A 72,089-nucleotide genomic window follows, 5' to 3' on the forward strand; every position below is an offset into this window, starting at 1 on the left:
GCATTATTGGAATATTTGATACTCTTCAATTATATAAATGTGACGGTGATGGTGCGGGGGTGGGGATGGGAGGGGGGGTTAGATTTTTCTGACCAAGAATTCACAATGTTTTCAGTATAGAATTGATCAAGTATGATATGCATTTTCTCAATACCTTGGAACTTAATCATCAATTTCTACGGGAGAGAAGGGGAAAGGAGGTTGAAGAAGGCCGAATTTAAGCTATTTATCTACCTAGCCTGTTGACCAGGCACCCTTATAATCTGAATTTAGCTCCAAGCATAAGCGTAATCACAGGGGAAGGGCAGATGAGGTTAGTGTCCTATCTTCTTTTTTTTTTTTTTGAGGGGGCAATGGAATCTTTGTGCCCACACCTACACTTCGGGTAAAATTGTACAAAAAGAAGATATAGTAACATGTTTACTAGGAAATGCTCGTAGTAGGTTTGAAATTGTAAAAAAAAAAAAAAAAAAAAAAAAAAAAAAAAAAAAAAAAAAAAACTGTTACTTTATTTGCTTCTCAAATATTTTACATAGTTGACACCCCCACCACTTCCACTTAATGACTGCGTCTTTGGCAGGTTTGTAATGGAAAAATGATCTGAAAAAAGGATACATCGTACTCGTCCATTCCCTTTTTTTTTATGAGCTACATACCTTCAATTACAGAAACGCGTCACGAATAACATATTATAGACTTTTTTAAGCACCGTCAAATCACTAAATATAAGAGACAGAATTTCATGTAGGGAATGCCCCCCTTTTCAAAACTTGTGTACATACATGTGGAGTAAATTCATTGAATCTTGATTTTGGTAATCTTAGATTAATTTTATCATTATTTACCCAGTTCTGTTAAGGATTATAAGAATAATAACTTGATTTATAAACATTGATAGTAGTGTACTTCATATTTAAGTAAAAGTTACAGCAGCATAGAATATTTAAATAATAATATATAAATTGTGCCTGTTTTGGAGGGTAACAGTTGAAATTGAATGTTACCCTCCACAACAGGCACCATTTATTTTATTACACTGAATGTCTTATTGATTTAGGATGTCAACAAAAAAATTGTCGATCGTTTAGAAAACTTTCAAACTCCAAGCTTCTATTTTTCTCAGTAAGAAAGCTTCGAAAAAGATTTACCGACTTCTTTATTTTTTATTATTTTTTTTTTGTTTGATACTCGAAAAGTCCTTTATCATTTAAAGTTTGTTTTGTTCGCGTATGTTGTTTTCAAGTAAGCTACATCGGACGCAAGCTTTTATTGACGTCAAGTTTATTCGGCTTCTTTCAAACGCACAACTGACGTTTTGGGATATCTACGGCAAACCGTACGCGCATGATTTGCACGCATGTGACATTTTCGTAATGTTACCCGCTGTCAAATGTGTTGCAAACGCTGAGGGTAACATTACGGATTGTTAAGGTGGTATGGGATACCAAACGAAACTTCTCCTACATATTTATGTACCCAAATTAGAAGGATTTGAAATACCCCCACCTTTCAGTATATGAAAGTGTAATTTTAATAATTTTTTTATTATTTTAATGAGAAATACAAAAACGATTTTTTTTCTTGCATAATTCTTTTTTCATAAGCTTAATATTATAGGCTGGTGTTTGCTAATATAAAGTGTTTATAAAAACAAAAATGACAAGAAATATGTCTTAGTATTTTTTTAATTTTCAATAAAAATAAGCGTAAAAAACTGGGAAAACTTTATTTCGTGAAAACAGACGGATAACATTTCATGAAAGTCTACAATAAGAATGTATCTTAATATGTTAGCAAAGTGAAATAAACAAATTGAAAATATATATATATAAATGGAAAATATAAAATGCATTTAAAATTTTTTGAATTAAAAGATCCGAGCGGAAGAGTTATCCTTCTTTATTTTCCAAGGGTTGAAAAAACCTGGGTGCTATTTTAGAAATGATGAGCATTTTTTCCCAACCATAAAAAAATCGCACTTTGTAGTTTTCAACTTTGAGCGGTTTTGAAAACAATGCATGGACAATCGCTTTCCAGGACGTGTCTTGTTCAGAGCAATTGCATTCATCTGAACGTTTTGGGACTATATACAACAGCTAGCTGATTTGTGACCAAACAGTTACTTCTTGAATTAAATAACAAAAAAGTCCAGCTCTGGTTAACGTGATAATTGATTGGTGATAATTCAGCACAATGTGAAGTAATCGCACTTATCCATGCCTCACCGCACACAAGGTGCTGTACAGTTACTCAAACAATTGAAATACAGCTTTTGCTTAAAAGTGTTCAAAAGCAGCAATGTTGAAACTACCTTTTACAGGGGTTTGCTTTTTTAAATGTCCGTTGTACAATTATAAGTAAATTTATATACTTGCGATTTTTTTTTTGTCTGTTTTTACTTAAAATGCCGACTTGTGAGAACTTGCATTGAAATAGGCTTCAGAGTGTTCTTTTCAACGGTGTATCTACAAATTTTGACCCGGTAATAAGCACTCATGCAAATCAAAACAATACTTCAAACGGAAATACGTCATAACGTGGAGGTATCCCATACTACCTTAAATGCGTCTAAACCAATCAGATTTTAGTGTTTAACAGGAAAGTATAATATACAGTTTGTTACATTTTCAACAGTGAAACACTGTAATATTTATTGAATGAGAGTGATATTTTTGGAACTCTCAAAAGAACGTTTTTATTTTCACATTGTGAAAATAATGTTGGTTTCACATAGTGAAAAAAAAACAACCGAACGCGCCACGTACATGTAATACAGATGGGAACTTATGGGAAACGATCCCGGATTCTTAAGAGAAGGTTTATAGACCACGAAAAAGGTAAAAAAAAAAATTATGTAGTTAAAAAGAATTAACTGTGTCTCACGGTCTGCATTTCATTTCCGATATTATTGAAAATCTTGAACTTTTATTTTCCGGTGTTCTATACTTTTCATATTTGGCCATAAAATTAAACTGGAAACTTTACTCGATATAAAATATGTTCTTAATGAAAGGTCTTCTTTGACTTCTGTATTAATATTCCATGAAGAAATACATGTATATGTTTAGCTTATGTGATTTAGGTCTGGGATGGCCGTTCTTTTGTTTGTCTATTTTTCTGTAAATACATTTTCGAAGTGCTACATTTTCTACAGTTTTCGTCCAGTTTTAATATAGCTGCAGAACTGTAGCTCCGCGGAAAAAAATATTGACAGACCGGACAGCTACAGTGCCACCCATTGAAAAAAAAGTGTATATTTATTGCGCACAAAAAGTGCGCTTTTTCTCGATAAATTTCTCTGTGTTTTTCAAAGTGCCATCTCAAAATATTACTACCCGTGTGTACCTAACATATTCTTTTACTATTTCCACAACAAAACATTCCTTATAGCCGGTGTAAATAGCCCTCCTGGGTCTTAAATATAAACCGTCGAAAATTTTGCCTATGTACACTGCCACTTTGGGCGGCAAGATAATGCGGTCCAACGCGCTTCGTGCAGATATCAAATATGAGAGTTGTTGACAGAAATCAAAGGAATATTTTAATATCGAGCTTTTCTGCAGTTGAGGTAAGAATTTGGAGAAATTTATCCAAAACTGAGCGCAACTTTTTGTGCGTAATAAATATACTGTTTTTTCTATGGGTGGCACTGTAGCTCTCTGGTCACCCATCACAATTTTTTTTTCAGAGCAGCGAGCTACAGATCTGCACCTAGTTTTAATAAAACTTGGAACATAAGTTAGTAGACTACATAAAGATAGAATTTATTAGGCTTATTATATGTACTAGGGATGTCATCGAGTATTCGAGTACTCGACTATCGTTCGGACATAAAGACTATCGACTGAATATTTTTTTACTCGGTTACTGACGTTAAAAATTTGCTATTGTAATCTAAATTCATCTATAAATCGATTTTTTCTTCGGTTGTTATCAAAGCTTAGACCCTTTGATTTGCGAACCAAATTACTTTCAACTAGAATGTTTACGTACTTAAATTCTAATTAAATAAATTCCATAGTGGAATTTGCTGTTTGCACAAAACTTGCATAATTAAGAATTATCACAGGCTTTTCTTAAATTTTGATGAAAAAAAAACAGTCGAACTGTTCCGCTGTCAAGCGGATCAATAAATGAGTTGGAATTATAGACACGATTGATCGTTCAATTACTTATACATGTATTAGCATCTGGAGAAGAAATTACAAGCCATAGTTAGTATTTGATAAAGTGAACTTAAGGACAAGATATGCGGTAAAGATTTTAATTTTAATTGATATACAGAAGCATAAAGTATAGGTGTGACAGTGGCTTGATTTGCTATTGAGTGTACAAGCATTTTGACAAGGAATTACAGACTAAAGACCCCGGTTATTCGGCTAGGCTACCCAAGTAAAATTGACATCCCTAATATGTACATTTTTAAAGATACGTTTATATGTATATACATGTGAAGGAAAAAACTGTTATTATACTAAAATGTTTAAAGTGATTGTATTGAAATAGAAATATGTTAATGACTTAGAACATACGCGGAAGTCTGATTTTGCCATCTATGAGATCTTACACGATGATCTGTATCTTGGGCCGAAACTGCAAGTATCCGAAAAAGCATAAGGATTGAAAATCTTTAAGCCAAAATTATGTGTTCTCATCTGCATCCCCCACTGTTTAAAATAATATCCTTACACATTACAAATATTTCATAAAAAGTCAATGTTTGGTAAATTTTCAAGAAATGTTTTGATGCTTATGTAGTGTTGTAATGATAAACTGATATATCCTGATACAATGTACGTTTGGACCAAAGTCGGTACATATAACCGGTCAGTACGGCAATCCAGAAAATTCCTTTTTATTTGATACGGTTTATAAGTTAAAGCTGAACGCGATTCGTAAAGGGAAGAAATCTAGGTTTGTCCACCATATTACTTTGCATTTTCCGTTACCTGTACGGACCCAAAATAAGCCGTTAACTTGGTCACAGTACTTTAATGTAATCAGTTTTCACCGGTTACGTATTGTATTCTACATAGCTATTGTAAAACTCTAGGGTAGCGACAAAAGTAACTCCTTCCACGGCAGAAAACAAAGTTACCAAAGAAACTTACATCAGTTGCACAGGTCAGTGAAAAACAAACACAAATACACGTGAACTGCAATAAAATGTTTGTTTGTTTGTATGTTCTTTAACGTCCCTCTCGAGAATTTTTCACTCATATGGAGACGCCACTATTTGCCAGTGAGAGCTGCGAATTTTGTCCTATACTCGGCACTCAGGGCCTTTGAGCAGTGAGGGATCTTTTTCGTGCCAGCACCTTCTGCGACACGGGACCTCGGTTTTTACGGTCTCATCCGAAGGACCGGTCTCCACGTCCCACAGTGGGATTCGAACCCGCGACGTAAGGATCAACTCCTTACTCCGCGACTCTAGACCAGACGCTCTAACCACTGCGCCATGCGGGCGACGCAATAAAATGTAAACAAAGGTAATGTAAGATAACCAACAGGAACACTTGTCATACATTCCATGCAGGTACCCCTGACAAGAAAACAGTCAGGTATAACAAATGCGAAAAGTATACCCCGTTGCTTATATCGGAGATAGGTAAACTAATATGGCGTATGCATTTTTACGAGTTGTGCTTTGCATTTAAAAGCAATAAACGCAGTCTTTTTTGTTTGTTTAAACGCATTAATTACTGCGATTAAGGAGATGGATCATGTTACAAAAAGCATTAAAAATACCCAGTAGTATATTTTTTTATACAACACATAGAGCTTCATTAAAAATGGAAAACGTATTTTTAAGTCCGTTGGATGGGACATTAAATGGTGCCCCGTGTCAAGGATTACAACAAGATCGTTTCTCTGGATTTCGAAAAAGAGTAGGCTCATCGGGGGCAGCCAGAGAAACCAAAACTTTCAAAAACTGATCATTTAAACAGAATAATCGGCGTTAAACATTAAACAAGCAGTCAATCATTTCAGAATATAAAGATTTTGCTGAATTTCAGCAGAATGGTTATAATTATATTAAAAAGAATTAAATGTGGGGGTTTATGTAATTTTTTTTTTCTTTTTTCATAGATATTATTAAATGGTGTCAATTTTTAGCATAAAGTGAGGCTATTATTTTATCTGGACTTTCACAATAAATTTGCTATATTTTTCACAAGATGATAATAAAATTCATGGCAGTTAATTTGATGAATAATTTGGGACCAAGATAAAACATTTCACTGCACAGAATAACTCTGTGTGCAACTTGCATGGAAAAATAGGAATTCAAACTTAACAGTGGTGTAAATTCTTTGAAAAAGAAAAATCTCATTTTTTTCTGAAAAAAAAAAAAAAAAAAAAAAAACTTCCGTCAGAAGATATATTTCCTCTCCTAATGCTTTTGGCATGGAATTTAATCTTGGAATTTTAATTGAATATAGTTTAATTGGCATTGTAGACTCAAAATTTATTGAAGGAACTAAAATAATATGCAGATTTTTTTTAATAGACATCAAACCAAAAATATGCTCAAAATCTGAGGAGCGAACCTCTTTAAACGCAGTTTTCTCAGCGGGTCTCCGTTCAATCCCTTACTCCTAAAGTTATACCAAACCTTTTATAATTTTTGATATTTTTTTAACTTACAGAACAGATATGAAAAATGATATATATTTTTCAATATCAACATACATGTATCACGAATTTCTTTTTTTAATCTGTGTTTGTCGATACCTATATCGTACAAAATAAAATTGTATTCAAATTAGGTTGGTTTGTGAGGAAACAATAAAAGAGACATGGCCCGCCCCAAAATCCTCTCTCAGGATCAAATCTTAGAATCATCCTTCAATAATAATCCCCTAAATAATGACCATGATGACCAGTTATCAAAATTAACTTTATTGATTCTCTTCACAATGTACATGTCAGATATCACGCCGTTTGCATTGTCGGTTTATGATACAGAATACGATAGATGTGTTCGGTATAAAATTTATCACTTCTTTATTGAAAATGTCCTTCCATTGTCAAAATTCGAGTGTTGGTAAAATGGGTTGGTGCTGTCGGACCTGTACGGGCAAATTAAAACCCTGGTTGTAAAATATTCTTCGTTAATACTCAGTCAATTGAATTGAAATGGGTGGATTATGAAGGTCGATTATAATAAGAATATTTATTAAATGAGATGTTTAACTACGCAGCTAGGTTAAGGACGCCCATGAAATATACACCTGAATATATTCAGGGAAAATGAATACAATTTTAATATTTTTTTTAACAGCATTAGATTTCAAAAATGTGAATTGTGGTGTTTGCACTTATATATATCGGGTCTCTGCTAAGTTCGGCCAAAGCGACATCGCTTACATCAGCTGTTTGTCACGTGACAGGATTAAAATTAGAACATATATGTACTGTTAAAAAGATCGTGAAAGTTCAACGATATACGGGCATCTTTCCGCTATAAAATTTATTCTGTTTTCTTTGAGACAAATTCCTTAACACGAAAAATGCTGGGAGCAACTTCCTCATGCTCGGGAATTGTCTAAAATTAAGCCGTCTTTCCATAAACTCCAGACAAAAATGTAATACGCATTGAAATAATGTTACATTACGGAATAAATAAACAATGCACAACCAGCTCCCAGCACTTTTCAGAATAGTAGGAATAATACCTACACGTGTTTAAAAATTCAGTATTCATAGTGAAGCGGATATCGTTGAACTTTTGATATTTTCGAGGGGCTGAACCTGTCATTCTAGCACGTTACTGTACAAATGTGCTCCCTACGGCTTTATATAAAGTCTACACATTGTCAATTTAGTTTGACAATTAAATGTGGATTGATCTATTTCAGAATCTGTCTTTCTTTTGGTCGGATTACGCGTGTTTCGTATTTATTTTTATTTTTAATGCTACGATAAAAGCTTGATCCACGCCTCAAGTACAGAGAAACTGCGTGTCAAACTAAGAAATGACGTCATCTCAGTAAGTACAGCGAGATCAAGCTGGCTTTCATTCTACATATGCTAAGTGCTATTATGGCAAGATAAGTTGCACATCCATTTAACTTTATAATATTTATTAGAAACGAAAGTATTTAGTATGCTTTAAAAAGAACATATAGTATTTATTCATCGAGATTCATTTGTATTGTTTTAATGTGACGTCATAATAGCTTTCCCGAACCTTTGCATAGGCTGATGTATATATATGGGAGTCCTTAACCTAGCTGCGTATTAGTAATTCTAATTGAATAATATCAAAGTTGTGTAAAATGGGAGTAAAATTTCTTGTCATATATTTGCTTTCAAATACATTTTATTGAGTGTGTTCAGCAGATAATATTAGTCGGAATATTGCAGTTTTAAATTAGCCTTTTGATGTTTGTTGTGTCGGCATATATCCATCAAAATTCATACAATCTTTAAAATCTTCTTAACTACTGTACATTATGTAAAATTTTTCACAGGGTGCACCTCCTTCCTGTAAATTATTAGGACCAATGCACAGGCACTTGACGCTTTAAACCTTTCTCTTCAATGATAAGAATATCATCATATTATAATGATATTATGGTATGGGATGGACATTATGTGATGAATGAAGTGATTATACCGGTTTCTGGGTCACTGTATAAATGTATATATCGAATTGTGGGATAACTATATTCACTATACCTGTTTGTGGGTCACTGTATATATGTATATATCGAATTGTGGGATAACTTTAGTCACTATACCTGCATGTTTGTGGGTCACTGTACATATGTATATATAAATATATTGTGGGATAAATAAAGTGATTGTATGCCACTCTGAGGTTCACTATTTTTAAATATGCATAAAAACTATTGGATACGTAAGCATATATATAGATTAAATATATCTTGTTAAAAATCTCATAATATAAGGTTGATAAGCAGCTCTGTGTTGAAGAAATAAATAATACATTTTGGGATGGACATTATGTGATTAATTTAGCAATCATACCAGTTTGTGGGTCACTATATGTATATTACGAATTGTTGGATAAACAGGCGATTACATGAAATATATTGTGAAAATCTAATAATATTAATTTGATAACTTGTATGTTGAATAAAGAACAAAATACGTTATGGATTGGCCATTAAGGGATTTAAACGCGATGATTATACTTGTTTTTGGTTAAATAATAATTACATTTAAAAGAAATTCTGGGATAAGGAGGCGTTTAGATAAAATATCTTGTTAAGAATCAAATAAATTCGGCTGATAAGTTGCATAATGAATAAATAATTAATACACTTTCGAGTTGGACATTATGGGATCAATGTATAGTACATTCTAATACCTGTTTGTGGGTCACTATATATATGATTTACATGTATATGAGAAATTGTTTGAAAAGTAGGCGATTGCAAGAAAAGTGTAACATGCAAGAGTGTCATAATATAAGGCTAATTAGCTGTATATTGATATATAAAATATTAGTACGATACGATAAACATTATGGGATCAGTCTAATGAATGCACCAGTTTGTGGGTCACTACATGTATATGTAAGAAATTACTGGATAAGTATAGGTGTTATGCATGAAATAATATTTTTAATAATGTCATAATATTGAATAAATGAATAAAATATTATGAGATGGACATTACCGGGCTAAGGTAATGATTATACCTATTTTATTTCATTTTCTATGCGTATATAGCAACTGTGGGATATGTAGGCGCAGGGATAAAATATTTTGATAAGAATTTCTAATATATGGCTGATAAGCTGTATGTTGAATAAATAAATTATGGTAATAGTAAATATGTTATGGTAACGGACTGAATTATGGGATAGATGAAGTGATTATACCTGTTTGTGGGTCATTGTATATATAGATATGACGAATTGTGGGATAAATATATTGCACGTGATTATACCTGATTGTTGGTCACTGTATATAATGTATATAATGAACTGTGGGATAAATATAGTGATTATACCTGGTTGTGGGTCACGATATAAATATGTCTATAATAAACTTTTGGATATGTAAGCATATACGTAAGATATTGTCTTTAAAATCTCATAATATAAGGTTGATAAGCTCTTTATTGTTTAAATAAATAATTCACGAATGGAAGGTCATTATGTTATATACGTATAGTGATCATAGCTGTTTGTGGGTCACTATATATATACATGTATATAACGAATTGTGGGACAGGCGATTGCATAAAATATGTAGTGTAGAATCTCATAATATTAGTCTGCTATCCTATATGTTGAATCAGTAAAAATACGTTACGGATTGGACATTATGGAATCAATGCAGTGATTATACCTGTATAATTACTTTCAAAAATAAGAATTCAATGCTTAAATGTGGTTCACTATATATATGTATATAAGAAAATCTGGGATAAGTAGGTGTATAGATAAAATATGCCGTTCAATATCTAACATTGCTTAATGAATAAATAAATTATAAATAATACATTGTGGGATGGACATTATTTGATTAATCATCTTTGTCACTATATATATGTGTATGTAAGAGATTGTGGGATATATATATATATAGAGAGAGAGGATATCCCTAAAATATCTTGTTCAGTATATCGCAGTGAGTCATTAATATGCAATATGACCCCAAAATACTTGAAAAGTAATAGTTACAATCTTATATTGAATCCCCCAAAACTGTTCTTAATGATTCATTCTATTTTGTACATATGTAAATATACATATATATTATTTATATCAAATATTAATTCTTATGTCTTTCATTGTGAAATCCAGGACATGATATATATAGCATGTGATAATATTGTGGGTCCTAATATTCATAAATAGAGCATTGTGCGATGTATATACTTTATCCCACAATGCTCTATATAAATCGAATTATATATATATATATATTGGCTATAAAAAAATCAAATTGTTCACATTGTCTACTTGTAAAGCCCGGATTACAATGTAGACACTTTCCTGATTCTACATGACAGTATTGCTTGCAGTTTGCAGGGCACTGGACGGAACAATTTGATCGAAAAACAACTCTTTAATGTACGTGAAAAGGTATAAATCTTTTAAGTAACGATCGATGAAGAGCTTACATGTATATGCAAACTCGTACATAATTTCTTATATATGAGGATTGTCCAGTAAATTCGTGGACAAGTTGTCTAGATTGAAAAATAATCAATACTGCGTTCTGAAAGTTTCACAACATTTTAGTACATTTTTCATCAATATACATAGCGAATTCAAATAGATATATGCGCAAATAAACAAAATATGAGACTTTATGTTAAGTGTGGTATCGCCTTACGGCGCACGGATGATAACGTTAAAGTGTCTAAAGCAGCGTCACGTTTCCTCTTTGCTTAATAAAAGTTGGATAAGCCCCACTTATATTAGGGTATTTCCTAATATGCACATACTTGATTTTCCCTTTTTCCTCCATAAACAGTCGAGGAACCCATCTCGCACACAAATAGTCCCTTCTGAAGATTTATTAGTAAGTTATGGACAGTACTCTCACTATCATTCAACTAAATAGGCTATCCTATATCGAAGGTCTACAGTGACAGCGTCTTTCGCTATTGCCAGTAGCTGTTTGTCCATATGTTTTGTTCTACCCGGGAACCCGATCAAAAAGCTTCCGCTTAGAAAACTCCCATTTCACTTGTATACTAAAGATCTAGTGATATTTTTTTTTTTTAATTTTTTTTCTTCTGTAGTCATTTTAAGTGTCTTAGGGCATCATTACTACATCTAAATCAATCAGAACTGCTCTCCGGTGCGCCGTAACGTCACCAAACGTCGTCATTTTTCGTGTGTTGCGTTTACCAGTTTCCCATTTCAAATGCTCGGGAAACTGCCAAAAATTAAGCAAATGCCTTGATATTTTACGAAAGACGAAATCATCGATAATAGATTAAAAATAGGATAATTTTTACCCCAACCTTATCTAGTTAATACTTTTATTTCGAAATAATACTCGTGTATTCGCTAACGAAACCCTGGTTTTTTGATCGTGCGCCGTAGGACCGTACCCTGTGCACATTCAAGCATAATAAAATTTTTATTTTTGTCTATATTTTATAAAAATAAGATGCACTTAAATATGACGAATAAACATTTGCTGAAAATTTCAGCTTAGTGCGCCCATTATTTTTCGAGAAAAATGCTTCGTCCACGATTTTATCGGACAACCGTCGTATTTTTTTTTTTTTTTTTTCAAAATTTATTTTTCCCTCACCATATACTTCCGCATACATTGAATATCGAACTGGATAAACAACACCAGGAAGTCTTTCATTGCAGCATATTATGTATTGTCCGTGCTCAGGACATGTTATCCTGGCGACGGCAGGTATTATGGATTGGTTGTATTTTGCATCGCAGAAGCATAAAACATCATCAAGTCTATTGCTGTGTTAGATATATAAAGGGAGAATTCTGGAAATGTAGTTGTGCAGAGATTTAAAGCATCGAATACAAAGTTTTAAAGAAAAGGATACAACTATTTTCTTTTTTACCTGTTCGTAAAGCTTTATTGCAAAATTGCAGTAAAATATAAAAAGAAAAAAATTGCACGTCCAAGAATGAAGTATTAACGTTTAGATTATCGGTTAAAATAGCAAGATGGATGTCCTTTTCTTCCTACCTAAAATATATTTAAACATGCTTAAATACTTTCAAATGAATGCTTTTGAAAATGTATGTTTATAATTAGGAAGATTTAAGTGGTCAAGTAAGATCATTATTCATATTTATGATGTGTACAGGCAAATCAAATCTATGGTAGTTAAAGGTAAAGTAGAAAAGCGTTTTTCACATTGCATATAGATAGGTTAAATTCAGAAGAAGGATAATTTTAGTCTAGATATAGATTTCAAAGTTTGGGGAATGTGATTAATAGACCGCATATTTGTTCCTTTTTTTTATACCTTTAAACTTTACACATTGCAATCTTATACAATGAAACATGAATGAAACTTAAGATAATTTTTCAAAGATTGAAAAAAATGTGGGAAATTAACAGCAAATAGATATGATTTTGACGAACCAGTAGGCTTACATCATTTAACTTGTGTCAAAAAAATGCACCATACAGCATTATTACTGTAAACATGTAGATTCCTTAAATAGAGAAGACGTCAGCTTTTTCTCTTTTCTTCAAATAGCATTCTGATATTTGTAAAACTGTATAAAAACACCAACATCCAGATTCTGAAACAAGGTTTTGATACGTATTATAAGGTAGAGGTTACAGCATATCTGTTTTTTTTTTTTTTTAAATCATTATTATATTATTATTATTATTACATTTAGGTAATAGAATTTCGCTACCTTCAATATGTAATTCAGAATGAGTTTAAAAATGTCACTGAGATATGGAAGTTGAACCTACCAATCCGCGTATTTGATATCTATAGACTTTGTAACATTTAATGTCGAGGCAAGAATAAAAAAAAAAGAACAGGATGACAGAACGACTTTCCAGAAAAAAAGTATCCTTCTAAAATTAATTCTAAATGATCTTTCTGCTCGGCATTTACTTGAGAATCATATTCATTGAGTATATTTTCTAGGATACATGATGAATAAAGGTGCTTTATCTTGCCATACCTGTTTTATTAAGAAAACAACCATACTGATTACACTCTATCTATTGACATTATACATATTCCAAACAAGGCTTTCGGAAGTAGATGAATATATTACTTATACTTAAGATTCCTCTGAGGTTCACACTCCAAGCTGCGTTCCCTTGACTGGCTCTCGAAATGCAGTACTGTTTTCAAGCATAGTATAGATCTGATTTTAACCATCAACTGCCAGAGGGCTAAGTTCTCTGATAAAATAATGGCATAAAACGGTGCTTATAAACAAGACATTTTTATTATTCTTTTTTTCATGAAACTCATTGATGAATGTTGAATGAAAATAAAATAGTATGCATTGTTGGTCAGTTATTGTGGTTGTTATATTATCTTGTAGATCCTGTCAAGCAGATATTTGCCTTTTTCTCTGTGCATTCAAGGATGTATATAATTTTATACAATTAAAAAAAAAACACCAAATATATACGTGTATTAAGCTATCAATTTATTCTTGTCAAATATTTACAAGACACAAGAATCTACTATACTTGCAAAATACTGACATCGACTGAGATATATGCGCTAAGAGAATACTGTTCTGTTTATTTCTCTTTCTATGGATGACTATTATATACGGTGCATTTTAAAAAGAAAATCTAGACTATATTTCTCTTTTTGGAAGACAGAAGGGAAACGTATTACAATAAAATTTATCTAATCCGGACTCTGAGTACACTGGAAATTTGTCCATTTCGGCCATAAATTTTAGCCCCATGCACTTCTTTAACAAATGCTTCGTACAAAAATTCTGTGTAGTGCGGATACTGTCTATTCTGTATTCCGAACGACCATATTGGGCTCAACTGCTCATAATAAACGGTAATTATTTCCTCTAATCCGCCTACAGAGAATTACCTCAGTCACTTCAATGCAATTAACACCTTTCGTGGTAGATGTGCTAACGTGTGCCATGGGACGAACTGAAAGGCGGCGGTGACACAGCCCACTTGAAGAAATATAAGATTTCGTATTACTAACTAGTAAGTAAAAAGAAAAACTTGCCTGTTTAATTTGCTTTTAACTCCATATTACACAGTATAACATAAAATCAATGTAGGTAAACGATTTACAAATCAAAATATTAATCGGGATCGAAACTCAAACGTTTTATTTCAAAATGGCGGAGGAAGAGGAGGAAATCGCCACGTGCACCCCTCTTTTATACTCTCGGCAATCGAGGGAAAGTGTCAAAAAGACCTACCCCCTGTGTTTTTTTGAAATCAATTAAATGCGTTTAATTTGCGATTGCATCAAACGACCATAATGAATAGTCGCCCGCGTGGCGCAGTGGTTAGTAAGAAGTTGATCCTTACGTCGCGGGTTCGAATCCCACTGCGGGACATGGAGACGGGTCCTTCGGATGAGACCGTCCCGTGTCGCAGTAGGTGCTGGCACGAAAAAGATCCCTCACTGCTCAATGGCCTTTGAGTGCCGAGTATTTGTATAAATTTGAAGTCCTCCACCAACAAGTGGTGGTGTCTCCATATGAGTGAAAAATTCTCGGGAGGGACGTTAAACAACAAACAAACAAACATTAATGAATATTCATTAACAATTAACATGAAATAATAAAATAACTATTAACAAAATACAGATGATATATGAAGTAATAATCCTGTACAAATTTAAAATAAAAATATTTGCCCGACTCAGATGTATAGACTAACAGGACAAAATATTTCAGTTCGGGAATGGTTGACCATTAAAAGTTATCATCTTATTGATTACAGTATATGTTCTCTGTAATACTTTGAATGTAATCATACACACATTTAACAGCAAGGCAATACTCATCCTAAAAAAGAAGAAAAATGATATCAATCATTTGACACGCCGTATATGTATAGAAGTTCTCGAAAGGAATTATTCTTAATTAAAAAAACAAAAAACAAAATACGAGATCAAACATTGGCATCCTTAGTGTGTTCTTTCTCAAAATAAAAGTGAATCCTTTAAATCTCAGAGTACAAAATTTCTAAACTTCCGTCAGTTCTTTTATTCAGAAAGTAAAAATTTTAAGGAAAAGTAAATATATGTATGCGAAGTCATTAATAATAATGAATGATTTTCAGTGACATTTGCGGAAGGTTTTTCAAAAGTAGAAAACTATAAATATGTTGCCATGTATTGGCTCTTAAACCTAGTGTAAACAATAATGTTGGATCTAAGGAATGGTGGGATTGTGGATAAATTATATACAAACAAATCAATGAGTCGACTTTTTTTAAACATATCAGTTTAACAGAAAAATTACATGAAAGTAACTATTTTTGAAATGGTATATATATTTACATCTGTTTGTAATTTTTTTCCGTATTCATCAATCTTTTATAAATCTTGATTTTCTAGAGGCATATGAAGGTTTAAAGTTAGAGCTCCAAATAAATGAAAAAATAAATTCTTATAGTTTAACAAACACTTACATAATGGGAACAAAATTCTGGCCTTCGAACTTGAAGTTGCCTAACGGCAGTGAAAACATCCACACTTCCATCCAAGTTAATTTGTTGTATCACGTTATAAACGGCACAGAAAACACCACACAGTGACGCTCCATTGCTAAACACCAAACTGTTAAGAAACAAAAACAATATATATATATATATATATATATATATATATATATATATATATATATATATATATATATATATATATATATATATATATATATATATATATATATATATAAAAATCCCTTTTAAGGAAGATAAATACGAAGTCCTTCCTTATGACCGGGTTTTTACTGTAATATTTACCTCACTCTGAGTATTCAATGTCTTTCGCTCAATAGAAGAGTGTTTGATAATATAGAGTAGGTACCTGCTTACTATTGTGATCGGGTTTTCTGTCTTCACGTTTAAGGCAGTAGCTACCAGATTCCGAATCTGGGATGTGTCAAGAGGGTTGCCGGATATTGTAATTCCGACCTTTGGTTCTTTAAGTGTGACAGGATGAAGCTCATCCTCACTCTAAAATGGATTTTTTTTTGTAAATTTGAGATATGTATGTCTGGTGTCTAAATAAGTTTAAAACACATAAAACATTAATTACCAAGCAAGGTATATGTAGTTCATATTTGAAAATATTTTTTCAGGGTAATTACTCAATTTAACATAAAATGGGATTAGTGCAAAAAGCATGAATGGATTTTTTTAATGTGATGCAACACAAGGAATAAGCATACAAATGAAGATTGCAAATAGAATAATCAGAAATTAAACAAAAACAATCTTGTTTGGTATCATCTCTCTTATACATGCTAGTGTGAAAGATTATATTCACGTTTTTCTGCAGGATATGAATGGTGGTGCTTTTAACTTCAGTTTTGGATATAGAGTGACAATGAACCGTATATGGAGGGACTGATTTATAAGAGGAGGGACTTGGCAACCACGTCTTACTCTACAAAGAGACAAAGATGAGAGATACGGTACATACAAAACTAAATCAAGGCAAGCAAGTTTACAATTCAGACGATTGTTTTCAGAAACATGAGTATGACCATTTATTTTTAAGTTTGTATATCGAACGTTTTTTTAACTGGAAAAACAAAATAAGATACATTTTAAAAATCTTTATTGGGCTTGATTAGATAATCTGTAAACAAGAGGCCCATTCGCCACCTGAGCACAATGCCGAGGAATGTAGAGTATTGAAAAGTTAAAATATAAAAATTGTCCCAAAATACCCCATCCTCGAGGGAACTCGGAGGTGGGCATGATTTAAAAAACTTGAATCTTCAATACCTGAGGATGCGTCGTTGAAAGTTCATGTTTCCTGGCCCAGGGGTTCTGGAGAAGATTTTTAAAAGATGACATGATTTTTTCACTAATTCATGAATATCTCCCCTTGGAAGGTCTGTCCCTCTATTTGAACAGACTTTAATTCCCATTAGCCAAAATGCATTTCGGCAAGTTTGGTTGAAATTGGCCCAGTGGTTCTTGAGACGATTTTTTGAAGATGACATTAATTTTTCACTAATTCATAAATATCTCCCCTTGGAAGAAGGTCTGGCCCTTCATTTGAATAAACTTGAATTCCCTTTAGCTAAGGGTACTTTATGGCAAGTTTGATTGAAACTGGCCCAGTGGTTCTTGAAAAGAAGTCAAGAATGTGAAAAGTTAACAGACGGAGAGACAGACAGCTAGACAGACGGACAAAAAGACAAAAAACCGGACAGACGGACGAGGGACAAAATGTGTTCAAAAAAGCTCACTTGAGCCTTCGGCTCAGGTGAGATAATAATTGTACACATCAGGTAATAGAGTCCTTTACATACTGACTCAATCTCATTAAGTGGGTCCATACAAATTAGAGTGTCAGATTCATGGTCATTGATCAGGCGCAGGAAGTCCACAGCGTCCTCTATCGGTGGATAATGCGTTATTATGAACGCTCTACGGTTAACATAAGATTATCGAAAGATACACAGATCGGCAATTGGAATTAAATATCACTCCGCCAATGGATATACATCTTTTTTCAGTAATTTTTGACCCCAAAAAATGAATTTACACCTAGTGATTTTTAGCTTTTAATGACTTAACACTTAAAATTGGCAACATCCTTGAAAAATAAATTAAGTAATAAATAACACCCTTTGACGGAAGTGATCGGGAGCTGTTATATTCAGATGTCAACTAGAAGAAGTGGAAAATGCAAAGAACAAACATTCACTTCACCTTTAGAAACTGAAGATTAATAAAGAGTCACGTTTACTTAGGACATAGATAGACAAACTATTATTTCAATGGAAAGAAAAGTAAAAAGTACTTCGTTTCATTAGATAAATGAAATTTTTGCACACATATAGAAAATTTATAAAGTCTAGCCTCGGTGATCCGTACACTTTATCTTCTGGTGGAAATGTTTGGGAATTAGAATTTACATTCATAGCTAACTATTCAACCTACCGATTATCCAGGACGCTTTATTAATCCGGACAATTTGCTCAGGAGTACAATCTTCAGGATAGACAAGACTCGACTGTACTCTATACGACTTTAAAAATATTTGCATCAAAAAATAACTGTCGTGAAAATGGCACTCCTTGAAATAGTCCGTCGTGTCATGTGCGTGCAAGAGGTTAAAGTGCCTTATGCCTCGGTGAAATTAAATGCCATTGGCCTAATTTGATCACAGAAAATCGTATCATTGAATGATATTGACATGATAAAACAGATTAACACGCAATTAAAGATAGTTACTGTGACATGAAGACTATTACTTTACGATGAAAATATTTATGTTCCTTCAAAGGACTTTTTGTCACTTTTAAACTAGATCACAAACTATCTTCTTTTTTTTCCAAGTTCGGTAAAAGACTTCGATCATCTATCATAACTCCAAGAAGTATCATAAACCTATACCTACATATATTCATATAAAACTTAAATAAATTCATTTTTTTAAATGCTGTATTGTGAATATCTATCTATATCTTTGTGTAAAAAAATGAAAGATACAAAACTGTACCGGTACACAGATAGCGTTAATGTACCTCCTTCGTTTCGTTACATTAGAAGGAAGGTGAATGCTGTACTTGTCAACTATTAAAGATAAAAAAAACAAACCAACAAAGAAACTCATTAAAAACCAAAACTATTGCAAATTATAGTTTTTAAATATGGAATTCGAAGTCTTCAGCTGTTCAATCTATAATTGCATTGTATTTTTCTTAAAAAAATGTAGAAAACTACTTACGAGGCAATATGCCATTAGAGTATACATCCCCAAGGCTCTGAGTTGCTAACTTGTAGTCGGAGTCTGTGTAGGCAGGTCGTATCTTCATGAGGATCTGTATCGATGAGAAACAGAGTAAACAATTTTCATAATTCTTAATCCCCCTGAAGGCCTCCTGGCTTTCCCCAATTATTTTCCGAATTGGTTTGCAGGTTTGTCTATACATATGGTTTCTACTTTTTTAGTGAAGCCATCAACCGTCATAGTATTTATGGGGGATTTAAATAGTTCATTTAATGCGAGAAAAATGGTCGTGTACTGTTCCTGCAATATTAAGAAATATTTAGAATATTGAATCAGGATATTTCATTTTTATTGCAATCTTACGAGAAAGAAAAAAATGAAATTGATAATGAACAAAATCAAAAGAATATACAGCGAAGAAAATTTATAGGTTGCTACATTTTTTTTAAAGCCAAACAAGTGATGGTTGAGAATAACAATAAAAAAAAATGTTCTATTTTATGCGCTTTCAACAATTTTAACTTTTCATGAGCTTCAGCTTGAATGACACTTCATAAGCTAGCTATAGTTACATTGCCCTTTACTTTATTTGTACAAGAATTTGAGCAATCGTTTGCATATTTATGAGACTTACTTGTAATGAATATTGCTCATTATTTAACATTCCTTCAGCTATTAACAAGGAAAAACATAGAAACGATATGTTAGACGCCTGTGCTAGATCTTTGAAAATATTTCTTCCAATTAGTATAGCAGTATCCTTTTCACAAGTCGCGAGACTGATTTAAAATGTGTCATGTTTTGCGATTACGTCTTTATATTGTAATTAAGAATACTCCTAATGTAAATGCAGTGCATAGAAGGAAATGGAAGAGAAAGTCTTTTGAGTATTGAACAGTTTTTGATGTCTAATTTCCATATATTGGATTGTTTATTTCTCTTATCATTTTCTTCAAAGACTTTACATTCAGCTAAGCAAGAGAAAATTAGTATAGATATGATCAATGTATATGTATCTACATTCTCAATTGTTAACAAGATACGAGACTTCTAAAAATTGTTGTTCAGTGTAAAATAGGTGTTCATACATATGTTTGGATCATATTCATCCTATTTTCCCTCATTTTCTTGACATATTCCGCTACGTTTACTTTTCCTGTCTTTCTTCCAATATTGTTCAGGACGTCTATTGCTATGTACGTTCCTGTTCTTCCTATTCCCGCACTAAAATATTGAAAGTGACAAATTCTGAACAATAGTAGATGAGATAGAGAGATAGAGAGAGAGATTAGATAGATAGATAGATAGATAGATAGATAGATAGATAAATAGATTTTAAAACATTAATGTAACATATATATATATTGACTCTAAAAAAATATGTTTTGTGATGAAAATAAATGCAGACCTAAAAACAAAAAATGAATATTTTTATACTTTGTTTGTATTTGAATTGATGTAAATATATTTTTGTGATGCTTTGCAACAGTGTAACTTGTTATAGATATTGTTTACAGATAGAGTCTTTACCTGCAGTGCACAACAGTCGGAGAGTTCTGATTGGTTCCTATTCTCGTCACGTGATCAAGGAAGACAACAAGACAAAGAGGATCAAGGGTTCCGTGGTCTGGCCATGATGTGTAATGGTACTGGGTCACCATACGCGATTTATTTGTCTGAGAAAGGTATAATCAAATATCACTACAAACATATTGGTCACCATGCGTGATTTCTCTGACTGCAAAGATTTTAAAGTCTGTTATACTGACAAGTTTTCAAATTCTCTAAAGCCAGTTTGGAGAGCTTTGATTAAGAGGTATATGCCATACAAAAATGTTCTTTAAAACGACATGATTTACATTGTATTGTTTTTTAATTTATAGACATTACCTATCCGCAGAGATATGATGATATTTTTGTTTTAATTTCAGCTCAGAGACATGGTAGTCAGACCATTTTTCAGATTGGGATATGTCTTATGCAAGTATCTTTTGTTTGGTTTGATGAGGAGGGACCTACGATGGTCCAAAATCATGATGTATCTACCAGGGATGGGCACGATTACTGAAAAATGTAATCGATTAATAATCGATTACTTAGAGGAATTTTGTGTAATCGATTATTAATCGATTACACTCATTTTTGTCCTGCAATCGATTGTAATCGATTACTTTGGAAGATGTAATCGATTAATAATCGACTACTTCCACGTTTTTATCCCTTCAAATATCAAAGCAATATTTGAATGGTACATGTTGATGTTATCCACTGAAGTCTGAATATGTTCCTGCAGTTTCAGTGCAAATTCTTTTAAGGTTTTATTCTGGCTAACCTTCTCACTAAATGCCCAAATGAGGGATTCTCTACCATGGAAAGTGGAGACATGATTCCTACACTAAAATATGCCAAGGAATTAATTATTCCTTTCAACCTTGGATCTGAACCTCCATATTTATTGACTTGTTGCAAAAATTATTTAATATTTTATTGTGAATTACTTCATTAGAAGTATTTGGGCTGCCCGTATGTTGACAGTACACATTAAACATTATTCCTGTACGTGTCTTTTTCAAACAATTTCATTCTGTATTGAAATAAGTGTTTTGAGACTTATTAATTGTTTTAATAATATTGTTTGTCTTCAATGGAATGAAAGTTAAACACTAGGTAGTTCACAGTTTACACCTCATTATCTGTAAATCAGGGATGTCTCAGTCAATTAATTAGCCAATTAAGATAAGCAAAGACAGTGACACACTCCCTCTCTTACAGACACTTATAACCTCTCACTGATATAAAAGCAACCTTACAATTTTGAATGAAAACATGGGAATGGTTTTGCAAATTTTAAAGTTACTTAAACACAAGTTTGAAGTTGTTTAAACATTTTCAGATATGAATAAGTATTTCCATCTTCTTCTTTTTTTTCGAGTACCATGTAGTTTATTTACCAAATTATTCATATTTAATACAGCATTTAAATCTGTTTTTGCTATTTATAATTTTCTATTACAAAACAAAGTTTTCAACATCTGAAATATGAAAAAGGACATGCAGCAATAGGACAGTGGGTCAAATGTAAAATGCACACAAAAAATCTGTATATTTTTATTAATAAATGGTTGAAATACACTCCTGAATTATTTAATACTAGACCAGAAGGTCTATGATGAATTTTATTGAGAAAATTATTAAACTTATGATAATAAAAATTAGGAAATCCAAACATTACACTAGGTGGTTCATATTTGATATTTATGTGTGACTGACTGGAAATAATTCTCCAAAATAACATCCATTTATGTGTAAACTAATCGAAAGTAATCGAAAAAGTAATTATAATTACAGTGAAAATATTAGCTGTAATCGATTAAATTACGATTACAAGTAATCGAAAATCTCTTCAATTACAGATTACTGTCGATTACTTGAAAAAAGTAATCATTACAATCAATTACGATTACTCGATTACGATTACCCCATCCCTGGTATCTACTGAATATACAAATTTGTTAATACCTACCCTCTTTTAGATTAATGACATCGTTCGTACAATGTAGAATGCGTATACTTTTTCCTCAACTAAATTTACAGTCAAAGTTCCGCCGCCAATGTCGTTGTTTACATTTGGCCAATACTTGGTGCATTTTGTCTATCAAAAAAGTTTTTTAAATTGCCTTAAAAATAAATCACTCTATGTGGAATCAAGAGACACTTGAATTTTTATATTTTTTTAATGTACAAATGCCTACTTTGTTTCCTTCCTTCAGACTGGTCAACATGACAATTTTAGACACGTTTTCTTGCCAAATCATAGCCCAGAAATCAACGATCGTATTCTGTCTTGGTCCTTTTAAAGAAATATTTAAACACAGTCTAGTCGAGATACCAATGTTCAACTGTACTGTTCTTTTTAAATACACGTGCATTTTTGCAATCCGTACATCCCAATATAATCTCCTATAACACTCAAAAGTGAACATTGATACCTATTCTTTTCTGTAAAGAATACATATTAGCCCTTTAAAAAATAGTAATGAGATGTACATGTACCTTGTGCTGCAATGTATTCTGTCTTTCCTTTCTCCCTGAGGAACACAAAGTTTTATATCAATTGTTTTTACTCTCCTTGATAATTTTATTGGTGGGGGAAAGGGTAAAAAAGACTTTTAAAACAGGAATAATTAATTTGCAAAAACAAACTGAAATACAAAACAAAAAACTTAAAATAAAATCAACAGACTCAATTGCAAAATCAAAAGACTCTGCTGGAAAACGAACGATCACCGATGCAAAACAATCATTAACTGAATTGACGCAAGACTATAATTTATGGGGAGCCAAATGGTTCAATCCTGTGGGTTGGGGTTTCTGCCTACAAGCACTTTAGGCTTATCTTAACACAAACGTTCCAATCAATCAATTTCAGGTGTCTCTAAAGTTATTTGCAAAAATAAGATGGTATTTGGAAGTATCGAAACATTTCAAAGTTTCCATTGAAATAAGAAAAGTACATTTGTGTATATACGAGTGGTTATAAAAAAAGTTCGTGGACTAGCGCCATAAAATTAAAACCGCTTTAGGTACATAAATGATTATTAATACATTTATTTAGCATCATCTTTTCTATCGATAGAATAAACCATAAATCATAAGTTTTATTTTTTTAATAAACTGTTATTGTTTTTGTAAGCAATGGTATGTCCAAGAGGCGCAACCACAAATATGACGTTTTATCTACCTGAGTGTAACTGAGATAAACTCTTTTGATATGAGCATTTGTCGTCAAAAAATCCGGTTAATCCAGGCATGTAGTACAACACAATTGGTCCGTAAAATTTGCAATTTTTACTCCATTCTGTAAATTCTATGAAATTTTATCGTAAATTTATATAGAGTGTACAAACATTTAAGGGCTCAAAAATGACGTCAAAAAGGGAGAGGGGTTTCTGTTTCCAACATTCTTTAAATTTTTGCACCTGGAAAAACTGGTATAGACCTAGGGAATGTTTAAACGATCTACAGAAAAATAAAACACATCCAGAGTACTCGTTTTAAATGGCCAAAAAGATTCAGAGAGATGAAAGATGCACAGTTAAAGTCAATCTGTAGTGAGGGTGTCAAAAATCAGTCACGTCGAAAAGTGACGTTGATCATGTATGGTAGAAATTGAACTCCATCAAGCTAAGTATTTTGGTATAATCAAGTGAGGATCTTTCCTTATGTATGGATATATTTACAATATTATATGCATTGAAAGCAGCTGTTCATGACATTGTAAAGTCACATAAACAAGACGGACTTAAGTCCTTACTTAACTCCAGGTAATCACATCAAAATAAGTGTATAAGGTAGACGGAGTGGACATTGAGAAACAATGACGTTGTCGGACGTCATGAAACTAAACGGCGACAGCGCCGGGTGATTTTATAATGTCTTTTTTTATTTTAGAATAATTTGGCAAATTATCAATGTATCGAAGTTAAAATTTTCAACATTTCTTAAACTTTTGTTGATTTATGTTTTTCATAAATTTTGTAATCACAGACTACATAGTATTAATTTTATCGCATCAGTCCACGAACTTTTTGATAACCCCTCGTAGATTGAGTCTCGAATAATGAAATCTAGAAAAAAATGTTCTTACAATAACTATGTTTTTGTTACAGTTATTGAACTGAGGTGTACCCGTAATATCAGGTGTGTCGTAGCTTAATATCTGAATCTGCCTTTTCCTCCACTGTACAATATAAACATGTATAGCCCCTCTCATTTTACAACACATAGTATCTACAATGTTGAATTTCTTATAGTTATAGAGAGATGCAACAGGGATATACGGTCATAGAAGATCCCATCCCAACTTAAGAATTTTTAGTTTTGTTAATTCTAAAAAAAAATAAATAACATTAAGACGGAATTTGACCAAAGAGTATTGGGTTTCTTACAAATATATACACAAAATTGCTTTCTTTATAAGTTATTTTTGGAGCCATGTGTATTTAACCCAACCCAACCCCCTCCCAAACTTTTCCCCCAATACCAATCCTTATTTTTCGTTTTCAGTCGCTTGAACCAGCCCAATTTTTGTTCTTTGATGATCTTAGCCTTCCCCCACCCCCACCCCCACCCCCCCCCGAAAAAAATTAAATAAAAAAATAAAATAAAAAAAAAATAAATGAATAAATAATTAAATGAATAAATAAAATTAAAAAAAAAATAAAATAAGGTAAAATAAAATAAATAACTAAATAAAACTTTTCGAGATTGTTATGTTTGCTTATAGAGTGCTAGGTGTGCATGGATGAAACTATTGATTAAAATTAGTGATAAAATACTTCCCGCATACACCTACGGGGCACTCACATGTACTTTGGTCATGGACTTAATCAAGAAGCTGAAAATTGGAGGACTGCGAAGATGACATGGCTACTTATTGGTGTTTTTTAATCCTTGTATCTCACAAAGTTTATTTGAAATGCAGAAATAGCTAGTCTACCTTTTGTGTTATATGACATATTTTAATAAACTAAACATATACATGTATATAATTTTATTCATTCATACATGTAAGCAGTGCATAGAATAAGTCAATAGCTTGTCTACCAGTCACGAAGTGTAGTTTCTAAAGTGGGGGGAAGCCCCCCCCCCCCTCCAAAAAAAAGACTACTGACCAGAAAACAAAAACGACAACCAAAAAAAGACAGGGGGTAGTTCCAAACTCGGAAATCCTATTGCTTGGGGGAAGAGGATTTCCAACTTTTTTAATCGATTTTTTATTTTTTAACATGGGAGGAATTGACAATACTAAAAAAGGAGGTAGCAATTGGTCTTTCAGTGAACATTTTATTCTAAATTAAGAGCATTAAAGAAAAAAAAAATATTTGGAAAAAAGTGTGGGACTGGGGATGGGGCTTTGCTACACAAAAATTAAATATGTCTATGGCTTTTCATAATTTACAGACTCACACGCTATCTAAAAGACCCGGATATTATTACATTGTAGCTTAAATACAGACTAAAGTGAAAACTTAGTTTACTTGGCTTGTAACTTCGAAATTAAAAAGCTCAGGATAGAGTAATATTCATATCTAAAAATAGGGGTTTCAAAGGTGCCGTTCCTGGTTAATTCAAATAAGCTTAATAATGACATTATGTCCTCAGAATAGCACTAAGCTGGCTTAAAAAAATGTAAACAAACCGAAACACTTCCCATCTCAATACACATTTCTATGCATAATTTAGGCGAGAAATCAACCTTAATGCTTATCATTGTAAATTTTAGCGTTTATATTTCATTGTATACCGAACAGGTATTACCATCAAGTCAGGTCTTTTAATACTATCAATTAAATTGAGGCATGTGAAGTTCCTTCATGGACTACATTTCAGCCTATTGACCTTAACCATTTAGAATTATTGTGGATTTGCACGCCATTTAGCGTCAATTCAGTAAATAATTGTTTTGCATTGGTGATCGTTCGGTTTGCAGTGAAGTCCATTGTTTTTTGTAATTTTGGACCTGTTGATTTTATTTTACGCTGTTTGCTTTGTATTTCAGTATGGGGATTTTTATTTTTTAAATTAATTATTTGTTTTGTGTAAACGGGTTTTTTTTTTTTTTTTTTTTTTTTTTTTTGTTTCTGTTTTTTTTTTTTTTTTTTTTTTTTTTTTTTTTTTTTTGTTTGTTTGTTTTTTTTTTGGCTTGTTTGTTTTGTTTTGTTTTGTTTTGTTTGTTCTTTTTTTGTTTGTTTGTGTATGTATGTTTGTTTGTTTTTTATTTATTTATTTTTTTTTATTTTTTCCGCCGCCCAATGACTTTGAATGATCTTAAAGAAGAGGGTAAACATCAAATATATAGTTTATATATACATTCTAGATTCTTTACCAGTGCTTTGCATAGGGGTTGGGTGGGCTATACGCTCTTACGTTTAACTCTACAGACCAAAAAAAAAATAACCTACCGCAATGTAATTGGCATTAATATAGTCTGGTCCAGTCCCCGTTTTCAGAATAACCTTTGAGTGGTCATCTATATTTAAATGAAACAAAAATCTTACAGTGACAGACTGTGTGAGAATTCGAACATTACAGAAAGGACACCTTACAACTGGTCGTCAATAATCTGTAATGTTTAAATGTGAGTTTAAGATTATCAAGTTAATCGCAGCATTTAAGCCATTTTAAGGGGGGGAAAAATCAGACCAGATATAACTCAAAATATAAAAAATTAATTTTCTAGTATTGATACTCACAAGGAAATGTTGTCTTAAATCTATTCTTAGTCATATTTTCATCTCTCTTCCCAGCGTCACATCTATATTTTTCTCCGTAAGGTAATGTCTGCAATAGACAACATATCAAAATTATATAATTTATTTTAAGGCTAGCATGAGCACATAAATTTTGTTGGAAAACAGTCATTGCTCTGTTTATACGTATATTTCGGAGAATTTCTTTCTTTAACTGAGCTTTCTAAATGAATATGCTGAACTCAGAAAGGGGAGTCTTATTATTTTTGGTTCATTCATTCATACTTTACCCATGTAACGTTTGGTTCATTTATAATTATAAAATATCACCTTTTCTGTCTACTAAATTTTCTCTTGTCTTTTTGCAATGTACACGTATTGATGAAATTAAAAACAAACTAAAGTGACTTAGGGATTAAACTCTTATCCAGGAGTAAGGAATATTTTAATTACAAGTTATTGAAAGTGCTACAGAAAATTCTAGTTTTCAGTCTGAAGATGCTAGTCTTTGTGAAAGATTGCATTACATTACATTACATGTACATTACACAAAATGAATCAGACTAATATAGAACTTTGTATCAATTATAAGCGGGGGCATGCTGTCCATATACTTTTTTTAATAAATGAATAAATTGAATGGAAAATGCAAAGATTAACAAAAACTATTATCAATCTCATAAATCCTGTAAACAATACAGATCGTAATTAGGTTAATTACTTGGACCCCGGCCAAAGAACACTAGAAGCGGGACCATGTTCCCAACATCCTCAGTCCATCAGTCATATCCGCCGTTCGCACGTCAAAGTGAAATCGAAATTAATGCCTTACAATTGATTGTAGACAGGTCAGTTCAAATACCATTCAAAAATAGCTTAATTCATAAAATCAGATATTCTAGATGCAATATTTTCATATTATTTTGTGCAAAATTAGTTGTTTCTTTTTTTTCCAAAAGACATTACAAGGGGATGTTTTAAAATCTTAAATATGATAAAGAGCAAAAGAATTTTGATTGAAAGTTGTCATACATGTAGTTGACAATTCATTTCTTTTATTTGAATTGTGTAAAGTATTTTTCTTTGTATTTTTTAAGCAATACTCACTGCATATTCTTTTTGAAATCCGTCATCGTTATTTTTCCTCTTCTCGGCAATAACCAACTCGAGCTCATTCAAAGGGATATCCTGAATGACTGTCTCATTGGTGTAGAAATCTCCATATGGATTCTCCGAATGTATTAATTCGTCTTCGTCGACATCTGCATCTTGATTCCTCTTCGGAGGAAGAATTGATTTTTCAATCCCTACATGTACATTCTCGTAATATTCACCTCGACCTTTGGATGGTGAGGTTTTGGAATCAATATCAGAAAAAACCCGTTTCCTGACCTTTCATTTGAGCTGAAGAAGGAAAAGAATATCAATCTATTTTTACAACGTAACGGAAAATCCTTTATAGCCAAATTAAAACTATAACTTAAGATTATAATTTTGTGCGTTATACCAAATTTATCTATCTATTCTTTGAAACAACGCCATGAAAATTCGCTGTCTTCCTTTTATTTGAAGATTTAAATAGCGTGTTTACACGCACGTAGTAACGTGGGGGGGGGGGGAGAGTTATTTTCAAACATAGCGCGTCACTGTTAATGTATTATGAAAATGTTTTTGGAGATGCCGGCCCTTAACACGACTTTTTTGAATTATAGTCAAGCCTCAAGTTACTGTATTAAATTCTTGTCAGAAAACTATGAACTTACCCCCCCCCCCTCCTCTTCCTTACCCGTCTGAATTAGGAATTTTATTTTGGACTTGAGCTGAAATTAAGCAGACGACGGCCAGTTTGAACAAAAACGTTTCATTAAATAAGGCTCAAATGAGTAAACAGGCACCTACCTTTAAGTACTTGATCAATTGGTCTAATATCCCCTTCATACTTTCGTGAACTGCGTCCACTGTGTCTGATAGTTATATTCAATGATTTGTTAAAGCAGTTAAATTTCATATAAAAACATTTCAGCATTGTCTTTATGTCAAGAATTCTTGGTCAGGATTAGTGAAATTTATGTATTATCAACTGAACATGGTTTCATGATGAAAACCTTTTGATTTTAAAAAAAATCTCCACACTAACCCTCAATTCGAAATACACGTAGAAAACCAATAGCATCGCAAAATATGATTTTTATAAAATAATGGCTACATGCAATTCATATGACTTAAAAGAGGACAAGATTAATGGAGTTTTATACCATTCATTAACTTAACAAATGTTTCCATGCATGCAGTTTATTTGTTATGTGCTCTTAAATCTCTCAGGACGATTTCTATTAACTCAAAGTAAGGAAATTCAAAAATCAGTATAAGGTTTCAAAGCGATCATAATATATATTATATATAATAATTTTTTCCCCCTGTTTTATGGTATTTTCCCTAAAAATATACAAAATTTCCAAATAAAAGATGATAAAATGATAAACAATTGCAGATGCTCTTGATGTCACAGGAGCGTCGATCAATATTGATATATTTCTGTTGAATAACAAACTGTATTCTCCATTCTAAATGAATGTGGTCGTTTTTCAAAAAAAAAAAAAACTTATTTTTTTTACCATTGTAAATCAATATTTGTATATTTAAAGAACTTATTTTCTGTCTATTACTACTATGTATATATAGCAGACCATATATATATATGTATTTTATTTTGGCAATTTTACAAAGAAGTTTTGTTAGGGGAAGACTATTTAAGTTCTTGAACTTGTGTCCAATCCTTTGGACTCTTTGTCAATAAAATATTTTCAATTCAATTCTCCAGGGAATGAGCCCATAACTGTATAATATTTTACCTCCTTATCAGCAGCACCACCATGACAATTATCACACCCCCTACCACTACACCTGCTACTCCGCCGATGACTGCGACCAAGTTGTCAGCTTCATTTGTCTAGGGTATCAATTTCTATAAGAGGTTTTATAACCACTCAGATAAGAATATGATACCCCGCCCCCATATAAATATAATGGCAAAGTCCATGTTTTGCTATCAGAAACCAAAAATAACTGTACGATCAAAACGAAAAATATGAAGTGCACAATAGCAGTAAATGATAAAATCTGAAAAGATCTCATGAAATCTAATAATTGGTATAGGAAGAGATGAGTGGTCCCAATATTAGATAAAGAATGACAGTGTTCATGTTTTGCTTTGGGAATCCCCGAATATCTGTCCAATCAATACGTAAAATAGGACTGCACAAGGACACATTATTATAAAGTTTTTATGAAAGTCATAAAATGTTATTTATTGGTACGTGTATATTAGGAGTTGCGGATAAAAGATGGGTACACTGTAGCCTTAAAATTATATCAAGAATGGCAAACCTTTCGCATAACAAAACAAGGGAAATGGCAGTGTAATTGTCTCGCTACAGTAAAGAGAAAAGAGAGACCCCAAGCGTAACGGAAGTACGGAAAGACGTACAGCCCACAGGAAGCACAGACAGACACCCAAATCATTATTATCATACCCCCACTTTTTAAGTATCAAAAATAATACTAAAACTTAAAACTGTGCATCTAAAGCATATTAAAACTGATAGTGACGTTTATCCGAATATTATGCACGTCCTTTTGTACATGCAAGATAGAAATATCATAACCGGGTCAACCTCATTCCGGACTCCATCCTAATAGTTCTTATTTTCTGTACCTCAACCACTGAAGTTTGAGGAGGCAGAGTCCCGAATGACATTGGGCCGATCATGCATTTGTTTGTATTACCCGGGATCTTTGGCTATGCAAGTGAGAGGACGCACCAAGTGGAATAACTCTTATAATCTTTGAGCTTGGTCGAAGTGACCCAAGTCAACTTTTGATTTCTGCGAAATGACCCTTGTATATTACGCTTCCAATTTCTCTCTAAATCTGAGGACCTTCCCTCACCAGAGCGGCTCACAGGTGTTAAGGTGTGGCACTGTTACCCAACCTGTATAAAATGCAAGCAGAGACAGACACAATCCAGTTTCTGACTTTATTAAATTAAACAATCCATTTTTTTCTATTAATGATTACAAGAAATAATTTTACACAAGACACTAAACATTATAATAAACATTACCACTTATAATCTAAATATTTAAACCTGTAAATAAAATTAGCCATCTGAAAATTTTACTTAAGTTTTATAAAAACGCGCAAGTCTACAAAATGATCTCACCTGTATAAAATGCAAGCAGAGACAGACACAATCCAGTTTCTGACTGAATGCATCTGCCCGTCCGCTCATTTTATACCAGGTGTACCCTTGTAGTTTTACATCTCCATATTTGTAACTCCCTCGAAATTTGCCATAATTACTTTAAATTTTAGTTTGAATTTCAGTTACCATTATTCTGTCCTCCAACACTCTTTAGTTTCCTAATGCACTTTAAAAATCATTTTCTATCTTTTGCATAATTTTTAAATATTCTTTGTTGTAGCTAATTTATACTAACAACTGACCTCTGGTCACCTCAATACTATTGGTTGCTCTTTTCTCCTTACCAAATATATCTTTTGATAAACAAGTAACAAAGCGCATTCCAATCTATAATGTATCATTTTCTTGGAACCGTCCAGGTGAAAAGGTCAAACCCTAGTGGCCAGCATCTATGTTTATTTTTTTATCTTTAGAGCTTCGTGTCTGTTATCTCTCTCAGCCGAATAGTGCAAATACATCAAAATATGTTACATTCTTATTTTAATGCAATTTTTGTTATGATAGAAACATGAAACATTTATATTGAAAGAAAACTAAATACGCAGCTATGTAGCTATGTAAAAGATGCATTATATTATTACCTGTAGTTCATCGCAGATTCCACTTTTAGAGTCGCAGGTCTCATTTATATATTCAGCACTACAGTTACACATGCAGTCGATTCCATAATTGTATGGTTCACATTCTGAAAGTCATAATTGATGGATAAAGTTGATTCCTTTTCCTTCATCCTTGGTACAACAGATTTTTTTTATATTAGGGAATTCCAAGTTTTTTTTCTCTATGTTTAGCATCCGCGTGCGCCTTGGTTTTTGACACCCAATGTCAGAAAACAAACAAATAAACAAAATAAGGAGTCCTGAAATTGATTTTTTTTTCTTCGAAATCTTTGAATTCTGTCAATTTCTATAAATATTTGTCGACAATATGCCATATAGGTGATATCTAAAGCATTTAATACATTGATTATTGCTAAAGAATGGATCTTTATAAGAGAAAAATGGATTAATGATATGAAATCCTTTGAATGATATCATTCTTATGACTATAAACTCTGTGTTTTATTTTTTGGGTTGTTTGTTGTTTGTTTGTTTGTTTGTTTTTTTGTTTGTTTGTTTGTTTGTTTGTTTTGCGAATAGGTAGGTAACTTTTTGAAACAAGGATGGGCGCCTTAGTGAAGAACAGACACAGTATACAGATGTGATATATGGCTTGACTTCTCGTCCGCTTCCAACTGTTTAGTGGATTTTTTTTATTGTATTTTTTTTTTATAAAAATAAGAATAAAATGAGTTCATTTCTCCTTTCTATAAATTAATGCTGTGAAACAGTGCTTTTAATTACCGTCTGTACATGTTATTCCTTGAAAGCCTTCACTGCATCCATTTAAACAAGTTCCATTGACATGATGACAGTTAGAAGAAATCAGACAATTTCCACAAGAGTCAGTACAGTTGTTCCCAAATTTACCACCAGAACATTCTACAATTAGTATTTTACAAAGAAGTGTTTTTGTCTCCATCACGTTCTTCAAATACATCAAATTACATATATCGTTTATGTGAAACTATCAAAAAATAGTTATTTGTTTCTATAAAGATCTCAGTTTGATTGTTGTATTTAAAATACTACGGTCACTCATTGAACAATACCATTCGACAGGTATCCCTGTGACGGTATATATTGTCGTTTTGTACATAATGTCGTCGGCGACAATATGTATCTACCCTCACTGCGCATATTGTCGTCCATCAGAATATGTCGCAAGACAATGCACGGCAATGCTCCATATAAATATGACTAAACATTGCTTCGCTATTTTTTATGAGATAATTTTTAAAGAATTTTCCCATATATTCTTATGTATAACTTTAACCGCCCATTGTGGCCCCACCCTAGGCCCGGTTTGATTTGAAGATACTTGAATCTGTGCTACATGAGGATGCTTCAATATAAACATCACTAATCACGGGCTTGCCGCTGTTTCTCAGTGGTGGATCCAGAAATTTTAGAACGGAGGTGGGGGGGGGGGGTGCGGTTCAGATTTTTTTTTTTTGACAAGCCAAAAAAAAAAAAAAAAAAAAAAATGAAATTTGTAAGTAAAGATGTGTTACTGTATATGTTAAGTAAATTATTTAATTATGAAATCTTATCTGTGGACTAAATTAAGAGTATATACAAGTTAAACACACAGAATTTGCCAAAGCAAAATAATAAATGATTAAATTTTAAAAAATCAAACCACCGGGGGGGGGGGGGGGGGGTAGCGCCGGTGCTACATCTGTCTGGCTTTCGAAAAGATTTTTAAAGATTTTCTGTATATATTCCTGTGAAAAACTTTGATCACCTTTTGTGGCCACACGATTCCCCCGAGTGTCATGATCAGCATAAAACAGAATCTACACTTCATAATGAAGCTTTCACATAAGTTTCAACTTTTCTGACACAGTGGCAAGTTTAGTTGAAATTGACCCTGTACAAGTAGTTCTTGAGAAGAAGCTGAAATTGTGAAAAGGTTACAGGCAGAGGGACGGTCAGACAAAATGTGATCAGAAAAGCTCACTTGAATTTCCAGTCCAGGTGATCGAAAAATGTCAACCCCCAAGAACAATGATATCGGCACATGATTGTATATAAGAATAACGCAAATAATAATTTCCAAATAATCATTACTACTAAACAAAAAAACTAATACATGTTGTATTCAATCTCCAAGTATATATTACAAGAAAAAGAATAGGCAGATTTATCAGATATCTCAAGAATTACGGTATCTTTAGCAGATCATAGTGATGTACATCAATCCTGGACACAATTTTCTGACCAAAAAGTTTTCTCCCTAAAATATTGCGAGTAATGCTGTCTGTCTCCCTCCGTGCTTGTGTGTGTTTGTCTATCTCGCTTTCCTTTCTCAAGTAAATATTCGTCAAAACAATATATCGACGACAATATATGCCGACCTTGACTGTACATATTGTCGCCGACGACAATATGTGCTGGTGCTTGACTGTACATTTTGTCGTCCATTTTCAGGAGGAAAATAAGGCTCGTCTCGGTACATATTGTCGCCGGTGACAATATGTACCGATGGACGACAATATGTGCCGTGAGGGTAGGTACATATTGTCGCCGACGACAATATGTACAAAACGACAATATGTACCGTCACAATCCCTGAGAAATAAAATTTTCAAAGTCTTTAAAAAAAACAAATATAGAACAATAAAAATGGTTTATAAGAAACTGAAATAAACGGTTATTTTCCTTAAAAGCAATTACCATTATTGCACTGAAGCCCTTCCCAGCCAGGTCTGCAGCCCCCCTCACACTCCCCAGATATTCCATTACACATGTTAGATAACGCACAGTACATACTGCAGTTCTGTTTACAATTTACTCCAAAAAAACAAGCTAAGAAAAAAAGGTTGATAAATAAGAGTACTAAAGAACTTCGGAAAAGCTAACAATTTAACAGATGTTTTTAAACCAATCAAATTTGACTACTAGTACTTAACATGAAAGCATAACAGTAATCAATTATTAAATGTTTTTAAACACTATGCCTGTTTTGCAAAGCTCTCCTTCATATCCAGCGTCACTGTCTTCAAGAAATGACCCATTGATGTGATGACATTGTTTATATCCCAGACAGGCTCCACACTCCTCCTTACCAGGAATCCCCGTACGTTTTTCCATCGCATTCTATAATTTTAACAGTAATATTCTTAAGACTATTGTATTTGATTTTGAAGTACACACAGCTGGGAATATAATTGTAATTAATATATAGAAATACTATCAGTTATTTTGATAGTTAAAACAATTATGTGTATAAAACAATTATAACAAATGTAAACCCGCAGTGGTCTTTGAATAAGTGTGCATATACCTTCTTCACACTGATGACCTTTATATCCAGGTTTATACCCCTGAAAAGCACCTGTCTCTATGTGACTGTATCGACAGTTTGTATCTGGACAGGGGAAGGAACAGGTAGGTCCATAGTAACTTGTTTCATTGCAACCTGGGATATCATATGATACAGAGGTTAAAATAAAAAAAACGTACACCTTTCTCATGCAATTAACAATATTGCCCACGCTAAAAGAATAAGAAAATTGACAACTTGCAGCGGAAAGCACGTGATTTAACAAAATAAGCTGAGTGTCTCTTAGTAATTTAACAAAATAAGCTGAGTGTCTCTTAGTAATAATTAAGTTCTTAAAGTTTTACCGTATACTTCAACTTCGCAGAGTTCACTAAATGCTTCTTGTGAAAGTCCCCTTAATGTGCAATTTTTTTGAGGTCGGGAGTTATAATAGATGACGTATTGTCCTTGTTTAACACATGCTGTGTTGAATGTGTCCGGTATGGTTGATTTTGTAAATTCTGTGTCATGGAAACACAATTCACCATCCTTTCTTTCTGTTGTGCTGGAAATGTACAGAGAGAATCCTATAAATCTCCAGGTGTACTGAAGATTTTCATCTGAAAATAAAGAAACATTCTACGAAATTAGCGTCAGTAAAGCACGAGATGTATATCAATTAATTATTACTTCAGATATTAAAGTTGAGAGGAAAAACATTTCGCGCTAGTAGGACAATTCAATTCAATTCAATTCAATTTATTCTCACATTGTACAAAACAACATAGAGAAAATAGAACAACGATATCAAACAAAATACATGATGCAAGAGTGTACAGTTTACATTAACCTGGAAGGGTAATTCTCTTATTAATTATATTGATGAATTTATAAAGATTATTGATGACAGATACTTTTTTACATGAAAATAAATTTGAAAACTTAAAAGCACTTGGTAGACTTATATATGTTGATGGTAAATACAATTTTCTACAACCATTAAAAGCGGGACATGACATAATATAATGGTATTCGTCTCCAGTATCATTATTACATAAAGTACAAAATCTTTGATTTGAAGGTTATTGCTCCATCGGCCTGTCTCGATTGGTAATTTATGAATACTAGTTCTAAATCTTGCTAATGTAGTTATATTATTCATTGACACAGTTTCTAGTTGTAAAAATACTATAAGTGAACAAATCGTAAATTTCGCCTTTACCAGATGTACAATGTACCACAATCTGAATTCCAGTTTTATTTAAGTTGATCAATCAGCGTTTGCTTAATTACAATCAACAACCATTTTTCATTGTGAACATTATGCGTCGTCCGGACATAATTCAATCCGCATTCTTGTAAAATACTTCGTATACATTCAATCCATTTAAAACTACAATTGACAGTGTTGTACATTGATAAGCTGTATAAAAAATATATAAAATATGACACAATTTTGTCTCTTTACATTTTAACAGTTTTACCCAGAATTTTATCATTCTCATTTTAATATTTATACTCGATGGATATCTGCCAAGCTCAACATAATCCATATAATTTGGAGTAGATGTCTTAAGATGAAGTATAAGTTTACAAATTTGAGTTGAAGTTCCTCAATAATGTGCAATTAAATTTTCAAATCTCCATATCTCACAACCATAAAGAAGGATAGGGATAACCATTTTATCAAACATATCAATTTGACAATCGATGGACAAATTCAATTCTCGTGATTTTTTAATAATGGCGTACATAACTCTGGTTGCCCTTTGTACAGTATATTTTCTCGTGCTATAAAAGAACCAGTTCTTGAGAAAAAGACTCCTAGATATTTAAATTCTTTTACAATTTCAATAGCATTACTCTTATAGGTAAATGATACGTTGGATGATTGTCTGTCCTTACCAAAAATTAAGATTTTTGTTTTATCAATATTTACGTGTAATTTCCATATGCATTTTTCACATTTTTTTTAAAACAATTAAGTTGATATTGAAGATCATCCTTAGTTTCAGACATCAATACGGTATCATCTGCATAGAGCTTAATCATAATTCTTAAATATACATCTAACATTTGCTCAATTTCTTCAGACAGGCTGTTCAATCCAATCAAATTTTCTTGTATTAAAAATTCTTCTAAAACATTAAGATACAATGCAAAGAGAAGAGGAGACAAATTTTCTCCCTGTCGGACTCCATTTCGGCTTTAAAAATATTCAGAAAAATCATCATTAGAAAAATTTTCTAGATTTACAATCATTATACATATTGACAATAACTTGAAGACATTTCCCCGTAAGGTGATATTTAACAAGTTTTTTTCCCACAACCCTATTCGCCATACTTTATCAAATGCAGCCTTGAAATCAATTAGTAGAATGAGTTCTATCAAAGAATGAAGTACAAACGTTATCAACAGTAGAATAATTAGCCCTAAAGCCGAAGAGGATACAGAGCATACAAAGGTGATAAATAGCAGTAATAGATGTATCATTGTCTATATTGGCTAAAAATATCCTTTTGTTTAATTATTCAATCCGCAGAGAAAATATAAAATCCTACAATTTATAATTAACAGGGTATTTCGATTTTTAAATTCATTGGTCTGGTAGTGGTAGGATAAAAATTATGTTCAAAAACCGAGTGTAATCGTGTTTTGGTGTATTGCTTATGAAGGAAAGACATTATTAGCAAGCTGCATCATACGTGTACATATATATACACATATCAATGTCTCACGAAGGAATTTCGACATTTCACTGTTTATTTCATATAAATTTCAAAGCTACATAATTGAAATTCATATACATGTATATGGATCTTTGTGTTAATTCATTGTGAGCTTAATATGTTTAACCCCCCCCCTCCCTCACACACACACACACACACACACACAGACACACACAAACACAAATCCAGTTTGGTTTGAACGTACCCCAATTTTTGTTGTCCGTCCTGTAGTTAACCACTATATGATGCACGCTTAGGATTCTAGTGAGATTCACCCACCATTTCACATTGTTCTGACCCTGTGACGATATGCTGCACTGTTTTCCCTTATATGATAGATCTGTATACAAACCTTCGACAGCCTTTTCAGAACAAACCGTAGAATCATGACTGGTGCTTTGCCATGTAGGTTTCTTGTAAGCCAGATTTTCTTGACGATGAAGGAAAGAAAATGTATTTGATTATGCACATGGAAATGTCTTTTGTTCTCTGTAATCTAATGATAATATATATTTAAATTGATCAGTTTTAATGCTTTTGGTTGAGCATAACCAATTTACTAAACGAGTTATTAGGTTACGTTCTGAGACAATCAGTTCAGAAGCCATTATAATGTATCTGCTATCATGCACTAAACAAACATATATTGATTTAAAATAACCTAAGGCCTAAACGTTAGCCATACACATAGTACTTCAGTAAGAAGGTAAATATACATGTATGTATATTATGTCATTCAGTTATAATATTTTAGGCATTTATGTTGTGCAATAAAAGCTGTAGCTCTTCTTGCATGTAATTCTTAAGTTGCTGTTTTTCAGGAAAGTACAGTTTATTTAGTTGGTCTACAGCATGTCAAGTGCATGGAGACATAACGTTAGGTTTATTTTTTCTTCATTTGACGGAAAAATGTACGAAAATTCAAAATGGATACATTTAGTTTATTACTTTAGCATTTTTTTTCTTAATTCGACCAAAAATAGAGCGAGAAAGATGAGAGAGCTGATAACGATGCGCTAACGTCTTTATTTTTTTTTCCAAGTAAACTTATGTCCTTTAAATAGCCTTTGGGTTTTTCTTTCCCCCTTAGGTACTATAATTATTAACGAGTGGCCCTTCAATAACCTAACAAAATTACTTTTGCAGAGTACCATCCAATGAGAAATGATAATAATTTAATTTTGTTTGTATTCTTGCCTCTGATTGGTTAATATCCAAAAAGGAACACAAATTATTTCTGTATAACCTGGTTTGGTATGGGGACACACCCCCCTGACAACCAGCTGAATTATCTGTATCCATACAATCCTCTCATTTCCAGTCCTCGAGATTCATGGAAAATTCCAGATTTAATAAACGTACCTTTAACTTCAAACGATAATTCGCTCTTTAGAGTCATTCCTAAAATAAAGAGTATATTTCTATCGTCTAACAGGACAGCATTTCCATTTTTTTTTTTAATTTTTCTAATTGTTTATTAATTTGTTTTAATTTCTAATTGAGTTGATTACTCTCTCTCTTTCTCTCTCTCTCTCTCTCTCTCTCTCTCTCTCTCTCTCTCTGAATTTACCCGAATTTAGGCATTAGGTCTTAAATTGGTAGCATGAAATGCACAGTAAATAAAACAAATTGAACAAAAAAATGAACTTACGGTATCCTTGCGCAAATCCGATTGCAACGATAAAAATGTACGTTCTAAAAGCTATCAACTCCATACATTTAATGTTTTAAAATAGGAAATTAAATTTGGTCGAAAAATTTGAACTTGGTCTTATTCATTTTTAAATTTTGTCGAACAGACGAACACAACAGTGTTAAATCTAGCTAGGTAAAGAATTTATTTACAAATTTAAATACCCTGCAAATAATGTAATGGTGCGTGCACCGATATGGATCACCAAAAAATGTCTGCTGACAATTCAGTAAAATAAATGAATTATATGTAAACAGAAATACTATTAAATGAAGCCATCTTTAAAGATCTGTTTGCCCTCGAGTTCTCCCGATCGACTGACTATGTGTAAGAATGGCTAAATAGAATTAAAAGAAAAAAAATAAACATCAGATTATATTTTTTTTTAAGGAAGAGCATGACCCCAAGCTTAAAAAAATATAGTCTATAATTCATATTTTACATATTTTACATTTTATGTCCTTCATATCTTTGAGTAGTTATATTAGCAGATTTCTGATCTTATTTAAAAGATATCGCAACTGAAATATTGCCGCGTCAGTGTCTGTATGAAGTTTTGTTACGCGCCCATTATTCTTGCCTATGATCGGAATAAAAAAAATATTTATATGAACTTGCATCTCTAAAATTATTTCAGGATTTTAATTCAACTTCAAATTTATAATGTGCACACTGAAAGGAAAAATTGAGTATATTTCAAGACAACTTAAAAAAAAAAATCAATCAATATTTAAATATTTACAATGGAACTAAAGTGATTTATACTATTGATTCACTATAGCACTATTGATAAGCCAAGATTACCAATAACATTGCACACGACATCGTTAAAGAAACGTTTACATTTTCTGAGCACGAAAAAAGCATGTATGACGCCACATGAACGCTACGCCAAGCGATATAAGATACATAGTTACAAAGAATAGCATTGTAGAGAAGATACAATTATTATTTTTTGTTTCGATTCAGCTCTCTGCAAGAACTAAATCTTAATACATGATAACTGCAGGACTGTTTATTCGTCATTATTGCATGGAGTCCTGGTAGCAAAGGAAAAATTACTTGACGAAAGCACAGATTTTAATTCAAATGTTATGTTTTTACACGTTAGTCCATTGAGCTCTCTTCGCTAGTGGCACTTCGCACCGCTCTGCACTCGCTTTAAATAAATCTTCTCATCTTTGTCTCTTTATTAAGGATTAAGGAGGTGTACTGATAAATAATTCGCCAAATCTTCTCATCTTTGTCTCTTTATTAAGGATTAAGGGGGTTTACTGATTTTGTAACATATTGATTCTTATGTGTCGTTATATATACATGTACATTTCTTAAAGTTTAAATATCAATACCGAATAGTAGCAAAGCGTCGCCTGCTTCATTCGGTCTACTGAAAACACGTTTTTATATTTATGCATTGTTACAACGCATAATGTAATAACAACGCAAAATGTAATAAACCGGGATTATTGCATATTGCGTTATTACATTTTGCGTCGATGGCTTTGAACAAAATGCACTTACTTCACTTACTGATCATTTTCTTTATCTGAAATCTAATGATTGATAAAAGTATTGAAATTAATTACTTGTTACACACTATTTGATTGATATACAGTCCCTGAAACGTTCTACTTTCCCATTTTTCCGTTCGTTCACCGTTCGTTCAGCGTGCGTTCACCGTTCGTTCACCGTGCGTTCAGCGTTCGCTCTCCGTTCACAGTTTTGCGTTCAACGTTCACCGTGCGCTCGCGTTCACCGTTCACAAAGCGTTCAGCGTTCGCTCTTCGTTCCGTTCACTTTGCGTTCACCTTGCGTTCAGCGTTTACCTATCGTTCAGTTTTCATTGTCATTCGGAACTCTGAAGTGAAAGGACTTATCTTTTTGTAGGTTAGGAGTTAGAGGTTTTTTTAATTTAATAACTAACATATCGTGTTTGAAGAATAATTATTTCATGGGGAAAAATATCTACGATATATATTTTTTATTATTCTAACTTAGCTGTTAGGTTATTTATTAAATTACTCTGGAAAATAAATGTTGTTATAAGCACATTCTGTACCTATGTAGAACGATGCTGAAATATTAAATTTAACTAAGGGCAATGTGCAAATATTTCAAGCACTGCAACATTTTGCTGTTTCGTTAAAGACGACAAATCGTTAATGGAGATATAATTATTCAAGTCAAATAATCACGCAGCAAAATTACGAAAATATTTATTTCTAACACTTTTTTTTTCAATTACTACAGAAAATATGATAGAACTAGTTTTGAGAGTTATACATAGTACTGCGGATATCGTGTTAATTTATTATCTTTGGAGCGAATTAAATTGATAGTGTGGTTAAAGGAAATATTTATTTAAAATGTAATGCACAACAGAATTTTCTCTACTATAATATGTAAAGTCTATAGTTATAGAGAAAAAAATCTTTCTTCACCGTAACTTTATATGTTTGCCATTCGATATGATTAATACCCCCCCCCCCTTTCCCCCTAAATCGGTCACTTAGTCAGTATTGTATTTCCAGAATATTTTAATTAACATTTTTTTTAAAAAAAGTTGAAGTCTTTTTTTGAACAAAAACTTCAGTCTCAAAACAAACATGCATCTAAAAAAGTCACAAAACAATAGTAGTTCAAAATGTACACGTGTCGGCGGTGGTATTTGGAATTGGCAGAGAGTATGTTTCAAATTCAAGTGTTAATGCCCAATGTATTTTACTCAATTATTATTCAAATGTTGGAATCAAATCTAGAAATGATAAAAATAAATGTTATAACTTGTTGGAAATACTCGCACTTCGTCTTCGATGTGACGAAACTTTCACACCTGCACAGGTCGAATGATTTTGATTGACAGGAAAGCACGTGGACTTCGTGTGAACTTGAAGCAGGAAAATAAAAAACGAGTATGACTGTCAAACAAAAAAAAAAAGTTACTTTCACTGTTTGATATATTTAGAAAAAAATTTCAGAGTTTTTGTTTGATATAGATACAAACATTTAGTGAAGCCTGAAATGGGGGGGGGGGGGGGGGGCTAAAACGGAATCTCTCTCTCTCTCTCTCATTTGCCTGTTTAATAAAAACTATAACAGCATATTACTTGAATATAAAGTTCTGAAAATTGAATTTATAACAAATAATATGAATATGCATCTTTGTATTATCTTGTCCGAGTATAATCACGGCCATCTACAGATAAATGTAGAAGTCTGCTCAATAAACATGGCCGTAGGAACCATTCGGAACTCTGAAGTGAAAGGACTTATCTTTTTGTAGGTTAGGAGTTAGAGGTTTTTTTAATTTAATAACTAACATATCGTGTTTGAAGAATAATTATTTCATGGGGAAAAATATCTACGATATATATTTTTTATTATTCTAACTTAGCTGTTAGGTTATTTATTAAATTACTCTGGAAAATAAATGTTGTTATAAGCACATTCTGTACCTATGTAGAACGATGCTGAAATATTAAATTTAACTAAGGGCAATGTGCAAATATTTCAAGCACTGCAACATTTTGCTGTTTCGTTAAAGACGACAAATCGTTAATGGAGATATAATTATTCAAGTCAAATAATCACGCAGCAAAATTACGAAAATATTTATTTCTAACACTTTTTTTTTCAATTACTACAGAAAATATGATAGAACTAGTTTTGAGAGTTATACATAGTACTGCGGATATCGTGTTAATTTATTATCTTTGGAGCGAATTAAATTGATAGTGTGGTTAAAGGAAATATTTATTTAAAATGTAATGCACAACAGAATTTTCTCTACTATAATATGTAAAGTCTATAGTTATAGAGAAAAAAATCTTTCTTCACCGTAACTTTATATGTTTGCCATTCGATATGATTAATACCCCCCCCCTTTCCCCCTAAATCGGTCACTTAGTCAGTATTGTATTTCCAGAATATTTTAATTAACATTTTTTTTAAAAAAAGTTGAAGTCTTTTTTTGAACAAAAACTTCAGTCTCAAAACAAACATGCATCTAAAAAAGTCACAAAACAATAGTAGTTCAAAATGTACACGTGTCGGCGGTGGTATTTGGAATTGGCAGAGAGTATGTTTCAAATTCAAGTGTTAATGCCCAATGTATTTTACTCAATTATTATTCAAATGTTGGAATCAAATCTAGAAATGATAAAAATAAATGTTATAACTTGTTGGAAATACTCGCACTTCGTCTTCGATGTGACGAAACTTTCACACCTGCACAGGTCGAATGATTTTGATTGACAGGAAAGCACGTGGACTTCGTGTGAACTTGAAGCAGGAAAATAAAAAACGAGTATGACTGTCAAACAAAAAAAAAAAGTTACTTTCACTGTTTGATATATTTAGAAAAAAAATTCAGAGTTTTTGTTTGATATAGATACAAACATTTAGTGAAGCCTGAAATGGGGGGGGGGGCTAAAACGGAATCTCTCTCTCTCTCTCTCATTTGCCTGTTTAATAAAAACTATAACAGCATATTACTTGAATATAAAGTTCTGAAAATTGAATTTATAACAAATAATATGAATATGCATCTTTGTATTATCTTGTCCGAGTATAATCACGGCCATCTACAGATAAATGTAGAAGTCTGCTCAATAAACATGGCCGTAGGAACCATTCGGAACTCTGAAGTGAAAGGACTTATCTTTTTGTAGGTTAGGAGTTAGAGGTTTTTTTAATTTAATAACTAACATATCGTGTTTGAAGAATAATTATTTCATGGGGAAAAATATCTACGATATATATTTTTTATTATTCTAACTTAGCTGTTAGGTTATTTATTAAATTACTCTGGAAAATAAATGTTGTTATAAGCACATTCTGTACCTATGTAGAACGATGCTGAAATATTAAATTTAACTAAGGGCAATGTGCAAATATTTCAAGCACTGCAACATTTTGCTGTTTCGTTAAAGACGACAAATCGTTAATGGAGATATAATTATTCAAGTCAAATAATCACGCAGCAAAATTACGAAAATATTTATTTCTAACACTTTTTTTTTCAATTACTACAGAAAATATGATAGAACTAGTTTTGAGAGTTATACATAGTACTGCGGATATCGTGTTAATTTATTATCTTTGGAGCGAATTAAATTGATAGTGTGGTTAAAGGAAATATTTATTTAAAATGTAATGCACAACAGAATTTTCTCTACTATAATATGTAAAGTCTATAGTTATAGAGAAAAAAATCTTTCTTCACCGTAACTTTATATGTTTGCCATTCGATATGATTAATACCCCCCCCCCTTTCCCCCTAAATCGGTCACTTAGTCAGTATTGTATTTCCAGAATATTTTAATTAACATTTTTTTTAAAAAAAGTTGAAGTCTTTTTTTGAACAAAAACTTCAGTCTCAAAACAAACATGCATCTAAAAAAGTCACAAAACAATAGTAGTTCAAAATGTACACGTGTCGGCGGTGGTATTTGGAATTGGCAGAGAGTATGTTTCAAATTCAAGTGTTAATGCCCAATGTATTTTACTCAATTATTATTCAAATGTTGGAATCAAATCTAGAAATGATAAAAATAAATGTTATAACTTGTTGGAAATACTCGCACTTCGTCTTCGATGTGACGAAACTTTCACACCTGCACAGGTCGAATGATTTTGATTGACAGGAAAGCACATGGACTTCGTGTGAACTTGAAGCAGGAAAATAAAAAACGAGTATGACTGTCAAACAAAAAAAAAAGTTACTTTCACTGTTTGATATATTTAGAAAAAAATTTCAGAGTTTTTGTTTGATATAGATACAAACATTTAGTGAAGCCTGAAATGGGGGGGGGGGGGGGCTAAAACGGAATCTCTCTCTCTCTCTCTCATTTGCCTGTTTAATAAAAACTATAACAGCATATTACTTGAATATAAAGTTCTGAAAATTGAATTTATAACAAATAATATGAATATGCATCTTTGTATTATCTTGTCCGAGTATAATCACGGCCATCTACAGATAAATGTAGAAGTCTGCTCAATAAACATGGCCGTAGGAACCGGGGGGGGGGGGGCAAGGGGGGCCGTCCCCCCCCCCTCCCCAATAATTTTGCCGATATGTAGATTACTACAGTATACATAAAAACTATATATGCCTGTGTCACCCGCAATAAAAAGTCTGATGACCTTTTTTTTTTTTTTTTTGCTTGTCAGGAAATTTTTGGTAGTGCCCCCTCAACTATCAACTGAAAATGTATGGCTTTGCCCCCCCCCCCCCAAACCGAATTTGCTTCCTACGGGCCTGAATAAATCATCATGAAAAACAGAAATGACACATAATATATTATTGTATTAAAAATTTAGAATACGAGCGTATAAATGCAAAACGTCCACTGACCTTCGTAAATAATTTTTTTTTCATTACGTTACACGAAATCGCCTTAACACGGAGATATATGAATGGATGTTACAACCACTTTAATTCATTCTATAAGTCAGAAGTTTTCTCTGATTTGTTATCAAATAAAAATAATTATTTTTATTTTCCAACTAAAAAAAAAAATATCTCTTATACTTCAGCGTTCGGCAACAATTGCAATGTTTTAATGTGATAAAAAATCGTGTGATTAAAAATTTAATGTGCATGCATCGTCTTTCTCAGGACAATTTTGGAGATTTTATTTTATTGACTTATTTATTCATTCATTTATTGGTTTACTTATTTATTAATGATTTATTTATTTATTTATTTATTTTTGGCACCTGACATTATAAAACAATAAAATAGTTTCAATGCAAGGAAAAGATCAGAGGCATTCCGAATATGTCGTTCATCTTGCGTTCACCGTTCGTTCAGCGTTCACTTTGCGTTCGCGTTTGCGCTCCGTTCGCGTTCTGCGTTCGCTCACCGTTCACCGTTCACACATCGTTCACCAAGTTGCGTTCAGCGTTCACACATCGTTCACTCACCGTTCGCTCTGCGTTCGTTCACCGTTCGTTCACCGTTCGCTCACCGTTCAAGTGGGAAAGTAGAACGTTTCAGGGACTGTATGTTATAAATCTTTTGAAGAAAAGAAGATCATTTTTACTATGCAATTAATAAAACTGCACATGATGCGCTAAAGTAAGGTATTGCCGTTTAATATATGTAGAAATAAACTGGAAAATAATTAGGCTTGTTTAATCTAGCAACGATTTTTAGAGCATGACGCAAGAAAATTTTAGGAGGGAACGGCCCAGAAGCTGAACGTCTGTGCATTTTTTTTTAATATGATCATGTTAAATACCTGTCATCACGTATAAGAGAAACATGCATTTATAAAGTTATATTAGCTTTATCGAGTTAAAATATTAGATATCAAAGGAACATCTTGTAGTGAATAATATACAGTATTGAATAATATACCTGTCGATTTAATTGAAAACTATTGGATATGATCTACTACGGTTCACAAATATTCCCCCCTTTTTTCGAAATTGCAGGATTTGCCGCAACATTTGGAATCTTCACTTTAAATAACCCATACAAACTAATTTTTTAATTACGTACATTTAATGGACATCAAATGGATAGGTCTTCAAGGCAATGCTGACTTTTTTTTTCTTCTGAATTTAGTTTAAAATAGAAAGTTGCAGGAATATTCAAAGAACTGCAAACAAAAATATTGTTCTGCCGCCTACCTCCAAGTCAGTTTTCAGAAGTAGACATATGTGAATGATTTTTCATACTCACGTAAATATTTATATGATTTTTTACAAATTATAATTTATTTCGGCATTTAATAGAGAAAGAAGTTTATAATTTTAGTAAAACTTTTTTTCACAATATAGAAATCCATGGAAATTAAAATGAAAATATTTTGAAAGGATATTCCCCCTTTCCCGTAAAACAAAAATACCAAATTCTTTGTTGTTTCAAGGGGGATCATACATGTATGTTTACAGCAAATTTGTCCACGTTATCACCAATTTCAAAAAAGATTAGAACTAAGAATATGTATAATTTTACATGAGTTAAACATAACACACGGAAAGATTTAAAGGACATTTATCCATATCCATGAGTATTTAAAAGCCCAGTGATGCTTTAGAGCCTCAGTGGATATCATTGTTTATCCCCCCACCCCACCCCCACCCCAAAAAATATAAAAAGCCGTGTCATTAAGAGTGATAAACTATTTGACACTGGTATTAAATCTATTGATCAATTACTATTGATTTTTTTTATTTTTTTATTTTTTTTTTTATTTATTTATTTTTTTTTTTTTATTTTTTTTTTTTTTTTGTCATTGAAAAATATTTTTAAGGACATAATTGTCATTAATATTAATTTAAATGTGTGTGAAGTATAGGCGAAAATCGAGGGTAAACGTGCTTAGTTCTTTCGGTTGCGAAGGGGTCACAGGAGTTCATTCATAGCAGTTAGTGCTACTCAAAAATGAAGTTTCTGCTTTCTTTCATTGCCTTTGTTTGTGCAGTGTTTCTTTAAAAACATAGATGAAAGAAAATATGTCTGTAACAATTTACAGGTTGCATATTTATCTCAAATTCAAGATTCATGAAACGTTATTAGAAGGATGTAAGGAAGCTTCTGTTTATAATGCCCATGTGTATATTGATTTCAATCTTTCCGAACCCGATTCAATAACTAAAAAAAGAACGTATTATACGGGTTTCTCCCAATTTTGACCGGGCTAGCTAAATAGGTTACCGCTTTTGTAAACTCGATTCTTTTTGACAGTCAAGGGGTCCCTCCCAGACCCCTCTCCTGTAAAAAGATGAAGGTCAAAATATGGGATCCAGGATGTTAGCCAGCTCCTAGAACTATGTACTCTTATAACTACATTATATGGGTTTTTCCCAATTTTGTTCGGGCTAGCTAAGTGGGTTACCGCTCTTGTAAACTCAGTTCCTTTTGACAGTCAAGGGGTCCCCCCCCCCCCCGACCCATCTCCTGTAAAAAGATGAAGGTCAAAATATGAGATCAAGGATGTTAGCCAGCTCCTAGAACTATGTACTCTTATAACTATTTTATACGGGTTTTCCCAATATTGACCGTTCTAGTTTATTAGGTTACCGCTTAAACTCCATTCCTTTTGACAGTCAAGGGATCCCTCCCAGATCCCTCTCCTGTAAAAAGATGAAGGTCTAAATATTGGATCCAGGGTTTTAACCAGCACCCTCGAACTATGTTCTCTTATATCAGTTATATACGGGGTTTTTCAAATTTTGACCGGTCTAGCTAAATAGGTTCCCGGTGTTGAAAACTCAACTCCTTTTGACAGTCAAAGGGTCCCTCCCAGACCCCTCTCCTGTAAAAAAGATTAAGGTTTACATATGGGATCCAGGATGTTAACCAGCCCCTAGAACTATGTACTCTAATAACAGTCATATAGGGGATTTTTCCAATATTGACCGGGCTAGCTAAACAGGTTCACCGTCTTGTAAACTCAATTCCTTTTGAAGGTCGAGGGGTCACTCCAAAACTCTTCCTCCGGAAAATGATGAAGGTCTAAATATGGGCCCCAGGATGTTAACCAGCTCCTGGTTCAAGGTTTACCTTTTCTATCCATTGTCATCAGTTTGGTCAGGCTAGCTACATTGGTCTGGTGTCCTCAGTCTTCTTTTTTAAGCGATGTCTTTGATTTGCTTCTTTAACATGTATTATAATGAGTTATTCAAGTTTTTTGAAAAAAAAAAAATATTAGGACACTTTCGGTAATTTGAATAGGAACCGGCCGCAGCATGGGGTTCGCAATTCGAATAGTCAATAGGGAATAGGGAATAACCTTCTAACATCTGATTGCCAAGGGGGGAACGCATATTTAGAAACAATAAAACTGAAGCGAGCAACAAAAAAAGTGGTGCAAATCGGAGATTTTTACAATGTAAAAATGCAAGAAACAATTTAATGCGAAAAAAGAGTGCCGTAATTGTGTTCTAATGACTTCTGCACTATAAACTTAAAGAAAGAACAATTAAATTTCCCAACATCGATTTTCATGAACAACAATGACATTATAAATGGAAAATAGTTCGAAGGGCGCTTACCTTTTTAGAGATAGATTTGATGTATAATTAATTTATTTGACACAGAGAATAAAAAGAACAATAATTAACTATTACAACATAATACTATAAAAAAGGCGTATACATGAATATGAAAATAATTTAATTGTCCTTCATATTTAATTTGTATTACAAACATAATGAAACGTTGCTTATTAGGTCGGTTTTATGTTTGTAAAAACAACTGCATCCATCAACATGAGTATTCTTTCTTTCAGGAAAACAGGTAATACTAATAAAAATTATATATACGGTAAATGATACATTACATAAGTTCATTTTTAAATTGTAATAAATAATTATCAAAGATATTAATTTGACAAAAGAAAACAAAACTTCATGGGTCATGCGATCAACCGGGTCATGCGATATCGTACCAAATCTGTTAATTTGTAGTTGATACTGTCCAAATTGTCTGTATTTATGTTCATAGTCTACATACTGAAATCAAAAACTGAGCTGGAAATGTAATAATATGTTGTGAATGCAGTTAAATACTTCGGACAGCTTTAAAACAGCTTCGTGTATGTTTGTCATGTATTAGTTTTGATTGAATTGATGATATCGTAGTGTCAAATTTAACACTCTGATAAGACAAACTATCAGACAATTAAGGATTAATTTCTTGAGGAGTTATTTTTCCTACCAAAGGGTTGTTCGACCTTTAACTAATGTTAATAGCTGCCGAAAGATACGTCCCTTTTTATTTATGTACAGAGTGTTTCATAATATATGTCACACATCTTAATGGGCATAATCTGAATATCAAGCACGATACCAAAAATACCAAAATACCATAGACAATCATATTAATCTAAAATTATGATATTGCAAAATATTGGGAAAATTATAATTTCATGAAGTACACTGATGATATAAACAGTGATATCATGATTTCAGTTGTTCTCAAAATGGAGTACAACTAGAAATTTAAAAATTTGTATCTGTAAACTTTTATTATAAGCACGATATCCTAAATATTCTACAGGGTGTGATGAAGAAAAATATCCAGACCAGAAAGCCCTATCTAGATTTTATTTATTAAGGTAAACTAAGAAGTTTGAACAAAATGTAATGTAAAGATGAAAGACAGTTAAATCCTCCCCCCCCCCCCCCCACACACACACACCCACCCACACACAACATTGTCAAATTGAAGTCAATCATTGAGAAAACCTTAAGAAAGTCAGTTAGATCTGAGTTTAGGGAAATGGATTGGGACAATGTAAGTGTATCAAGTGTATTTAGAAATTTTCGATTTGAATTGAGTGTGTCTGCATACAAGATTTCAGCATTGCGGCATTTAAAGGCAACTGACATTCAGAGTCGATTAAGTTTGCAAAATTGATTGAAAGGAAGGGCGAGAGAGGTGGACGTCAGCACATACCAGTAGTTCAGAAATGACACATTTATTTAAATGCATCTTTAAATAAGAAAATAAATATCCACTTTGGGGGTTCTAAAAATCTAGTTTAAAACAAGAAAACTGTCAAGTATCCTGTGAAACGTACGAAGCAGTGGTCAGAAATCTAAACACGAGTCTCTTAAGGTATTTAGGACAATGGTAAGGAACACACGTGGGGTATAACATTTCAGGAAATAGTTGCCATAGAAACTGAAATGGAGATTGTTGAATATCTGCTGATTAAAATGATACATAAAATGTATGTAGCTTTTGTTGTAATTTTTCTTTCTGCCTTTAGATGTGTGACATATATTGTGAAACACCCTGGGTGACTCCATTCCCAATAATTGTAAATGTAAAACATTATCAATTTGGAATTTTATCAAGATGTAGTGTATAGTAATTTATATCATCACCTGGTACGTAAAGTGGGAATATGCCGGCTTAATCGGAAGAAGAAGGATTCAAATTACTCAAAAAATAATATTTTGAAGTCATAGAAGTATGGGATCCGAAACCTCTGAAAACAATTGAGATTCAACGTATTAGGAATCGGACAAAGTGGAACCAAATGCGATAATATACAGGGTGAGAAAAAAATGTTATTGTGTTTATTATTTTACAATATGCAAGAACATGTAGAGAAGATTAGCATTGGTACTTTGAATTTAATATAAATACGTTAAGTCAAAACGAGCAATATTTTACTATAAATATGCTTCAAGCATTAGAATTCATATCCACCGACACTCCAATGCTAATACTTTTATTGACCCACGTTTAAGGACAAAGCACAGGTTCATTAAAATATAAAGCAAAGCAGATGAATTGTATCTCTTGATCCGATAGAGGAAATGCTAATTAATGGGGACGGCAAAGTGGGGGTAGAGGATTTCACGGTATTGTCTGTTTATATCACTTGCCCTATTTCTCGAACTATAAGCATATATTAAATAATATTAAATTTCGTTTTTCATGCTTTCCTCAACACAACCAATAACATTTCTATTCACTTTATACATACAGACAGCCTTTGTTACAAGGAAAACAAGTGTATTAAAATTATACTTTGCTGTCAATGTTTACAGCGACAATTGGGTATAGACAGGTTGATGATTTTTTTTTTTTTTTTTATTAGCATTAAATTCGATTGTATATGAAATACATTTCACAAGAAAACAAATCTGTAACAATTCACTTCATCTTTACAGAATACAGATAAAATATAATCTGGTTTTATAGGCATGACAAAAACATTATTTGTTTCAATCAGAAATGAAAACAAAATGGAATGCCACTTTGCCTTTATTACGTTGTGGTCGAATGTAGACGAAATTAAAGCTTTGGTCGAAGACATTGTGTACATACACTGAAATTGTTACATATATAAAGGAAACATGCGATCTACCATAGTTAAGCATACCAATAAGGCTATTTGCCTCTACCTACTCTATACATAGCTCGTTTTTACAATGAGGAACAGAACATTCAAACAGAAATACACATTATATATAATATAATTTTTTTATGATGGTACTGATGTGTGTAAAATAATCTCCGTAAATGAGCAGTATCTGTCTCTAATAAAGATCTTTATATCTACTCATATTCATTGGTCTTAATATAACTAATATTGCATTGTTGATCCGGATTTCTGTTTTTTCTGTAAAATGATAATATAACTTCATAAAAATCTAAATACGATCACTGATTGCGAAAAGATATATCTTCCGTCAATATAACTTGTAAAATTAAAGATCAGCATAAAATAATACAGCAAAGATTTACTTCTCTTTAGGCCTTGATTATTCATACCTTTTCAGCATGATGATAATACCAATTAGCAATTTAATGATTGCTAGACACACAAATAAAGCAGCAAGAACTCCATAAAATCGGGACTGCCAAGCAGTATCCTCTTGTGATTGGTCTGTAAAGTATATAAAAAACGTTGTTTTTTTTAATTTTATTAAAAAAAAGCTGAACGATTTAAAATTTGAGTAACTAATGTGGTAAGTAGTTAGTATTCTGTAGCTTTAATTTTAATAAACGCTTACACCGTTTGATAAACTAGAAACAGTTGATAAAAATAATTGAAGATCTCCAACAAGCAAACATCTTTCGTTCTTTGTAAGGAAATATGTCCAAATAATTTATCAAAAACTAAGATATGAAAAAAATACAAGTAGAAGAAGTTTTAACAAAGATTTAAAAAAAATGTTAAATCTAATAAACTAAACTTTCTTACTTTGTAAGCAGTTTTGTCCTTGCCAACCAGCCTTACATCCCTCTTTACAGGAACCATTCACGTGTTTATAATCACGTGATATCTTACAAAAGGAACTACATTCTTTTTCACAATCAACACCATAGTAACCAAGATTGCAAACTGGAGGAAAGAAAGTATCATATATTTTAAAACGTTGAATCAAAAAGAATTTCACATGACAATATGCTGCTTGATATTTCTAGTGCCATTGTGCATGTAAAAAAATTTTAAAAAAATTAAAAAAAAATTAATTAAAAAAGTAAATATAAACAATGCATACCCTCGTCGCACTTGTCCCCCCTATAACCTGGATCACAGCCGCCAGTGCATGTCCCATTGATGTGATGACAAGGACGCTGATATCGACAATTTTTTACAGTTCTCCCAGCAGTTGAGACCGTATTGACCTTCAGCGCATTCTGTGTTCAGTATAAATAAATTCAAAATGTATCACCAAAGGTGTGACAACTGTAAAAGTAACAAAAAACATGCTATATGAGTATATGTATCCGCGGTCTTTTGATTTTCGCTCATAAAGTAGGAGAGTAAAAGGAGACAACAACATATTTACGATCTAAAAGTTAATTTAAAGTAAGTTTAATATAAAACTATCTTTTTTCAAGCCGTTTCGCAGTTCCTTCTTCTGCACGTATACTCTTTTATTTCCTATTGTAGCTTGTAACACGAGCTTTGATTGGTTACAAAGTCGGGTGTAAATTTCCGTACAATCGACTTGAGACGGGGGGGGGGGGGGGGGGTAAAAACGAGACGTCACAATGCAAAGTTTCTCTATGATAAAAAGCAAATAACATGCACGATGCATTGCAGGACGTGGTTTAAAATCTTAACGATAGCTTGAAACATAGTTGATTGGACTTGTTTTAAAAAGGATTTATTTGAGTACATAGGAAATAAGTTCGTTATCCAGGACCAATCAAGGGTGTTAACAGGGATTTACCCCGGGTTGTATTCCATACACCCTTCGACCTGGATAAAAAATAATATCATCAGTTTTTGTCATCTTCTACATGACCAGATTAAATAGCTTTACCTTGATAAAACTACACTTTTGCCATTTCATTTTTTTTTTTTCAGTTTGCATATTACATCTTCCAAGGCTCATGGGAAAACAGCTATTATATATCATGTTAGCACTTTAAATTTGTTATGACCATGATATAAGATCACACTTATCAGATAAGACAATCGCTTAGTAGCCTTAACTTGAAGAAAGGACAAACGTTTCCAAAACAAGTTTCATGAATGATTTAAAACTTTGTTTTGTTTTTTTGTCTTTATCATAAATCATGATTACATGTGAAAAAGGGGGGAAATGCTGGTGGAATCGATTTGAAATCTAGAATTTTATGGACTTATATTTCTTTGTGTACGTTTTATCTGATTGTTTTATTTGGATCAAATGACACCCTTTAATAACAATGCATGATGTTTAGGTGAACGCCTCAATATTTACGATCTGATTTGGCTTACTTTTTTTTCCGTATTGCTCTGTGGACAAGATGATGCCTAAATTGAAAATCTTAACCTGTATCTGCACATTTTCACATTACAATGTCTGGTCTAATGAGCATGTCATAAAACTGAACAGATTTGTTGTACATTTCTAAAATGTTACCTTTGTTGCATAAAAGTCCTTTCCAACCTGGTTTGCAACCATCCTCACATTCCCCCGTTGTGGCTTTGCACTGATTTGTGACTAAACAGTTTTCGCTACATTTTTTCTGGCAGTTTAAACCAAACATTCCTGCTTTACAACCTTTAGTTAAAAGAAGAAAATAAAATATATTAAAGGACAGTATTTCAGTTATTAGATTGACTAAAATAATGTGGGCTGCCACTGACTTGCTACAGTGTGTATCTCATAACACGTTTTTGTTTTTTTACTTTTGTTTTTGTTTGTTTGTTTTTTATTTATTATCTTTTTTTTTTTTTTTTCAGGATTAAAACTTTGTGCATTTTTGAAAGCCAACATAAATGTTTCCCTTTTTAACACAATTATTTAGGTAATACAATGATAAAAAGGTAATCATGAAATACATTAAATTTTGAAGCTAATACCTTCAGCAATTAATTTATTCAAAATTTCATCACCAGTAGACAAAGACACACAGAAACTGACTCGGAGAATCGTTGGTGTTCACAATTTCCATAGTTTAATAGCATATCTTAACATTGTTTTCATATTTGGTTGCAAATTTCTAGGATGCAGCTGGAAAAATATATCACTTATTCTTGAAGTCGCCCGCTTGGCGCAGTGATAAGCGTCTGCTCTAGGGTCGCAAAGTAAGGAGTTGATCCTTACGTCGCGGGTTTGAATCCCACTGTGCGACGTGGAGACCGGTCCTTCGGATGAGACCTTATAAACCGAGGTCCCGTGTCGCAGTAGGTGCTGGCACGACTAAGATCCCTCACTGCTCAAAAGCCGTAAGTGCCAAGTAAAGGTCAGAATTTGTAGCCCCCCACCGGCAAGTGGTGGCGTCTCCATATGAGTGAAAAATTCTCGAGAGGGACGTTAAACAACAAACAATCAATCAATCTTAGTCTTGAAAATAACAACTTCAGATGTTAATGAAATGAAATATTGAGACAACAAACAGTATTCAAGCTCAAAGTCTATTTAAACAACACAATTTGGGAGCAGAGCAAACACGGATCTCCAAAAAACATTAGAGGTACCATGGAAAAGTGAGCGTTCCCTGCCGACCGATCACACCCGCCGCGTGCTCCTTGTTATGATAGGAAAGTAACGGGAAAATCAGTCGACTTTGGCCTAACAATAAGTATGAAAAACGTCAGTCAGCATATGATTTAATGATAGATTGTCATTTGCTTACAAGGTCATGGAATTGACCAAAGAATGACGAGGTGGTGATTTTAAACGAGGCTGATTATATTCTTGTTTCATCAGCTTTTCAATAACTTACCGGTACCTCGTCTTAAAAACTATTCATACGTAGAGCAAGCTCTTCTGTATCGAATCAACTGAGAGATATACACCCAATATGCAGGTGATAAGGGTATATTGCTGCATACGCAAGGTAAGTTGACGATTGAAAAGTTAAAGTTATAACGTTTATAATAATGTTTTGGTGTTAGATTACCATTTGCAACCTTTTCTGGTAAAATATCCAAATATGAAACAGATCTTTTATTTCAAACTCACTAGGATACGAAACTTATCATATTCTTGAAAACAACAATCTACAGTGTGCTTATAAAATTTGATTTCTTGAGAAAATTTTATGTCGCACCCTCGCAAAAAGTACTATATTTAACTATAGTTTACTATAGTCAACTATAGTATTAAATTTTTACTGTAATAGATGAATATATCTTTACTATGGATTTTAGTTATAGTGTTTGCTCTCCATTTCATATTTGCACATTCTTTATATGAAACTGAAATACAACTTGTATATTCACATATTATTTTAAATGTTTATATCACTTTTATCGAGTCGCCCGCGTGGCGCAGTGGTTAGAGCGTTTGCTCTAGAGTCGTGGAGTAAGGAGTTAATCCTGGCGTTGCTGTTTCGAATCCCACTGTGGGACGCGGAGACCGGTCCTTCGGATAAGACTGTATAAACCGAAGTCCCGTGTCGCAGTAGGTGCTGGCACGAAAAAGATCCCTCATTGCCCAATGGTCGTAAGTGCCGAGCATAGGATTAAATTTGCAGCTCTCCACCGGCAAGTGGTGGCGTCTCCATATGAGTGAAAAATTCTCGAGAGGGACGTTAAACAGCATACAAACAAACAAACAAAAAAACTTTTATCAAATTTAAGAGATTTTAAACTTTGAAAGTTCCAAAAAAAATCGGGATTACAGTCTCATAGTAATTCAAAGTATCATTTTTTTTTACTATAGTTAACTATTATAAACTATAGTAAATTATAGTAAGTTTTTTATAAGAGAAAATTCAAATAATATCTCACCATAAACCTCGACTTCACAAAGATCAGTAAATGCGTACTTGGAATAACCAGTAGGATAAGAAATATCCGGAAGCCTGTCGTTGTAATAGATGACATATTGTCCATGTACAGGGCAAGATATATTGGCAACGGCTGGAATCGTTGATTTCGTGTATGCTGTATCTTTGAAACATAAATGCCCTGAATTTTTGTCTGTCGTATTGGAAACATACACAGAAAATCCAAGAAATCTAGACGTAAATTGATTGGCTGAATCTACAAATACGAAACATTCTTACATACAAGACTTTCGTATTCCGTCATCACAACTTTGGTTTCGGTAACTTTTTTTTCCAAATTGATAATGATTATAACTAAAAATATATCATCTATTGATTTTTTTTCCTTTTTATTCCCTGGCCTCAAACCTTAAATAAACATGTCAGTACTTAATCTTTTGGAGTATCCGACATACATACTTGATACAACTTCAAATCCAATTATAGAAAAAAAAATACAATATTCAATTGGAATCCGAGAAAGAAACGATATTTTACTAAACTTTAAGAGTTTCTTATTTCTGAAACTGGTTATTTTACAATATAAAAATGCACATATATTTAAAACATATTGCAATTTTCCGCATGTTACCAGTACCATTGCAGCTATATTTATAATGTGTAAAAATAATAATGATGTATGCAATTTAAATAAACTTTTTATTCAAGGTTACAAACGAAAAATATAATGCAGTGAAATACATACTTAAAAAATCGAAATCGGGTTTGATATCAATACAGATATATCAACAGCATTATTATCCTTGTTATACATAATTTAGGCAAGATTTGTTCTACATGTCATCCTAGAATATTTTCAGCGTAAAAGTTAAGACAAAAAATATAAAAAAAAAAAGACGAAAAAGAGAATAACAATAATAAAATAATAATTAAAAAAAAAATTAAAAAGTCAAAATACTGCCTCATCTTTCCTTATAGACCGTCCTCCTTTTTAAAAAGAACTATACGGAATACTTACTCCATACAAAGCCACCTGTTCTGGGGTAGATAACGACAGTATGTATATTATAGATCTCCCCGAGAAACACCCACCACGTGGCTGTCGTTTGCCCATTTAAGGAAATGCTACATTGTTTTCCATCAAAACTTAGAACTGAATTTAAACCGTCAACAGCTTTTTCAGGACCAACTGTGGAATCGAAGGAGGTGCTTTGCCACGTTGATTTTCCAAGAGCCAAGTTACCTGAAAAGTTAAGATGTCTAATTAGGGATGTAAGTGCATTTAAATAATTATGAGACATATACAGTTACTTCAATCTTCACGTCCAGAAACTCGGATAACTTTAGGTATTACAGTATTTTTAATTCACTATGAGTACTTTCAGTTTTATGACAAAATTTTCAATATATGTGTATTTTCATTTCTTGAAAAAAATAATATATATTATAAAGTAATTTTTATCGCTAATTAAGCAATAAAGAAAGTAAAACAAAGTTTTATTTGTCATTGTGACGAAGTGGTAACTGGGGTATCCTAATTGTCCGATGGGAGAGGAAAAAAACCCAGAAACTTAGATATTTGTAAATTAAACATGCAGGAACTCGTAAACATTTTATTTAAATTTGTTTAAAAAAATCATATTTTTCATCAAAATTTTAAGTCACTCATTTTGCAGGAAAAATGTTCAGGTTCTTTATTCTGTAAAGAGAATATCCATTGCCAAGAGTCCACATGCGGTTATTTAGGGTTCTCCGTCGTTCAAAGTTGGACTCTACTGTGCTCAAAAAATTAATGTTTTCAAAAGGTTCTGAAATTGGTTTAAGAATGAGTTGAGTATATGAATCTGATAAATTATAATAGAAAAGGGCATGATACAGGACCATTCTGGAAATATGTCGTCCTTAATTTAGTGCATTTCTAAGTTTTAAACAGTAAAAAGCCCCGAAGAGACTTTTTTCTTGGGTTATATACCTTAGGAAAACAGTGTCCATAGCCGAGAGGGCTCCCACATCAATTTCCGTATTCATTGTGTAAATTGCTTTGAACAATCACATTTCTCAAAATCTTTGTGACAATGCATATGCTCTATATAATCTGAAAGAAATCTCCACTAAAAATCGATGTATTCTGTATTTTTTAAAGAAACTACGGTAAAATGCACAAGCTCATGGCGTCACAATTAGTATATAAGATGTTATATGAGAAAAACGATTCATATGTTCTCACTGCAAGAAATTTCAACAATTCAGAAAGTTTGAGTTTAAATTTCTAACATCACTTTCATGTTTTAGAAAAATACAGGGCAAAATTGGTATTGAAACCATACCTTGTTCTTTACTGTGGCGCAAGACTTAAGCAAAGTGCTAATATTCATGGTCATTTCACGACCAAGTTTGGAAATAACTAGATACATTGAAAAAGATGCAACTATTGTGAATCACTAGTTCAAATACACGAATGTTATTAATTACTTGGCAAATGTATGTTACTGTGAACCCACCCCAAATCCCCCATCCTCACCCATACGGGAAATGTGATAAAAATGACTTATTCATATGTATACAGTCAAGCGAGGTCTACTGAAAAGGTAATTGCTTGGACAAGGTAAATGATGGACCCTAATTAATGTAAATTAACGGTTTAGCACTAGGAGGTGAAAGAAGTTTATAATTTTAAGGTGTATTTTGAAATTTGTAAATGTATTCATTTATTTTCCTGAACCATGTCGATCAAATACTTTATCGTTCATATTTTATTTTTGCGGACCTGTGGCGCTAAAGAATGTGAATGTGGCAGGATCGCCACGTTAAAGGTCCCATAGGAAACCCTGTTATTGCTAATTGTAGTTACTTTTCATTCTTTTTATTTAATTTTTTTTTTCTAACTGCTTTGGATCGTTATTATTGTTGATCAATTAATGCTAAGATGTTGTAATTCTTTGGTAACTACTTGGGCATTTCTCGGCCGAAACAATGAAAAGATTTTGAAGACGGAGTAGAGGCAATGAACAAAACTATAACAGGGTTTCGTAAATTCATGATGATTTGAATCAACACACCCATGCTTCTTGAAAGCAAATAGTGAGATAACGATTTAGGAGAAAACAATGACACTACGTGAACATGGCATTATGATAGCAATTGCCCTGCCGGTATGTTCCGGAAAATTTGAAAGCCGAGCAATTTCTCTTCTAAACGTATTGATCACTTTATACAGTTTATGACTTAATTTGCTTTCCATGATATTGTAAAGAATGGCAGAGGTAAGGCTGACAGTGATTTGTGCAAGACTTTAGTCTACTTGTCATAAATAAGAAATAGTTAATGAAAATAAATCAGAAGATTAATCTGAACAATACATTTCATTCGATATCTGAATAACGGTACTTTTAATACTAGTTTTACCATCTGTGTACCTGATGTCTAACGAACTTCTTGTTAGGGTAAACAATTTCACTCGTCATATTTCATGAACGGTATCATTTGAAGTATTTTCTTATGTGAAAAGTTATATCGGAAATTTTCTAGTTTGTTTTATTTATCTATTTTATTGAGTTCAAATAAATGAAGAAATTGGGATATAAAGGTATATTTTAGCGGTGAACGTCGTATTCGTTATTGTAAAGTCATTTTCCATAGTCATATCTACACACACTGTCATGAAGAATTTTATCCGTTATTGTGAAGTCATTTTCCATAGTCATATCTACACACACTGTCATGAAAACTTTTATCCGTTATTGTGAAGTCATTTTCCATAGCCATATCTACACACATTGTCATGTAGAAATATTTTCTTTAAAGTGTTTGGATCCTGATATTTAAGGTCTACAGATTTTTTTTTTATCAAGTATGTTTTAGAATCTACACACATAGGTTAAACTAAAAGTCAACAAAAAAAAAAAAAAAAAAAAAAAAAAAAAAAAAAGGGGGGGGGGTCAATATGCTTCTTTTGGCAATACGGTACATTTGATATGATATTTTTTTGCACTGAAATTGTGTCTTAATCATAAAACAAATCTTCAAAATTACTTCGCACAATCAATTTTTGACCTTTCTGTGCTCACGAAATGTTTTTTTTTTTTTGGGGGGGGGGGGGGTGTTTTTTTTTTTTTTTTTTTTTTTTTTTTTTAAGCAAGAAAATCATGCTGAAGCCTTTTTTTTTTTTTTTTTTTTTTTTTTTTTGCTGAACTTGAGCATTGGTAAAAGTTATCTTATATATCTTATATATTCAGAAAAGAAAATCAAAAGTGCTGTTCTATGATGTAAATTTTTAGATATGTCTAAAATGTGTTCATTTTTAGTTAAAATTAGACCAATTTCTTTTTGGACTTTTATCATATATTATAATATATTTACTATATCCGTAACTAAATAATGACTGAGTTCATAAAAACATTTCAGAACCAGTATAAAACATTTCACTGCACAAAACAACTCTTTGTGCAAACAGTATGGAAAAATAACAATCTAAACTTAACAGTTCTTTAAATACTTCAAGAGGAAAAATTGGTTATTTTTTTCTTCTAAAAAAAAAACATTCCGTTACAAAATGAATTCCTGATATAATCCTGTTTGCATGGAATTTAATCGCATTTTTTTTTATTGACTAAAGTTTGATCTGCATTGTAGAATCTAAACAGTAATTTAAATTCTATGCAGATTTAAGAAAAAAAAAGATCAAGACAAAAATCTGCTCAAAAGCTCAGGATCGAAACTCCTTAATGTGTTAAGTTGTATTTTTCAATAATTGATTTTCTTATACATCTAATATTATATATGTTATATTATGTACAATGTTGAACGTTGCTAAAAAGATTTTTCTAAAATTTGAAAAAAAAAAGAAAAAAAAAGAATAATAATTATTATTATACTTTCATGTTAAATACTAAAATCTGATTGGTTTAGGCGCATTTAACAATCCGTAATGTTACCCTCAGCGTTAGCAACACACTTGACAACGGGTAACATTACGAAAATGGCACATGCATTCAAACGCATGCAAGTACGGTTCACCGTAGAATTCTCATAACGTCGGTTGTGCGTTTCAAAGAAGCCGAATAAACGACGTCAATAAAAGCTTGCGTCCGATGTAGCTCACTTGAAAACAACAAAGACAGACGAAACATCCTTGCGAGTGCAAACTTTTGATGATAAAGGACTTTTTGAGTAGCAAACAAACAATAACGAGGTTGGTAAATCTTTTCCGAAGCTTTCTTATTGAGAAAAATAGAGCGGGGAGTTTGAAAGCTTTCTAAACGTGAACTTAACGACCATCTTCGAATTTTTTTATGACATCCGAAATCAATAGGACATTCAGTCTAATAAAATAAATAGTTCACGTTTTTGAGGATAACAGTTGAAATTGACACCCCTCGGAAAACCATTGTCAATGGTTTTCCTTGGGGCGTCAATTTCAACTGTTTCCCCTAAAAACGTGCACTATTTATATAATATTTTCTCTCATTTCTCCCTTTGATAATTTATTCTTTTTAACATTTTTCAAATATATCCTCCTGATTATTATTGTTAAACGTCGAGTCAGCAATATTTCAGCCATATTTCGGCGATATATATATCCTCCTGATCAGCATAGTAATCATATAACCTATTTCTGTATGTGAGTTAATAGAACAATTTATGCTTAGACTGAATGCAACTGCAGATACAGATCTACAGAGAGGAATTATAGAGAATATGCAAATATGATACAAAGTAAGCAAATCTGAGAAGAATTTTTGTTTTTCATTCTATCAAAGAAGATAAAAGGAATGGCGATGGAACGCAAAATATTATTTATTTTAAAAACACCTTCAGAAAACAGTTATCGAAGCAAGAAAGAAATGGAATACTGAATGTTTACATTTAAGGGCATACTAGGTATTTAAACATATTAATAATCTCTTTTTAGACTAACTTAACATTTGCTTATGAAATAAGTTTTATTCTTGCTCTGTATAACTTTACAGGGCAATTTAATGCAAATCATATCGACTAGAAAAAAAATGCTTTACAACAATTTTTTATTATTGATTTCTTTACGGTATTTATATAACATACAAAACATCTATCTTAAAATTAAGAAAGAATTATTAAGCGACAAGTGATGCGTAAAATATAATTGTACTGAAAAACGTAAGCAAAAATCTCCAATTGATAAACAATCTTTTCAGAAGCTTTTTATTTATTCATAACTTTTCTGCGTCGTAGTATCCATCCCCACACCTTGAATGAAGAGCAGAGTTTGTTAAAGAAGATTCTCCAACTATAGAATTAAAAATTTTGAAATTTGAAATTGTTCAAATTGCAATAAAGCATAATGTAATCTGAATGTGCACATTCGGACTTCAAATGTTTTAATCCAAAATATTCGAATTAAAACTACACTTAAATCATTTATCGAACATCGACCGTCTGCAGAGTCTGCATAGATTTAGAGAATTTGTGATATTCAAATAAGACACACATATTTCAGAGATTTTACTTACGACGATATTCCAGGTAAACATAATGAACTTGTATTAATTCAATTTTCATATACAACATTCCTCGCCCGCGTGGCGCAGTGGTTAGAGCGTTGGCTCTAGAATCGCTGAGTGCCGAGTAAAGGTCCAAATTTGCAACTCTCCACCGGCAAGTGGTGGCGTCTCCATATGAGTGAAAAATTTTTCGAGAGAGACGTTTAACAACAATTAAAACATTACTGTGACGTCATGCCTTTGTTCCTGCAGTCTTAAAATTTACCTGTAGCCGTCCGATAATAATGATTAGCAGTCCAATAATATATTATCGGACGGCAGTGATAACATAATCGGACAGTAGTTAAAAAAAACGACAACTAGAGTGAGATCAAGGTTTAATTTGTCCAGAAACCAAAAAAAAAGTTAGGGAGAAAAAAATTCAGGGTAAGGGAACACGAGAAAATTAAGTTGTGAAAAATAGCAAACCCAAGAAGAAACTGGAGTTTTAACCTTCCTCAAAAGTAACACTTTCCATTCGGTTTTTTGCAAAGCGTTTTCGATACAGCACTGTGAACAAGCCAATTTAAATCCATTTCTGATAAAGAACCAGTCTGCGAATCTCTTCATTTAACGAGGTTTGTTCGCCAATGACCACACTTTTAAAACCCAAGATTTTCATTATATCATCCAATCAAAATTTTAGAAAAAATTCGGATTTTTACTTTAAATGCATTTTGAAGATATCATCCAACACTGTATTTGTATCAATGTCAAACGCACTTAATAAAAAAATATTCCGAATCATAAAAAAAAATCCTTCATCACCTGACCACTGTCCATAGTTCCTGTTAAGCCTAAGACTGCCATTGAATGAATGAAACAAAAGAGTTCACTCACTGATTTTACTATCTAAAGAAAAAAAAAAACCTTTCTCTTTTCTTTCGTCTACTTATTAGATGGTTTCAGGTAGAAAACTATTAATGCATGAACTCCTATTGTGAAATTATCGGACTCCTCCAGGTAACTTTTGGACATTTAAATAGCAATGTTTTAAGTAAGATATATGCCGAATACTGTTCTATATGTAAAATTATCAGACTGTTTTCGGCCCTAACGGGCCTCAAACAGTCTGATAATTTTACATATAGAACAGTATTCGGCATATATCCATTACTTAAAACATTGCTGTGACGTCATGCCTTTGTTCTTGCAGTCTAAAAATTTACCTGTAGCCGTCCGATAATAATAATTAACAGTCCAATAATATATTATCGGACGGCAGTGATAACAAAATCAGACAGTAGTTAAAAAACAACAACTAGAGTGAAATCAAGGTTTAATATGCCCAGAAACCAAAAAAAAAAGGTTAGGGAGAAAAAATTCAGGGAAAGCGAACGCGATGAAATTAAGTTGATAAAAATAGCAAATCCAAGAAGAAGAAACTGGAGTTTTAACCTTCCTCAAAAGTAACACTTTCCATTATATTCGGTTTTTTGCAAAGCGTTTTCGATACAGCGCTGTGAATAAGCCAATTTAAATCCATTTCTGATAAAGAACCAGTCTGCGAATCTCGTCATTTAACGAGGTTTGTTCGCCAATGACCGCACTTTTAAAAAACAAGATTTTCATTATACCATCCAATCAAAATTTTAGATAAAAATCCGCATTTTTACTTTAAATGCATTTTGAAGATATCATCCAACACTGTATTTGTATCAATGTCAAACTCACTTAAAAAAATATTCCGAATCATAAAAAAATCCTTCATCACCTGACCACTGTCCATAGTTCCTGCTAAGCCTAAGACTGCCATTGAATGAATGAATGAAACAAAAGAGTTCAATCACTGGTTTTACTGTCTAAAGAAAAAAAACTTTCTCTTTTCTTTTGTCTACTTATTAGATGGTTTCAGGTAAAAAGTATGCCTGAACTCCTATTGTGAAATTATCGGACTCCTCCAGGTAACTTTTGGACATTTAAATGGCAATGTTTTAAGTAAGATATATGCCTCATACAATTCTATATGTAAAATTATCAGACTGTTTTGGCCCTAACGGGCCTCAAACAGTCTGATAATTTTACATAAAGAACAGTATTCGGCATATATCCATTACTTAACAAACAACTTATGAATTGTTATGAAAATTTTGAGCACTGTTTTAATTTAAGCACCAATGTCAAAATTTTGAAACGTAAAAATTAATCAAAAGCTAACGTAACACAATGACAGTAAAAATTTAAATATTAAATTTATTAATTATTATTGTGAAATAATATTTACTATACTTTCATAAATGTATTAATCTTATATTTTTATGAAGATTATGTTTATGATCTGTTGATACTTAAGTGCGCTTTCATCCTAAGACACTAATTGGTAATGGACACTACTACCGTATACTAATTATCTACTACATGCTGAGAGGGTCAGGAATAGAAACTAATGTGTACTTCTGATTAACCGGACAATGTGCAAGAATGCGCTGACCACTCTACTGACCAGCATCTGGTAACAATATGATATCTCCTACGCATCTAGTGGGCTGGACATAGATCACACATGATCCTCTCCGATATGGAAATGACAATAACATGCTAATTAAAACTACCCTCAGAACGCTTTGGTGGGAGGAACAATGAAGATGAACTAAATATTCATTAAGATGTGATCTGATTCCTGTTTCCAAATATGTGACACTCGTTCTGTACCCTCCAGTATAAAACCTGGTGCGCACTTGGTATCAGCAGCCTTTTACCATCCTTGGCTCCGAGACCTTTGGAGAACGCTTGTTGTTTAGAGAGTCTTTAAGTACCTTTCGGACTTTGATCTAAACCTTTGTTTGTTTACTTACCATTTTGGATTGAAATAATAAAACAGTTATTTAAACTTTACCAGTCTTCTTAATCACGAGTAGTGTCACACGTGATTAATTGGTGCCGTGACCAGGATTTCGTCATCTTACGTAACACGAACGGGAAGTCTCATCAACGCTTAAAAGGACAAAGACTTTCAAAGACTACTGTAAGTAACTGTTTTGTTATATTGTGATAAATTCATGATGGACACCTAAGACATGGACAATGCTTTTGATCTAAGTAGTGCATTCACGAGTTTGTCGTCAATTCTTGAGAACAAATTTGATGAATTAGATTCGTCAGTTAAGGGTTTATCATCAACATTGGGTACTAATGGTATCTCTAATGTAATCACACCTATGAGGGGGATCCATCAAAATTCAAAGATTGGATAAAATCTGTTGAAAAGTATGCATTCATGAATCACTTGCCAGATGATAAAGTGCAAATTGTCGCTTTTGGTTCCAGTCGTGGGGCGGTTTCTGATTTTATACAGAGAAAAATAACTAATAACCCAGGGGGACCTGGAATGCATTAAAAGGCGAATTATCTTCTCGATTCGCCGAGGTGATGGATCCGCAACATGCGTTTATATTGTTGCGAAAAGTTGTCCAGAAACCAGAAGAAAACGTTCAAATTTATGCTGAACGTTTGCTTTCATTGGCAGAAGATGCCTACAAAGGTCTTGATGGAGGACCGTCTGTAGAATGACAGCTTGTAGGATTCTTCATCGATGGTCTATACTCAGATAGACTAAAATTCAAGGTCATGCGAGATAATCCTGCAAACTTGCAAACGGCCATAAATTCTGCCATGGCTGAGCAGAATTTATACAAAAGATTCGAACTCAGGTCAGGTATACAAGCCCATGTACCCATGGAAGTCGACCAATTTAGAACACGTCGTCCTAAACCAAAACCAGCTATCAGAAAAAGTATTTATTCTGTAAATCAAACAAAGAGTCTTAAAGACATAGAGTGTTGGAATTGTGGAAAGAAGGGTCACCTAAAAAGAAATTGTAAAAAGCCAAATCGAAATGAACAGTTAAACGATTTAACTCCTTTCAAAATGAGACCGTTGGGAGGGGTAAGCATTTGTTTGAATCGAAGAATCAAAAATCAAACATTCCAAGTTTCAAAATTAATATCGCGGGAAATCTAAATTCTTGCATTATTAAAATTAACAAGCAAAAATTCCGAGCACTTATCGATACAGGTGCCGAAGTTTCATTGATTCACTCAAAAGTATTCAGGTCTCTTCAAAACATTCCACAATTATCAAAAGAAAGAGTCAATTTACAATCAGTAAATGGTGAAAGTTTAAACATCAAAGGGAAGACAAATGTCAGTTTTCAGGTGGGAGGCATGACTTTGTACCATCCACTTTATGTTATTGAATACATGAATAGAAATGTCATATTGGGACGTGATTGGTTGATCAAAAATGGTGTACGACTATTTTACGATTTAGGGTCATTCAGAATTGGTAAAACATACATTCCATTTGAAGAAGATATTCATATATCAGCAGTGGTAAGAGCAGTGAAAAAGTCAATAATCAAGCCACAAACGGCGCATGTTCGTTTGGGAAAACTAAAATCCAATTTTGTTGTTGAAGATGGTTTAGTTGAAATTTCATCAATTGAAAATGGTTTTGTAGGAAGCGAACCAGGACTCATGATAGGAAACTCTATAACAAAAGTTAAAAGTAACAATAGAGTGCCAATCCTTGTTGTAAACAACACCAATAAAACAATAAAAATTAAACGAGGATGTCCACTTGGTCGAGCAGATAATGTAAACAAAACATCGGTGACCTCGATAAATGAAATTCAAACAAATAAAACTGGCGGTAAAACAAATAAAGATCAAATTGATGTTCCAAATGTTCAAAAAGATAAAATTTCAAAATTAATTTTTGCTAACAAAGATCTTTTCGCTGAACGCGAATCTGATTTAGGTCAGACGGACACGGTGAAGATGAAAATTGACACGGGAAATCATCAACCCATAAAATTGCGACCATATAGAGTTCCTCTAAACAAGCGCAAAATTGTTGATAAAGCAGTAGATGAAATGTTAGAAGCAAATGTAATTCGAAGATCTAAATCACCATGGAGTTTTCCAATAGTTGTAGTTGATAAAAAAGATGGTTCTAAAAGGTTTTGTGTTGACTTCAGACAGTTGAACAAAATAACAAAAATCAATTCATATCCTTTGCCATTAATTGATGATATTTTGGCTACTTTAGGAAAAGCAAAATACTTTTCAAGTTTAGATTTGAAATCTGAATATTGGCAAGTTTCAATGGACGAGTCAGATAAGGAGAAAACAGCATTTACTTGTCACCGCGGACTTTTTGAATTTAATGTTATGCCATTCGGGTTATGCAACGCTCCTCAAATATTTTCACAACTAATGAGTGAGGTTCTTCAGGGTTTAGAACACTGTGCAACGGCTTATTTGGATGATGTTCTAATTTATTCAACTTCTCTTGAAGATCATTTAAGACATATTCAAAATGTTTTTGACAGACTTAGACAGCATGGTTTAAAATTGAAATTGAAGAAATGTAGTTTTCTGAAACAAGAAACAAAATATTTCGGTTTTGTTATCAATGAAACGCGGGTATGTTAAGGCTACACCCAGAGATATCCTACTTGCCTTTACAATATGACGTCATAGTAAGCTGTATGACGTGATCTTTAGAAATAATGAATTCTTAAAATCTATATTTAAAGTTTAAATTCAGATCCAAGAAATGAATGGAATCATTCAAAAACATAATATAAACTAAATCTTGTCGTTTTTGGGTGGTATAAATAGCTAAGTATTTATCACGGGGTTAAATACCAAACCCATGACGTCATAACAATTGATGAAATATTTGCCGAGTGAAAATGAAATGTGACGAGAATTCATGTAAACAAATATATGAAATGGGAGTTTTAAAGCATATACATTGAATGTTATGTGTGATTCATAGGGAATTAAAGATTAAGAATCAGGTACGCTGATATATTCTATCATGTTTTCTTATAATAAACAGAGACAGTGCTTTGAAATCCCGATCAGCCTTTCCTCTGTCGCTCTATAACGACAAAGATGCAAAAGTTCAACACTACGCCGCATACTGTGAAACATAATTTTTGTTTGCATCGAAAGCTTGTATTCTAAAGTATTTGGAAAGTGCTGCTAGAATCGTGTGGTTAACATAAATTGATGACAATTCCTTGATCGTATGTGTAAAATGTAAAAATTTTGGTAAGGTTTCATGCAAAACTTTGGAATAATTTTTTTCTGTGTTTGGAGAGTAGGATTCTAGCAGCACTTTTCATGGTCCAGTGATGTTTTTACATAAGTATTTTCACAAAAAGAAATGAATTATCCCCGGGGTAGTGTTGAACTTTTCACTTTTTCATTAAGGTAATTTTTCTATTTATAGACGTCACGTGATGACGTCGTAGTGGAGTGCTTCTTTTAGCCTCAGACTCAATGACGTCTATACAATGGATAATAATAGTAAATGTTTTATCTATGGCTTTTCCGATTTATTAATGTTCCATTTTACGAAAAAAGTCTAAATTCGCCGAAATATGATCTGTGTACTGCCTTAACATACCCGCGAAATGGAATTAAACCAGATGAAGACAAAGTTAAGGCTATTCGGCATGTTCCAACTCCAAATTGTGTCAAAGATATCAGAGGTTTCATTGGAATGTGTAGTTATTATAGACGATTCATTCCAAATTTCTCAGAAATAGCAGCACCTCTCATTGATTTAACAAAAAAGGATGCAAAATTTAAATGGAATGAAGCATGTCAAAGGGGGTTTGAATATTTAAAAGAAAGCCTAACTGTTGTGCCATTGTTATCTTACCCTGATTTAAATGAAGTGTACATTTTGTACACTGACGCGTCGGATAAAGCAATAGGTGCTTGTTTAGTACAAAGATCAGATAATGATAATTAAATTATTCCAGGTGTTAGGAATGAAAAGCCAATTTATTATCTATCAAACAAGCTAAGTGATACTCAGACGCGATGGTCGACAATTGAAAAAGAAGCGTATGCAATATATTATGCTCTACAGAAATAAGATCACTATTTACATAGTGCTAAATTTGTAATCAGAACGGATCACAAACCGTTAAAGTATCTATTAGAGGCTCCAATGAAAAACAGAAAAATACAACTTTGGGCTCTAAGCATAACAGGATACAATTGTAAGATTGAATATATTGCCGGAACAGAAAACACGTGCTCGGAACTACTACACAGATTACCTGAAAACGCTGATATAAATGAAAAAGAAATGGAAGATTTTGAAGATCCAGATGTAAATGATAAAACGTATGAAATAAATTTTCTAGATTCAAATTCATTTGACCCAAAACGGTATGCAAGTTGTGAACTTGAACGACCAGATTTACCGTTTAAACGTGACCTTGAGTTGTCAAAAGAGGAAAATGTAGATATGATCTTAGAACAAAGTAAAGGTCCTGAAATTTTAAAGCTTAAAAATAACATCTTACAGGGTAAAGCTGATAAAGCAACACTAAGTAAATATCTACTAATTGATGATATTGTGTATTTCTTGTCAAATGCAGACCATGACCCAGTTGTAAGATTATTTGTTCCTCAACATTTTAGGGATGGGGGTAATTAAACAGTACCATGATGACACTGGGCATATGGGAATAGACAAAACATCTGACTCAATCAGACAGAAATACTATTGGCCTAATTAGTATCAAGAAATCTACAGCTATGTAACTAAGTGTGTTACTTGTTCAATGAGGTCCTTGAAAAAGTTGAAACCACCACTTCAAGAAACAGATATACCTCCATATCCATTTGCTAAGATTGGGTTAGATTTATCTGGCCCGTACCCTAGGTCCTTATCGGGGAATAAATACATTGTGGGGTTCATAGATC

General features: G+C 32.6%; 1 protein-coding gene and 1 pseudogene across 1 annotated transcript; both read right to left on the reverse strand.

Moving 5' to 3' along the window:
• Window positions 1-14,494: 14,494 nt before the first annotated feature.
• On the reverse strand, window positions 14,495-35,238 carry LOC133197894 (receptor-type tyrosine-protein phosphatase T-like; annotated as a pseudogene).
• Window positions 35,239-35,443: 205 nt separating this feature from the next.
• LOC133197895 (uncharacterized) lies at window positions 35,444-59,863 on the reverse strand. The gene is made up of 7 exons (XM_061334076.1): window positions 59,808-59,863; window positions 58,854-59,095; window positions 57,837-58,091; window positions 55,519-55,659; window positions 53,862-54,002; window positions 53,429-53,543; window positions 35,444-35,588 (listed from the first exon to the last, which is right to left on the reverse strand). The coding sequence occupies exons 1-7, from the start codon at window positions 59,861-59,863 to the stop codon at window positions 35,444-35,446; spliced, it is 1,095 nt and encodes a 364-aa protein (XP_061190060.1).
• Between the last annotated feature and the right edge of the window lie 12,226 nt (window positions 59,864-72,089).

Source organism: Saccostrea echinata, unplaced genomic scaffold (assembly GCF_033153115.1).
Source record: "Saccostrea echinata isolate AGI-Se365-2 ecotype Australia unplaced genomic scaffold, CSIRO_AGI_Sech_v1 ptg000032l, whole genome shotgun sequence".
Classification (NCBI taxonomy): Eukaryota; Metazoa; Mollusca; class Bivalvia; order Ostreida; family Ostreidae; genus Saccostrea; species Saccostrea echinata.

Excerpts from the sequence above, each read along its gene's own strand:
- LOC133197895 (XM_061334076.1), bottom strand. The coding sequence starts at position 59,863 with ATGAATACGGAAATTGATGTGGGAGCCCTCTCGGCTATGGACACTGTT. Across the intron at positions 55,660-57,836 it reads TTGTGAAGTCGAGGTTTATG|GTTGTAAAGCAGGAATGTTT; the intron begins GTGAGATATTAT and ends TTTTAACTAAAG. Across the intron at positions 53,544-53,861 it reads AGGACAAAACTGCTTACAAA|ACCAATCACAAGAGGATACT; the intron begins GTAAGAAAGTTT and ends TATACTTTACAG.